This window comes from Bidens hawaiensis, unplaced genomic scaffold, assembly GCF_021521415.1.
Source record: "Bidens hawaiensis isolate Kalapana, Puna unplaced genomic scaffold, B.hawaiensis_p1.1 tig00018841_1, whole genome shotgun sequence".
In the NCBI taxonomy this organism is placed as follows: domain Eukaryota; kingdom Viridiplantae; phylum Streptophyta; class Magnoliopsida; order Asterales; family Asteraceae; genus Bidens; species Bidens hawaiensis.
Genome location: NW_027492862.1, coordinates 48,411 through 110,846, shown reverse-complemented (window position 1 = coordinate 110,846; position 62,436 = coordinate 48,411). Strand labels below are relative to the sequence as shown.

At 37.5% G+C, this 62,436-nt stretch overlaps 2 protein-coding genes and 1 pseudogene across 2 annotated transcripts; all 3 read left to right on the top strand.

Moving 5' to 3' along the window:
• The first annotated feature begins 6,066 nt into the window (after positions 1–6,066).
• Positions 6,067–10,811, top strand: LOC143557153 (disease resistance protein Roq1-like). Its single transcript, XM_077046291.1, has 5 exons — positions 6,067–6,567; positions 7,450–8,560; positions 8,647–8,955; positions 9,593–10,153; positions 10,240–10,811. The coding sequence occupies exons 1-5, from the start codon at positions 6,083–6,085 to the stop codon at positions 10,744–10,746; spliced, it is 2,973 nt and encodes a 990-aa protein (XP_076902406.1). The 5' UTR covers positions 6,067–6,082; the 3' UTR covers positions 10,747–10,811.
• Positions 10,812–21,582: 10,771 nt separating this feature from the next.
• Positions 21,583–30,228, top strand: LOC143557159 (ABC transporter C family member 8-like). Its single transcript, XM_077046294.1, has 11 exons — positions 21,583–23,586; positions 23,883–24,203; positions 24,372–24,458; positions 24,878–25,486; positions 26,116–26,280; positions 26,436–26,730; positions 27,233–27,447; positions 27,698–28,003; positions 28,621–28,684; positions 29,147–29,386; positions 30,016–30,228. The coding sequence occupies exons 1-11, from the start codon at positions 21,619–21,621 to the stop codon at positions 30,144–30,146; spliced, it is 4,401 nt and encodes a 1,466-aa protein (XP_076902409.1). The 5' UTR covers positions 21,583–21,618; the 3' UTR covers positions 30,147–30,228.
• Positions 30,229–54,585: 24,357 nt separating this feature from the next.
• The window catches only part of LOC143557157 (ABC transporter C family member 8-like), a 13,412-nt pseudogene continuing 5,561 nt past the window's right edge, over positions 54,586–62,436 (top strand).

Sequence of the window (62,436 nt, the reverse complement as noted above, 5' to 3'; positions counted from 1 at the left end):
TAAAATAAAAGGTCGGGTTGCCTCCCGGTCAGCGCTAAGTTTTTGTTAAGGTCTTCAGCCGGACCGTTACCTGATTTAGCGATTACGGTGGTTTGATGGAACATTTACCTACCGAATTTCCCAAGTAAGCTCGGTAATTAGCACGCCTCTGCTTTGCTTCCTCCTTCATGTTCAGCATGTCCGATAAACCAAAACGAGCTGGCGTGAACGCATTTTTACCTTCAGAATTTCCAACATATGCTCGGTAGCGAACACGTCGAGCCCACACACGCTTTCTTATCTTCGAAACATCAAATATTGATCGTGGCCGAACCGAGCATTTTCCGACCGAGTTTCCGGTGTAAGCTTGGTAGTTAAGGTGTTGTGTCCACACTTTCTTGTTTGTAGTTGAAATGTATGTAGAACCAATATGGGCCTACTTCTTGCTATTATGCCCACTATCCTTCAAATCCGCCGATGCACCATGCCATGACAATTGGTGGCAGCGAGGTTGGTGGCGGTTGACGTGGGCGGAATCTGGTGCTAGCAGTTATAGTAAAATGGGTCGGAGGGTGGACGCGTTGACGATGTAACTATGTCTAGCACGGGATTCACCCATTGTTATGTGGTTGATGCTTGTCCTGCCTTAGATATTGGTGTTTTGCCACTCATTTTGACCGAAAAAATGAAAATTTTGAGAAAAGTTAGCTCTAGCAAAATGCACGGATGACGCAAATGAAGAAACACCAATTTACCCTCAGCCTAATCATTTAGTCCTTAGGTTAATGTTTAGGCTTTCCCACGGGGGTTGAGTATAATCTGGCAGATCTTAGTAGCTTCACCTACAAAACAGAACACCGTGAGCTCATTACGAGAATGAGATGGGGTGGGGTGGTCTTCTCGTAACCACCATCCGGCGTGATAATCAGTAGGAAAGACTGAATATATAATAAACACAAGTTATCGCGGAGCACTAGTGAGTGTTCTTGCAAGTGAGTAAAGATTCTTTTACCGTTGGGGGTTAGGTAGTATTTATAGCCAGATTAGAGGAGAGAAGGTGTGAATCGCCTACAATGTCAGGAATTCCACCAATCAGACTTGCATGCCCAAGGGGAGTTGGTGAAAAAAGTGATTGACTGATGGTGACATTTGTACTATGTAGTACTATTGACAATGTGTTGTCAGTTCCTTATTGGCTGAGCATCCTTTTCAATGAGTATCCTTTTTGCACCATACCTAGGAAGATTTTCGGCGCCACTCTTCCCAGGGTGTCAGGGAATGTTTGGCGCCTGGTAGAATGTCCGTCAGCGCCTTGTACTTTGTACCAGGAGCGCGCCTGTTCCACGAGTTATATAGTTCCGCCTGCGAATGCCTTTGTTGCCTATTAGGTGGGTGCACCTACCTCTTCACCCGATAAACCCGTACTCATAAAACCCGAACCGGAGTAACCAGGGGAGATTAGGGTCGGATATGAGTACTCGAAATAAATTTCTTAAACCCGACCTGAAAAACCAAAAACCCGAAAATACAACCGGAATAAAACCCCTAATATGAAGTTACAACCAAAAGGAATTAAAAATTTCTAATCACATTTGACGTGAAAGCTCCTAAATCATTTTTATTAAAAAAAATGAATCATTATTTTGATAACATTACTATTCTTATGATATTAACTGCAGAAAAAGCGTGATTGATGTTTTATACAAGAATAAATATATAGAGAAGTGTTGAAAAAGTGTTGGTCAACGAAAATATCAACCCGATGTAATCCATATTCCATACCACAAAGTTATACTATCCTAGCACTTTGCATTGATATTATATTTGTATAAAATCATGCCGGCTTGATCACTACTCTCAGGTTACACGTTAAATGTTGTGCCTAAACACAACTTAATAACTTATTATATTATTCTTGTAAAAAAACATCAAGCATAAACGGACACACTTAAAGATGCTATATGACTATAACCGAAAGTACATAAGCTTTGCAACCCACTGAATGAAACAGTTTTAAACAGGCTGACCATTTAACTTTTACCCACAACTCTCTAAGCAAAATTAATATTTTTATTAGCTTACTAACATGCCGTGATACTATTGGACTCAGGGCCGGCTTCGAGAATTGAAAAAAAATTTTGGCTGAAGACGAAATTTTTTTTTTGGGGCTTTAAGTAAAAAGGGTATTTTATTGGGTTTAAACAATTTAATTTTTAAATAAGTTTACTTGGGTATGATTTGGGTTGTGTAAAAAACTTTTGTATAAAAAATAGGGTTAAACACGTCTCAAATGAAACTAGAACCCAGAACATTTTGGTTGGAAATCATACCACATTATCACTAGACCAAGTTAGTTGTTATATACTTAAGTTTTTAAACATTAAATATACATATCGTTTTTCACAAAAATACATATAATTTAAATTTATATATATATATATATATATATAAAACTTCAGGCTTAGCGGGGTGTTAGGCCGTGGGCCGTCGACCACCCAGCCCCCTCCTAGGACCGACCCTGGTTGGACTAATTGTTTGATGGCCGGGTAACATACGGCCCAAACCAACGGCACATATCAGTATCAAGTGAAGCCGTTTTGAGCTCAAACCGGAATACCGGATCATTCGGGCCGAGAAAGTGAAAATTGCTTTTTTTTAAGAACGGCGACTTTCTTATATTTAGGCTACCACACTCTCCAAATTTGGAGTCACGATACCTCACTCTGGCCAGACTATGTTGTCTTAACCGGGCCCACGCGGGCTTCAGAGTTCGGCTTGGGCGTTTCCCTGGGAAACCATACCACCAACTGCCACTTGACAGCCGTTGTGCCACCACAAGAGCATAACTCTCTGGTGTAACACACGGTGGGACGAAAACCCGGGTGGGCTCAAGATTCGAACTGACAACCTTTGCACAAGGCCTGGCTCAAATCCTTCATTGCCAATATCCACCCAAATATGACACAAGTAGAATTCGAACTTGAGTCTTCACTGGAAAACTCAAGCCTCTTACCAGTAGGACACAAAAATCGCTTTTAAAACATAAAGAGTGAATTATTATATGATTATATTGATGCACATCTTCATAAATCTTCAACAAGAGTAAACAATCATAAAAGGAACCTTCTAAAGAGTGAATTATTATATTATTATATTGATGCACATCTTCATAAATCTTCAACAAGAGTAAACAATCATAAAAGGAACCGTCTAAAAGATGGAAAAGTTTATAATAAACAATCTTTGGTATCTGATTTGCAAGGCCAATAGTCGGTGGCGAAAGCCCCCAAAATAAACCACGTGAACGTATAGTACGTAACGAAAGGATACTTTATGCCAATTTTAAATTAATAATAAAACGTAATGAAGAATCAATCAAGTTTACGAGTCTTTATTTTATAACTAGAAGGTGTTCACGCGGAAATTGTTGTAGCTTAAAAAATATATATTGATGTATGAAAAAATAGTGGCAATTTATAAATTATGGGAGAAAGTTGGTTAAAAACAAAAATAAAAGAAATATATGGGTAAAGACAAGAAACGTACAAAGTTATTGATATTTTTTAAATAGTCAAAACTAGAGTAAAGATTAGTTAGGTCACCAAGTCGTAAGTAATTTTTAAGCATTGATGGATCTAAAAGACACGCCTCTTAATATCTCAAATACATATAACAAGGGTATTTATAGATTTTAAGATACTTAAATTTTAAGATACTCAGTTTAAATGCTTTATATATAGATATAGATATAGATTAGTTAGTTATTGTACAACGTAGCCTACAATTAGGGGTACAAACAAGCCAAGTCACTCGTCAGAGACTCGAACTCTGATCGATAAAAACCTCGAAACGAGCCGAGCACGAGTCTCAAATATAGCACGTTCAGTTACGGGTTGAGTTTGAGCCTTGTGTATTCATAAGTTTTACCTCTTTTGGAATGTTATGTGTTACTTTACATTGCAAAGTTGAGTTCGAGCCGAGCTTTGACTCGTTTAGCAATTAGACTCGTTTAAGGCCCTTCTAGAAATATATAAAAATAATTAAAAATGTATATACCTAATAAATAATAAACGAGTGGAGCTCGAAAAAACAACACAAGAGCAGAGCTTGATCATAGTCGAGCTTAAACCGTTTACATACGGGAAGTGGGGGTGGTCCGTTATACACGACCATTACGCATGATGGCCTCACGAACACCGCAGCCGGTCCCCCCATCACGCATGATGGGGGTCCGACCGTGATGGTCATCACGTGGTGAATACCAATAAATTTGAACGTTGGGGAGGGGAGTGACCGTTGGGGTTGGGTAATTAAAAAAAAATTAAACAATATAAATTAACAACCATTTCAATCTAACTCAAAATCAAATCCAACTCAAAACACTCTCAATCTTCTATTACAAAAACATATTTCTTCACCACTTCAATTCAAAACAAAAAAATATGGATTTTCCGAGCAACTCGTTTCCGCTAGACACCGATAGCTCTTCGTCTTCGAACGATAACATTGTTGAATGGTTCCCGTTGTTATATAACGAACTTGAAGGCCCGAGCCGTCCAAAGAAAAAAAATGGTGGATCGTGATCGTATACATGCCCACGAAGTGCTAATGAACGAGTATTTTGTGGAGGAGCCGAAATACAATGACGAGACATTCAGGGATCGGTTTCGTTTGCCGAAATCTTTATTTTTAAAAATTGTAGTGGACGTCGAAGCAAGCGAAGAATGGTTTCAAGAATCTTACGACACTAGGGGCAAACGAAGTTTTACGGCGCTTCAAAAATGCACATCCGCTATTCGTCAATTAGCGACAGGTAACCCACCCGATCAATTCGATGAATACTTACAAATGTCTCAGAGAACTTCACGTGAATGTCTGCAATTCTTTTATAACGCGATTATTAAATTGTATGGCAAAGAGTTTCTATGAAAACCAACAAGACCCGACATTACACGTCTTTACGCCGCGCATGAGGCTAGATGGCATTTTTCAGGGATGCTCGGTAGCATCGACTGTACACATGTCGAATGGAGGAATTGTCCACGGGAGTTTCAAGGGGCGTATGTTAGAGGTGATATCAAACGACCGACTATCGTACTTGAAGCGGTTGCGTCAAATGATTTATGGATTTGGCATTTTTATTTTGGTGTTCCTGGCTCAAACAACGACATCAGTGTTCTATACACAGTATCGTTGTTTCAAAGCGTGACAGATGGTACCGCACCCTTCTGTCCGTATTTTGTCAACGGGAGATATTACAGACGTGGCTACTTTCTTGTCGATGGTATCTACCCGGCATGGTCTGTTTTTGTGAAAGCCTTTTCGTTTCCTATCGAGGTCAAGGAAAAGGCGTTCAAGAAGTTGCAAGAATCGGCAAGAAAAGATGTCGAGAGAGCTTTCGGTGTCTTAAAGGGTAGATGGTGCATACTTAGTCTACCGGTTCGTGCAATGAAAAAACCCATGATCTCTAGCATATTATATGCATGCATCATATTGCATAATATGCTAATAAAAGAAGACGGACATGCAATTTCTCCAGATTGGGTGCCGGATCCTCATATTCAAGTTCCCGTTCCTGAGAACGTGCAATTAGACTTGCGGAACGAAGATATTCACCATCGGTTGAGATATGATCTAGTTGAACTTGTAGGCTCTTTAGGTTTGGAATTTCCGAATTCGGACGAGGAGTAGATTGTTTAATATAACTTTTATTTTTTTTAATTTACTATTGTTTTTAGTTTTTAAGTTGTAAAAAAATATCAAAAAAAAAAAATTTCATCACACCACACCACACCACACCACACCACCACCCCCACCAAAATTCCATCACTAGTGATGGAAATTAGTGGAGTGAGGTGACATGCTTGTATTGGTGGGAGCAAGTGATGGTTTTTAAACCACCCCCACCCCCATACAACTACCACTGCTACTTTGATTTTAAAAGGAAAAAAGATAAAAAAAAAATACTATTTTCTTTTCCAAGAATACTGTCCTCACAATCCGCGTCCTCTTCCAGCTGTAGAAACAAAAACCAAGGTGAGACTCACTTTCTCAAATCTCAAGCGGTTGGTTTCCAATTATTATACAAATTCTGAACACGTCAATGGCTTCTTCATCCTCATCTTCTCACTGTCGATCGTGTAAATATGACGTGTTTCTTAGTTTTAGAGGAGAAGACACCCGCAAGACATTTGTGGATCATCTATATTCGAGTCTTAAACAGCACCTAATCCGTGTTTACAAGGATGATGAAGCACTTCCCCGAGGCGAATCCATCCATGAATCCTTGTTTGAGGCTGTAGAAGAATCACAAATTGCTGTAATAATATTCTCCAAAAACTATGCGGATTCTTCTTGGTGTTTGGAAGAGCTTGCACATATTATGAAATGCAGGGATGAGAGAGAGCTAATTGTTATACCCGTATTTTATGATGTGGAACCCACTGAAGTGAGAAGTCAAAAAAGGAAATTTGGAGAAGCATTTGCCAAACAGGAGGTGAAGAATGTCACCAGAGCTGAAATATGGAGAAAAGCACTTGTTGATGCGAGTAACATCGCTGGATGGGAGCCCAAGAACATTGCCGATGGGTAATATTTTTTTATCTAATGCGCGAGTGTAGTAAACGTGTTTTTACCGTTGAAAGTTAATCTTGAAACGTCTGATGGTTAAGGTGTCAAGTTTGATTTTAGTGTTGTTATTTTTAGTATTAGTTTTATTTTAGTATTGTTTGTTTTGGTCTGATACGTTGAATGGTAAGAAATCGAGTCATATAAGGAAACACGGTTTCCAATTAGAATTTTTTTTTCTTGTTTGCTAAGCTAGAGCCATGATCTGGTGTTTGATCACATAGCCGATTGTCTTCGAGTGTTATTTTTGGTACAAGTTTTCTGTTCATAATACATCCATTTTTACTGACTACTGTGTATGCCAAAACGTGCCGGGCTAGATCTTTGTCTAAGCTACTCCTTTTAATTAAAAGGGATCGAACTTAAGTTAACTCGTTTTAAAGCTTTTGTGTAAATCTCGAGCTTAGCTTTGGTTTGACTTGTTTGTGAGACGGGCCTAAATGAGCCAAAGTTGTGCTCAGGTAATTAGAGTTCTGATCACTTCAACTCGTTCTTTCTTAGGAACCTCAGTAGTTGTGTTAGTCAAAATTTCACTCTAGCCAAAAAAAGTTGCTACGTCTGATTGTTTTGTGTGCATAGATTCAAAATTCATTTTTATATTTATTAGGCCCGTAAAGATAATGAACTCGTAATTTAGTTAGATTGTTTTGGGCTCTGTTGGAATTGGATTGATGGATGTCTCAGAGTTATTTTTATTATATACCTGGCTTTGGATCACTCTTCCAATTCATGAAATTCTAAGTTTAAATTCGAACTAGCTTCAGTTTAGTTAAAGATCTCAAATTTGTTTGTAACTAGTTCTTTTTAGTTTGTTGATACAATAATTTTCCATATGATACACAGGCATGAATCACAGTTCGTCAAAAAAATTGTGGATGCAATTTTGGATAAATTGTTCATGTTAAATTCATGTGTTGATGAAGACCTTGTTGGAATGAGGGCTCGCTTTCAAGATTTAGAATCACTGTTAGACCTTGGGTCAGGGGGTGTGTGCATGGTCGGGATATGGGGGGTTGGGGGTGGTGGTAAGACTACTCTTGCAACATCCGTTTATATGGAAATTTCCAAACATTTTCAAGGTCGTTGTATTGTGGAGAATGTTCGAGAGGAAGCGAACAAGTATAGGTTGAATAAACTGCAAGAGAATATTTTATCAACTCTTTTCAAAATAGAAGTGAATGTACATAGTGTTGTGGAAGGAAAACACAGGATGAAAAGTATGTTATGTCGTAGAAAAGTGTTGGTACTTCTTGATGATGTCGACAACCTTAGCCAACTAGAGGCATTAGCCGGAAAACATAACTGGTTTGGTAGTGGGAGCAGAATAATAATCACAAGTAGAGATGAACATTTGCTAAGAGCCCACAAGGTAGACCATGTCTATCCTGTCACATTATTATCAGATTATGAGGCTATCCAACTATTTAAAAGACATGCATATAATGAAGAAGACCCTGTAGAAGATTACGGGGCCCTTTCATTACGTGTGGTCTCTTATGCTGCTGGTCTTCCATTGGCAATTAAGATTTTGGGTTCTTTTCTATATGACAAAAACAAGAAAGAGTGGATGAGTACCTTGGACAGACTAAAACATATTCCAGAAATGAAAATAGTGGAAAAGCTAAAAATTAGCTACGATGGACTTAAAACAATGGAGAAAGAGTTATTTTTGGACATTGCATGTTTCTTTAGACGAGGTTGGACCATAGATGATGCAATAGAGATATTTGAAGCTTGCGATTTTCACCCAGAAATAGGGATAAAGGTGTTGAGACAAAAATCCCTCATTACTGTATATGACACCGAGTTTGGTGTTAGCTTTGATATGCATGATCTGGTCCAAGAAATGGGACACTACATTGTTAGAGGGGAGCATCCTAAGAATTCCGAAGAGCATAGTAGAGTTTGGAAACGTGATGAACTCAAAGAGATGTGTTTTGGGGACGCAACAAGGGTAAATGTTATGCTTTTAAAAGGATACATTATCTTATTTGTGTAGTTCATGATACTCAGCTCATACATATTTCCTCTTTATTGCAGGAAAATAACAAGATTGAAGCCATGCTATATGAGCCTTTACCTGCACTCCCCTGGAAAACTCGTGATCATGATTATTCATTACCCTTATGTAAGCTTGTTTCAAACATGAAGAAACTAAGGTGGCTTAGTGTGTCTACTATGAGTCAGGATGGGGATGAAGGGCCTAATTTTCTGTCAAATGAGTTGCGTTATATTGAATGGTATGGTTATCCTGCAAGAAGTCCGTTCCTGAGCGGTTTCCTACCAATGAAGCTTGTTGTTCTAAAATTGAGTGATAGCAAGCAAAAAGAACTTTGGAAGGGTTACCAGGTATTTCATTAGCTTCGTGCAAATAAAATTTCAGCAATTACACAATTAAAAAGCCGGTAAAATGTGAGTTTTCTTATATATGTAAGACATTAAAGATTATTTAGTTTATTAAAAGAAATAATTCCTTTAGTTTGGAAATACAAAAGGCGAGATCTAGTTTATGGAAAAAAAAAATTAAATGCTAGTGTAGCATGACTTGAAAATTGCTACAAGCCATTCTATTTCACCAACTTCTTTCTAGAAATTTAAAACTAAATAAGGTTTAAGTTTATTAGATAATCATATAGTTCTACACCTATCCAATATAACACATAAATTCTTTTAGTATTGGAGTGTACATGAGAACATTAATATCGTGCCAATATGATTACTAATAACATTAAAATAATTTTTAATGTTAAACGATATTTTGTGACTTTATTTGGTATTTTCTTTCTTTTTAATGTAAGTTAACTTTAACTTTAAAATAGAAAAAAAGCAGAAAAAAGATATAGTCTTAAAAGAAATACCAAGGGAATTTGGATTTTGGAAGACACAATGCTCGATCTCCGTTTCTCACCACAAGATATATACAACTTAAATATTGGATCATACTAGTTATCAAAAACTCTTATATTAACTCGTCCATACTTTGTAGCATCTACCACATTTGAAAGTGCTTAAACTCGTTCGCATGGAGAAGCTATTTAGCACACCAAATTTTGATGGTCTCCCGCATCTTAAAAAACTGACACTCCATTCCTGTAAGGAGTTGGAAGAGATTCACCCATCATTTGAAAATCATACAAGTCTCGAATACTTAGAGGTGTTTAACTGCCGCAAGCTTAAAAGGCTTCCAGCAATTCGTCAGATGAAAAACATCAAGTATCTACTAATAACGGCATGTTATTTGAAAGACGAAGATATGCCATGTGGTATTGGTGAGTTATCGAATTTAGAAGAGCTAAATCTAAGTTGTAACAGTTTTGCACGACTAGATTTTAGCCTCTCGCAACTTACTCGACTCAAAAGCCTCAACCTATCATTTTGTGACAAGCTTCTTGATTTGCCCGAGCTTCCATCAAGTTTAGCTATTCTCACAATTTACCAATGTAAGTCACTGACTCTCGTTGAAGATTTTTACAAAAATTGTAAACAGTTATGTCAAGTCTCACTTATAGATGGGTGGAGTGACAGATTACTAAAATTCTTGCTTAAGGTATCTCTCTTCTTTTGAAAATCAATTATGTAATTCCATATATAGGCTGTATATATATATATAATGAATCAGTGTTGATCAATTAGGGAAAGGCTATTGAACATGGCTCTATGCATCTCCAAGTTGAAGGCTGTGAGATTCCAAAGGGGTTTAGACCACATTTGCTTAGAGGAAGGCGTTGTAGATTGGAACTTCCAGAGAACTGGTGCAATGACTTCTCCGGTTTCTTAATGTGTGTCGTTACTTCATACGACTCTTTCGCTATTCCATATCGTATATGGATAAGTATGAAGCAGGTTAGTGGTGACGATTCTGAAGATGATGTGATTTGGGAGGAGAGTGACGGCGATAAGTATATGACATGGGTGTGGTATGTTTCATTTGGTTTACTGAGTCACACTGCTTGGTGGAATCAAACATACAAAGCTCTTTCTTTTGAAAATGAATTTGACACTTGTAGTGGTTTTGGAGTTACACTAGTTGAGAAGAAATGTAGAAGTGGTCTAACAGAAACATCAATGGATTCTTCTTCTCAGTATGCACCTAAGATCAAAATTCAACATGACTCGGCATCTGAACTAACAATATCCTGAAGTCCATATAAATGAACATGACTCGGCATCCAAATTAACTTTTGAGTTTCAAATGTTTTTAATTGTATAAGTCAACTGGTAGCAAATTTGCGATGCAATAAATTAATTAGATTTTTGGAAGCATATATAAGTCCCGGTTTCGGGTATTGGAAAAACACCTTTTTAAAATGAATTAACTATTGAGTTTCTTTTGAAAATGAATTTGACACTTAAAAATGGGTATTTTTTAGGTAATTTTCAGGTATAGATTGGGTATTTGAAAAAACCTGGTTTCGGGTATTGGAAAAACCCGCTTCCGGGTATGGAACTGGTTCTTGTTTTCGGGTATTACAGGGTACAAGTCGGGCCCAGTACGGGTTTTGATACTGAAATACATACCCTATCTGTACCCTACGGATAGGGTCGGGTACGGGTTCAGGTATAAAAAACCCGGTTCCTGGTTTTTTTCGGGTCCGGTTCTAAGTTCGGATTTTTTGTGCACCTCTGTCTACTACTACTTCACAACTTATCACGTAAATATAGTTGAAAATTCTTTTTAGAAGACAATTTTTCTATATGACAATTTAGTATATATATTAATTTGGAGCAGTATAGGGAGAAGAAGCGCGACCTTCATATAGTGTTTATTGACCTAGAAAAGGCGTATGATAGTGTGCCACGCCAAGTGCTTTGGGACTGCCTGGAGGGTAGAGGGGTCCAGAGGAAATATATAGAGATAATTATAGATATGTATGCCAGGAGTGCTACAAGTGTCCGTGCACCCCCACTGACCTCTTCGCTGTGGAGGTAGGCCTCCACCAGGGGTCAGCGTTGAGCCAATTTCTTTTTGCAGTAGTCTTGGACGAGTTGTAAAAATCGATTCAGGAGACACTCCTGTGGTGCATGATGTTCGCAGACGATATTGTGTTAGTTGCTGAGAAAAAACAAGATCTTAACATGAGACTAGAGGAGTGGCGAACAACATTAGAGGGAAAAGGTTTAAGGATTAGTCGCTCCAAAACGGAGTACCTGCATTGTGATTTTGACGGAGTAAATGGCAATGAGGACATCCAGATCACCATCGAAGGGCACGTGGTTCCGCAAGTAACGAAGTTCAAGTACCTAGGATCGTTTGTTCAGAGCGATAGGGAGTTAGACAGTGATGTGGCCCATCGAGTTCAGGTAAGATGGTGTAGATGGAGAGCAGCCACATGTGTATAGGTGTATTGTGCGACAAGAGATTCCCAACTTAACTAAAGGGAAAGTTTTATAGGGTCGCAGTTAGACCTGCAATGTTATATGGAACAGATTGTTGGGCCATCAAGAAGACACAAGAGCGGAAGATGAAAGTAGCAGAGATGAGAATGATACGCTGGATGTGTGGGCACACAAAGTTAGACAGAATAAGAAACGGTGTGTTTCGGGAGAGATTAGGGGTAGCTAACAAATCAGACAAAATAAGAGAATGGAGATTGAGATGGTTTGAACATGTGAAGAGAAGACAGATAACGAATCATGTAAGGTCCGTAAAAAACATTACTATAGAAGGGAGGAAGGGTAGAAGCCGACCTAAATTGACTTGGGATGAGAGGATTAGGTGTGATTTGCTAGACCTGAACCTCTCTGAGGACATGGTTGAGAATATGAATTCTTTGAGACGTAGAATTAAGGTTAATGATGTCTAGGGAGAAAATAGTAACTCAGGGGCTTTTCTCTACCTTATTTTTTGTCACACGCCATTATGTTATTCTCTTTTCTTATATATATATGTATATATACACGAAGTTTATTCTTATTATTTCAATATATCTATATATTATTATCATTATTATTACTAAGTGTTATTATTATTTATATTACTGTTAAACTTGGATTGTCTTTTATATCCTCTCATATATTTTTAGAGTTGAGGGTCTCTCTGAAAGCCACCTCTCTATTTTATTGAATAGAGGTAAGGTGTGCCTATATCCCACCCTCCCTAGACCCTACTTATAGCTTTGCTATCGGTGGGGATTTCTGGGTATGATCGATCGATTTGATTAATTTGGAGCCGCAATATGAAGTGTGTGGTTGATAGATTCATAAAGAAATTAGGAATGTCTTTTAATATATAAAAAAAAGTAACAAATAAAACCCTAAAACTTTGTTACAAACTTGTAGGAAGAGTTAAACTTTTTTAGTCGTGTCGTGTGCCGTCTTTTTAAAACATACGATATATATTTGTGAATAATGTATTATATAGTTTGGCACACTATATAAAATGCAAAAGACAAAGCCACAAGACACAAACATGTAACTTTCATTTTGTTCTAGCGCCTTGCTAGGTATATATGCCCTTCAAAATTAAAACATATCCAAACTTCGGAATGTAAATGTATGTAGATGTCATATGTGACTAAACATTATCTATTTTATTCGTGTATCACACTTGGAAATGTAAATGTATGTAATATACGTGACCACGAATCCGCGTATTTTATGATTATGTTCATTTTTTTTTCCTAACTATTAAAATATAACAATAAAAAATGGTTAGATTTTTCCCCCTCTTATATCATATCAAAGCTGATAACATCATATCAAAGATACACTATCGTCTACTGTTATTGTACTCGTACCATAAATTTGTTGCACATGATACATGCAAGTAATTAGTTGTACTGTCTATTCACGTTTTGAATATATTATGAAACCATGATTATATGAAGAATATGAACAATCACAATATTAGAAGAAGAATAGAATCAAACACACATTGTCAGCTAGTTCTAGAAATACATTTAATTACAATTATATGTAAGGCATAACTTATGGAGAGAATATTATCCTTGATATGCCCCCGCAAGATGGACGACTGTAGGATACGTCCAATCTTGAATAAAAGTAGATATTGTGGTATGTAAGAAAAGTTGATGAAGCAAAGACATGATTCATAGGTTTTTATTTATTTATTTATTTTAGAGGGGAATAGTGACGGACTAGTGCGTCATCGAAAATTGACGGAATAGGGCGTCGCCGAAAAATATTTTATTGGTGGAGGGGAATAGTGGGTTGACAGAACAGTGCATCGCCGGAATATATTTTAGTTGTGGAGAGAACAGTGGGTCGACGGAACAGTGCGTCGCTGAAAAATATTTTATTGGTGGTGGGGAGCAGTGGGTCGCCGGAACACTGCGTCGGTCGGAAGTATTTTAGAGGTGGTAGGGGACAGTGGTTCAACGGAACAGTGCGTCGCCGAAAAATATTTTAGTGGTAGAGGGGAATAGTGGTAGTGGTGGTGGTGGTGGTGGTGGAATGAGTAATATTGTGATAGTAGGGGAGAATATTGGAGTAGAGAAAGAGGAAAGGAGATTGATGGCCACAGGATCAAGAACTTCTCGCTGGAGATATAAGCTTTGATACCATATTAACATTTTGAATATATTATGAAACCACGATTATATGAAGAATATGAACAATCACAATATTAAAAGAAGAATAGAATCAAACACACATTGTCTATTACAATAAGACATATATACAAGAATTGGAAGCTAATTCTAGAAATACATTTAATTACAATTATATGTAAGGCATAACTTATGGAGAGAATATCTCCATCGTTGATTAGCCATGATTTGTGAGATTGCATTAATTATTATCCTTGATACTATCAACTAGTTTTTTTTTTCTTTTAATTATTTTTTTATTTTTTTACACTTGAATCCACATTCAATACCTGAGTTAGCCTTTTTAAAACGGGATGTCAACCGTCCGTACTGAAATTGACGCTGCAGGTTTTAAATCCGAAATCTCAAAGATCCCAAGACTTAACTATTACCCCCACGCTATTTGACCAGAATACCAATTGACATGTCAGGCGTTAGCTACTTCATATAATATATGAATGAAACACACAAAACTTTCATTTAATAAAAATCGACATGACATTTTGGCATAACATGTTAGCATCAAAAGTCCAAAACAAGTTTAAACTTTTAGTAACCTAGATCCAAATACTCCCACTTAAACATAACTTAATCGTTTGTTTTATCAGTGTGTTAATTGTAAATCGTATATTCCTATTCCTAAACAATAAATAATAAATGATTTTTTCCCTTTCCTTTTTTTTATAAATTAAATAGCTTATTAGCTTCCCTTGTATAAGCTTGAATTCTGGCCTTCTTGGTCAGAAATAAATGTGTTGGGTTTAGAGTAAAAAAAACGGTGACGCAAAAAGCACATGCAAATGAAAAAGATAGGATAGTTTGTATATAATGAAATGAATCTCTGAGACGTGTCATGTTTTCACCCATGACCGGCATGTTAGTCTAGTAGTATGGTATCCTCCTTACAAAAAGTGAGACAGTGAGTGGTGGCGAAGCTTGGACACGAATGCTGGGGTTCGGACTCAAATGTATAAAGGTTTTCATAAATTAGGGGGGTGGGGGGTTCAATTTTCTTTTTTTGTCGAAAACAGGTAAATTTATACTACGTATAAAAATTTCGGACAAAAAACAACTAAATTTTCACCACTGCGTGGGAAAACAGGAAGCCGCCGCCACCCCTAACACTCACTATGTTTCGCCCGTGATAGTGAGTTCAAATAATTGCAAATACAAGATTTAGAGGATTTTAGAAATCTTAACATTCTAGATTGGAGTTAGTATGATTTATTTGTTGTGTATAAATTAATTATATAACAATATTCTCAATAAAAACTCTCAACATGACATATTATATAAACTAGGATAGAGCCCGTGTAATACACTGGTGACTAAAAAAATAAAACAAAATGTAATTTTGTGAATCTATAACAATTAGAAAAAGAAAAGACTTAACATAAATTCATCCTAGTTGAGTTGGTAAGCCAAAAGCATTTTAAAAATAAGATAGTGAGTTTGGTTCCCACCAACAACATTTTTTTTTATTTTATCATTCATGAAGGGGAAATTGAAAAAATAGAAACTTATACACATGGCACCCTATGTGGAGGAGGGTCTAACTGAATGACATATGGATTCATTTTCTTGCTTTAATAATACAGATACATAAACATTTCAAGATTTTAAAGTAACTTGTTATATATATATAGGATTAAGTTCATTTCAGAAGTGATTCTTATAGCGAGAAGTGTAAGAAGTGATCTCAACCATTAGATTATTAATCAATGGTTGAAACATTATTGTATTTATTGTAATTAATAAAATTTGAAAGGCATTAAAATAAATATGAAAAGGCTAGTTTAGGTAGAATAAAATATAATTAATTATTTAATTTATCTCATCTATCCCTAAATAAAAGCTCAAAGCATAAATATTCAAAGTTATGATTTGTAAGTTACAAATTATTTATTTAATTATATGTTAGTGTAAGATCTAATTTTGTTCTTTTTTCATCAATAAACAACTTTTAATTTATAAGATTTAAGCAAAATAGTATCTTCATTATTGATGACTCTTTTAAAAAAATAATAATAAATTGAATATTTGTAAGACGGAAAAAATGTGTACGAAGAAATTGAAAATGTGTAGGAAAACAAATAAGATGTGTATGAGAAAATTAAAGATGTGTAGGAAAATTTTGAAGATGTGTAGGAAAAAATTAAATATGCGTAGGAAAAAATTAAAGATGTGTAGGACGAAAAAAAAGTGTACGACGAATGTAGCTGTGTAGGAAAAAAATATGTTGTGTATGAGAAAATTAAATATGTGTGGGAAAAAAATTAAGATGTGTATGAGATCATTAATGTTGTGTAGGAAGAAATTGAATATGCGTAGGAAACAATTAAAGATAATGTAGTTGTGTAGGAAAAAATATGTTGTGTGTGAGAAAATAAAATGTGTGTAGGGAAAAACTTAAGATGTGTATGAGAAAATTAATGATGTGTAGAAAGAAATTGAATATGCGTAGGAAACAATAGAAGATGTGTAGGACGAAAAGAATAGGTACGAAGAAATTGAAAATGTGCATGAAAAAAATTAAGACGTGTATGAAAAAATTAAAGATATTTATGAAAATTTTGAAGAGATGTAGGAAAAAATTATAGTTGTGTAGGGTGAACTCAAAAGATAGGGTAAAAAAGATAAATTTATTGTATTATAGATTTATTAATTTTTTAAATCTTTTAGTTATTGTGATTAGATTAATATATTAGTTAGAAATGTAACTTATGTGGTTTAATTATATATATATTAATTAGAGAGAGAATGCATTTATATTACTTTAATACCCTTTTCATATATTTTTAATGATGGAAGATTGAAAATTAGATTAGTGGCCCATATTGACTTATCGTCTTTCTCATTATAACTTGACTTCTCGCAAGATCCATCCCATATATATATATATATATATATATATATATATGCTAGGTTAAAGGCATTTCTGTTTTTACTATTGCATTCTTTCATTCAACCTTTAATGAAACACAACAACTAAATATATTAAATTACTTAAACTAAATTATATAAAATGAAAATTCGTTCAAATTAAAAAAATAACCTACAAAGTAAATTTTTTTTACAAAAAGATAAATAAAACAAGTTTTATAAATTAAAAACAAAAAATAAAATTAAAAACATAAATAATTTTGCAAAATCTAAGGTCGTAAGAGCATTTCCAACCCATATTTTCATAAAAACATAAATTATTTGAGAGACTAACTATAAGGACCTTAAAGGAGAAATTAATTAGTTAAGGGATTAACTTGACAATTTAACAAAACAAAACAACAGAAGCGACCTGTAAAGTCATGCCATGACCCCGTCTTCATTCATTTTCTCCAACAACCACCTACAAGGCTATTCATTATTTTGGAGGTTTTAAAGCCTATTCGAAGTGTCATGTTAGCGCCACGTGGATACCAGGGGTTTTAAAACCTCAAACTATAATATCCATCTATGGTTTAACGCCTCTAAAGGCTTTAAATCTATTTTTTTTCATAAAACAAAAAATCAACACAATAAAATAAAATAAAATAATAATAAAAAGCAAACTAAATAAAAAACTAAATTAAATTTAAAAACATATAAAAAAAACTAAAAAAAAGTTACAACTATTTTTAGTCGTCGCTATAATTTTGCTTGGTCCTCCAAAGACAATAACCAAACCCGATCGAAGACCGTGCTTCATTTCCCCTAGCTTCTTCGTGTTCTTAATAAATTAGCAAGTTTCTCATCATCATTTAGTGTTGAGATCAGCTCTGGCTCATCGTTGTACTCGCCTTGAAAAATTGCTCTACCCGAGTCCTCCGATATCATATTATGCAAGATATGCAGGTGTATATTATGTTTCTTAACTTATCCATTTGGTGAAAACGAACCGGTTGTCTAATGATAGACCAACGTTTCTTTAATACCCCGAATGCCCTTTCGATGTCCTTTCTAGAGGACTCGTGTTTTTTCTTGAAATATTGACGTTTAATGTCAGTCGGGCACGCAAAGCTAAGAACCAGTGTGGCCACTCTGGATAAATATCATCGACTAGATAATATCTGTATTCGTAGTTGACATCATTCGTGGAAAATGAGATGTCGGGTGCAACTCTGTCTCTGCCGTAGTAAAAAATAGGGGACGAATGAATCATAGCTACACTGTTTGCACCGGACATCCCAAAAAATGTATGCTATATTCAAAGATCAAATGATGCGACCGCCTAAAGCATAATTGTTGGGTCATGATGATCACCCCGATGATATTGACCTTGCAAGCAACTGAGCAGGCTTCCCAAGGCCAGTGTGTTCAATCGAAGCTACCAAGCATCCCAGAAAACCGCATTTCCGTCCCTCGGTGGTGTTCCCCAAACGCCGCCCCCTTTACCGCCCATAGCGAGGAGTCTAAATGGGTTGATTCCATCAGATTGCCAAGGAGTAAGAAAAGGCTCATTGATGGCTAGATGCTATTGTTTTTGTCCGGTTAGTGGACTATGGATCCAAGAAAGAGTCATTATTTAATGCTTTGGTTACTGTTTGTTTTTATGGTTTTTTAGTAGGAATCGTAGTTCTAATATTTCTTGGGTTGAGTGGCTACAAAATCCACTCATGTTTGTAAAAGTTCTTAATAAAATCCGTTGTTAAAATTAAAAACAGAAGTATGAATGTATGATGAAAATGTAGGGTTTCAATGTATATATCTATGTATATGTTCAATTCAAAACCATCAAATCGATAATGAATCACCATCCTTTATCCTTGTGTTTTTTTAGTTTGTATTTAATTGGAGCAGTTAATATATGCCATGGGTCATTTGGCTTATATGGAAAAGTTTTTAACTTTTGCTAGAAAAAGAGGTAACTATTATAAAATAGTAATATGCTTTTTTAATAGTATATTTATATATTTATAACATTGTTACTTGTTTTAACTAACCTCCCATTTAACAATGGTGTATTGATTTTAACTGAATATTAAAAAGAAAAAAAAATTAATTGGTAGGTTTGCAATTAACCACACCATTGACCCCCCCCCCCCCTCCTCTCTTCTCCGTTAAAGCCCATTGGCGCCCCTCAGTGGCACCCGTATAATTGTCTTGGCGCCTTCCCTTGATGAGCTGGAGACACCTTGCACAAACTACTACACACAACCTCATGTTGGCTCTCTGTCTTTTCAGCATGTCGAATATATTTATGCATGCAGACCTGTAAACGAGTCAAGCTACTTGTGAGCTACTCAAGTTCGACTCGCAAAAATACTGAATCAAGCCGAGCTTAAATGATCCGGGTCTAAAAATAAACACATTTAATAAATGATCCCAAACCGGCTTGCGAGCCAAAACAAGCCTATCATTTATATAGTTTCTATTAAATATAGTGGCAGGTTCAAAAGAAACCATAAAAATGTAGGAAACTAAGGAACCATTTCTATTACAAGTAAAAAAAATAATAAAAAAACGCATTTTTACATGTAAAAAACGCATTTTTACATGTAAAAAACGCATTTTTACATGATCTTTTTAGCGCTTTTACATATAAACACATAAACACATGTATGATGTATAACCGTTTTCATAAAGAAAAGTTCTCTTTTTTTAAAAAAATAAAAATCAGCCAAAAAAAGGTAAAAAAAATATATTTTTAGAAAGCTATTTTTTTTATTGGAATGTCTTCTACATGTATTTATAAGCAAAAAAGTTTATGCTAAAACTAATTTTTTACATGTGAAATCGAGTTTTATATTATTTTTTTATATGTAAATGGCATGGTTCATAGTTTCCCACTTTTTTTAAGTTCCCTCAACTATATATATATATATATATATATGGAACTTAACTATATATATATATATGATAAAAAACTAAATAATATACATTTTGTGTTATATATAAATTTAAAACTAAAAATTTATATCAAAATAATTATCAATTATTAAAGTTAATTAATAAGTAATAAACGAGCCGAGCCCGAGCTTGACATTAAAAAACCACTCACAAACCAAGCTCAAGCTTTTGAAATAAAGTTTGAAACGAGCGGAGCTCAAACCTAATCGGGCCCGGCTCCACTCGTTTAGAGTTTACATGCACCCTATAATAATAATAACACAAAAACAATTTAGAAATTTAAGATATTATTTTTGATCTTGAGATATTACCCTTCACACATTTAATACCAGCACAATTGTCTATATGTATATTTGTAGTGAAGCAGCCAAAACGCTTTTGCAAGCATATGTATATATATATATATATATATATATATATATATATATTATTACATGCAGAGACATTAGAACATGATTATTATTATTTTATTATCCATGCGAGAATAAGATAGTGTTGATAGTGGAGGCAGTTAGTTACAAGAATCCAAAATGTGCGGAAAACTTTAAGATTGGTGAAGACAGAATGTGACACTGTCAGTATTTCGTTTGGAATTTATGTAGTTACGTAAGCATTTGTATTCATCATATCTCCACCATTTTCAATAAATAAATTACATCACATTGTTTTTTGTTTTCTTACAGAATTCGCCGCCTATTGGGTGGTGGGTAACTAATTTCCGATATTACTGGTGGTGGAGATTATATTGGCGGATTCAAGCAATTTTACTTGGTACGTACACTTTGTCTTCACTTTTAGCTTCTAATTTCTACAAAACTGAATGTTTAATTATGGAGATAATATTATATGTATTTCCGTTGCTGCAAGCATTTGAAATTTCTTCAACTAAAGGCAGGGTGTTCAAGCAAACCGAAATCTGAACGGAAATTCTATAAAGACTTATCTGAATCCTTATTTGGATATTCGTTTTGTTTCTGATATGAAAATTTAAAAATTGGATTATTTGGATATCCGTGTAACCCGAATAAGCATGTAACATTTTTGTACGTTAGTGGTATTTGTTTAGACTATTTTTGAAGTTTGAATTGTGTTCAAAAGTAATTTGTGTTTTCCGATTTTGTATGGTTACTTAAGTTCTAAACTAGTAAAATGTTATGAACCAAAAATTAGGAAAAAATTGTTATTCGGATCGGATAAGAACATCTCTAATTCGGATCGTAATTCAGACATTCAAAGTTATTAATCCTATATATGTTTAAAACAAGCAATCTAAAACTGACTTTTAAAATCACAATAACCAAATATAACTTGTTTGAATAAGCTAATCTCAAACTTTTATAATATCCATTGCTGCAAACATTTGTGAAGAAATTGCAATCCAAGTGAATTCTATTGTTGATTTTTATCGGTATATATAATTACAATGCAATGTCCTATTCAGAGATGGGATGCACAACAATAACTAAGAATAATACAGTTATATTATACATATATGCTAACAATTTGAAATTTCTGCAACTAAAGGGGGGTGTTTGGGGATTGCCTATTTGATCTTATTTCTCCTAAGTTATTTAAAGCTGTTTACTGTAACTTGTTTATATAAACAATCTCAAACGGATACTATAAATACAGTTCTAACATGTACAGAATCCAACTTGTAATTACTAATTTATTTTCAGGGAGGATCACTATGGTTTCCGAGGGCGATTTTGAATTTACAAGATGTATTATAGACATTTTCAGCTTGGTGTCTGTCTTTCTGTTCTACTTGCTGCTACTTTTGAGTTATATTAAGAAAAACAACACCAATAGATCAAGTAAAAGTGACTGGATATCTGTATCAGTTGCTTCTTGTTGTTTTCTCACTTCGGTTACATATCTTATTTCTGGTTTATGGGATGCAACTGCTAAAACCCCTAACTTGAATTGGTGGGTGCTCATTGTTCGACCACTAGTTTGGGTAACTTTGACAGTTTCATTAATTGTAGAAAGATTTGCATCGGTCAAGATTCTAGCTACCGTTTGGTGGATCTTTTGTTTCTTGTCACTTTCTTTTGTGAACATTGAGAATTTGGCAAATTCATCGACCATCTTGAACTTGGTTATGATAGAATGGGCTGCTAGTTTCTTACTTCTTTTGTGTGCTATAAGAAACTTAAAAACTTTCATCACTCTGTACACACGAAGCCCGACTTTATCCGAGCCCTTATTGGTTAACGAAACACTAAATGCAAATACAAGTCAACCAGAAGAACCAAGTTTTTTAAGCAAATTGACGTTTTCTTGGGTGAACCCATTGCTTGCGGTAGGTTATAGAAAGCCATTAGTTCTAGAAGACATTCCGTGTTTAGCACCCGTAGACCAAGCTGCAGTCGCCCATGAAAAGTTCACAAAGGCATGGGATTCACTTCAAACAGAAAAATCCTTAAACAATGCCAACATGGTTCCTAAAGCATTAGCCAAAGTTTATTTAAAAGAGATGGTTTTTTCAGGATTATGCATTTTGCTTAGGAATACATCAGTCATTGTTAGCCCGTTGTTACTCTACGCGTTTGTTGACTACTCCAACAGTGAAATTAAAGATTTACATCAAGGGTTATTATTAGTAGGGAGTTTAATTTTAGTCAAGGTAGTGGAGTCATTGTCTAACAGGCAATTTTACTTTAATGCAAGAAGAACCGGTATGAGAATGAGGTCAGCTTTAATGGTGAAAGTATATGAGAAACAACTTAAGCTTTCTAATTTAGGAAAGAAACAGCATTCTACAGGGGAAGTTGTGAATTACATAGCGATTGATTCGTATAGAATGGGTGACTTTCCTATGTGGTTTCATTTGGCGTGGGCTTGTTTCGTTCAACTATTTCTATCAGTTGGTGTCTTGTTTTCCATAGTAGGATTAGGTGTTCTTCCTGGTTTAGTCCCTTTAATCATATGCGGGCTTCTTAATGTGCCGTTCGCAAAAGCTATGCAAAAAAGTCAGTTGAATTTCATGGTGGCTCAAGACAAGAGACTAAGATCCACTTCTGAGATTTTAAACAACATGAAGGTCATCAAGTTACAATCTTGGGAAGAAAAATTCAAGAAAATGACTGAATCTTTTAGAGAAACTGAAGTCCATTGGTTACGTGAACTTCAGTTCAAAAGGGCGTATAGCACGGTTTTGTATTGGATGTCACCTACACTCGTTTCTTCAGTTGTCTTTTTCGGATGCGTGCTACTGAAAAGTGCTCCTTTAAATGCTGCAACTATTTTTTCAATTTTAGCAGCATTAAGAACTATGTCTGAACCCGTAAGGTTGTTACCCGATGCACTCTCTGCATTAATTCAAGTCAAAGTATCCTTTGACCGGATTAATTCTTTCTTGGTTGATGATGAGCTTAAAGATATAAGAATGGAAAGAAACCAAGAACCGGAAAATTCACATCCTTGTATCAATATACAGGATGGGAATTTCAGTTGGGATCCTGAATCACCCGTTCCGACTCTTAGGAATATAAATCTTGAAGTAAAGTGTGGGCAGAAAGTTGCGGTCTGCGGGTCAGTTGGTGCTGGAAAGTCATCTTTGTTATATTCTGTTCTTGGAGAAATATCCAAAGCTTCTGGAACAGTGAGTGCTATTGATTGTATTTAGAGGTCTAATTGCATAAAAAGATAACAAACTTTGCTTAAATTTCTTTTTGGGTGTACAATTTTTTTGCCACAAGAAAATTCTGAAACTTTTAAAAAATGTATAAAGACTTGAGTTCATGACTTTATCTTTGCATAGTTAAGTCCACAAAGTAATAAAGACTCAAAAAAACACTATTTTTGTGTTTTTATAAGTTTAAGGATTCAATTACCTTCTTATGCAATGTGCGTGTTATACAAATTCATGCAAGTTTTTGTAATCTCATTTGTTTTCAGGTTGGTGTGTTTGGATCAATTGCTTATGTTAGCCAAACATCTTGGATTCAAAGTGGGACAATTCAAGATAACATATTGTATGGGAAGCCAATGGACAGAAGTAGATATGAAAAGGCTATTAAGGCGTGCGCTTTAGATAAAGATATTGAAACTTTTGATCATGGAGACTTAACAGAAATTGGTCAAAGAGGGCTTAACTTGAGTGGAGGCCAAAAGCAAAGGGTTCAACTTGCACGCGCAGTATACAATGACGCTGATATATATCTTCTTGATGACCCGTTTAGTGCTGTAGATGCACATACAGCCGCGACTCTCTTTAATGTAATATTTTAATTTCTTGAAATGGCGTTTTTTAGTCAGTTTGACTTTAAACTGAATCCTGACCATAACATGCTTGCTTTTCGGTTTTTTGGATTTATGAATTCTTTGAATATTTACAGGCTACTCTCTTCTTTTTTGATGATTTAAATTGTGAATCTTGTGGTTCAGGATTGTGTTATGGACTGTCTTGAGGGCAAAACAGTCATTCTTGTCACTCATCAAGTGGAGTTTCTCTCATCAGTTGACAATATTCTGGTAATCAGGAATAATACTTATGAACATTTTAACATAGGTTTGTGTTATAGAGGTACCAATTTCGACCCATTTACTTAATACACGGGTTGATTTGGTTGTGTTTGATCTCAAACGGGCCTAAGGGGGGCAAACAGGTTGCCCGATTAGTTAATTCAAAGATTATGGTAATAATTGTAATAATACCATTCTTGTAATCCTGTCAGCGCGTTCATCGTTTACACATACATCTAATGAAAAAAAATTTTAGCTGGTCTATTTTGACCCGTTTCACACATGCTTTGACTTTGACCCGTTCCACACATATTTTGACCCGTTACCCAACCCACCCATGTCGTCATCTCTCTATAAATGGTTTCTGAATCACTTTTATAATTTAGCGATCACATTATATTTAGTTACTAATTTATTTTTGTTTAAAGGTAATGCAAGATGGTCAAATTACGCAGTCAGGAAGCTATGAAGATATCTTAATGGCAGGGACAGCGTTTGAACAGCTTGTGAATGCTCACAAAGAGGCAATCACAGGTTTAAACTCTTCACCTTCTGAAAACAAAACAATAAACATGCATCAAAATTTAGAAGAAATTAACAATAAACACCTCAAAAAAGAAAAGAGTGAGGGGCAGTTAACGACGGGCCCACCGGGAGTGCAGTTGACTGAAGAAGAAGAAAAGGAGGTTGGGAATGTTGGATGGAAACCTTTCCTTGATTATGTTGTCATTTCAGAAGGATCATGGTATTTGTTTTTATGCTTTTTTACCGTAACTGGTTTTGTTGCTCTTCAAGCAGCAGCAAGTTATTGGCTAGCATATGGTATTCAAATCCCGAAAATCACCACCATTATGTTGATTTGTGGTTATACTTTGCTTTCAACAATCAGCACAGTTTTTGTGTATTTGAGATCACTTTTTGCTGCACTTTTGGGATTAAAAGCCTCCAAATTGTTCTTCAATAAGTTCAACGAATCAATTTTTCGTGCTCCTATGGTCTTCTTTGACTCTACTCCAGTTGGGCGAATTCTAACCAGGGTAAGAAATCTTTAGAAGCTTTCTTCTGAATTCTGATTATAGCAACCAACTTTTTTAGGCCAGAAAATTCAAATATTTGATTTAAGGTAACTACCTAATCTAACCAGTTTGGAGGCGCCATGTCAGCGCCACATGGAAAAAGTCAGCATGGTCAAACACTACCGACACATCATCATTTTGACCAAAACTATAGAAGATGATGGTTACCTGAAATTATTATTTATTATTTATTATTATTATTATTTTTTTTGAAACTTTAATGCTTTCTTTCTTTGCCTAAAACATTCTTTCAGGCCAGAATAAACATCAAAGCTTCAAAGTTTTTTCTTTAAGGTATAAACCTAATAGGCTAATAGTAATGGATTGAAGGCGTCATGTCAGCACCACATAACGAAAAAAAGTCAACATGCTCAGAAGTTAGCAACACATCTTCATATTTTAACCAGCTAGTGTGTCATTTACCTTGAATCAGTTATTTAAATTTTAGTTCTTTTCTCTGGCCTACAAACAGTTGGTTAACTAAACAGACCTTAGAGCAAGGTGGTAACAATATTTTTATGAAATTAGCCCGAAAAAGAAAAAGTTTTTTTTTATAACATGTTTGGTTGCTAATTTAGTATTTTGTGCAGGCCTCATCTGATCTTAGTGTAATTGATTTTGACATACCATTCTGTTTCGCCTATGTGATTGCTCCTAGTGTTGAATTACTTGCTATGATCTTGATTATGGCCTCAGTGACATGGCAAGTTCTCATTGTAGCCATCTTCGGTCTCGTGGCCACAAAATATGTTCAGGTAAATCTTTATCAGTTTTAGAGGTGTCAATATGGGGCAGGTTGGGTAGCATGCCAAGTGGGGTTCGGGTTGTTACTCACAAACAATTTCTTGTCTGGTTTTTATTTTTTGTTTGCAAAAATAATGTGTTACTTTTCCTGTTCTGTGAACTGCAGGGATATTATCAACCAAATGCAAGGGAACTAATGAGAATCAATGGAACAACAAAAGCACCCGTGATGAATTATGCATCTGAAACATCACTTGGTGTAGCAACAATACGAGCATTTAAAATGCAAGATAGGTTTTTTAAAGAATACGTTAGGTTGGTGGATACGGACGCAAGTACTTTCTTTTTCTCAAATGCAACATTGGAGTGGTTGGTTATAAGAACCGAAGCATTTTCGAATCTCACCTTGTTCACAGCTAGTTTTCTTCTAGTACTTGTTCCAAATGGATTTGTGCCTCCAGGTACGTTAGTCATATCTTGAGATGGAAAATGGGTTGGTTGGGTACTTGGGTAACGGGTCAAAACGATTATTTCTTGCTTATGTGGCATTTTTTTTCCCTTTCTGATGAGGTGGCTTATTACTAAATAACAAAGTTAGCTCATTTCAATGAAGTATACTTGCCCAAATAGGCCATTATTTTGCTAGCCTCTTTCAATAAACAAAATTATTAATTAGACTAGAATAGGGTATAATTATCAATTACGAAAACGGACCGGCATTTGTATCTATGTTGTTATCTATGACATAAGCCCTCAAAAACACTTTGGGTGACTTTCTGCGCTTTTCCTTTTTTTTGGCAGTATTTATTTATTTTTTCGATTTTACCCGTTTGACCAGTTAGATACGCATAAACCACATCAAATTCTTTATAAGCAAACAGGCCAAAATTTCTACTTTCCACTATATTTCATATGTGTTCAAAGATAACATACATTAACTCCATATGTTCAATGTTTGTATAGGGTTGGTTGGCCTCTCTCTTTCTTATGCATTGACTTTGACCGGTACCCAAGTGTTTTTGACTAGATGGTATTGCAGTTTAGCCAATTACATCGTTTCAGTAGAACGGGTCAAACAGTTCATGCACATTCCACCCGAGCCACCAGCAGTTGTGATCAGTAACAGACCACCATCATCTTGGCCTTCAAAGGGAAGGATTCATTTCGAGGATCTAAAGGTAAATTCAAACTTTCTTCCATTTTTTTTAATTACAAAACGCGTCAAGATTTATGATTCAAATACTTTCATAGACTATAAAACAGGTGGCAAAATGGGTGACATGAAACAATTATAAGTGTCTGCATGTTCTATACAGTTTATATTTTTTATTTCCACATGCTTATAAATTTATGAAGCTTTATACTTTATTAAAAGCATGTAGAAGTTGAGACCTCAGTGTTTATGCCTTTATGGGGTTCTGATTTCAGTTACGATATCGTCTAAATGCACCGCTAGTTCTTAAAGGGATCACATGTACATTCAAAGAAGGGACTAGAGTAGGCATTGTCGGAAGAACAGGAAGTGGGAAAACGACATTAATAACAGCTTTATTTCGTTTGGTAGAACCGGATAGTGGAAGAATTCTTATAGATGGATTAGACATTTGCTCTATTGGACTTAAAGATCTTCGAATGAATTTAAGTGTCATCCCACAAGAACCCACCCTTTTTAGGGGTAGTATCCGAACGAACTTGGACCCGCTTGGACTTCATTCTGATGATGAGATATGGAAGGTAACCAAAACTGAAATTCATATGGATTTTTCTGCACAATATACCAATTTATTCTTACATTTTGTCCTGTTTTAATTATTATACCTTTTCTATATATCCAAATTATTAAAAGATGGTTTTTTCTATGGCTTAGGTTGTTATGAGATGTTATTGTGGTGATCCAAACCGAACAATTTTTTTTACTAGAAGTCCACATAATGACTCAAAATGTGCAATGACTACAACATGACCAATTTGCTTCTTCTTCTTCTTTTTCTTTTTTTTTCTTTTCTTTTTTTTTTTTTGCTTAAATTACCCAAGAAACTGATATATTCGTCTTGTTTTAATCATTGCACTTTTTTTAATACATTTGAGCAATTGAAGCATTGTTTTTTTGCAGTTTGGGTCATTATAAGGTATAAAATGATAGCCCAAACGACACGAAAACTTTTACGAGAAAAGCCCACATAATGAACCAAACACGACAAAGATATATTATATATCTCTGCTCAAAGAAAGTACAATTGTTTTAATGAAACAAAAGTGAAAACGCATTGGTAGTTTATACAAAAAAGCTCTATTCATACATCTATATGATCTTTTCTACAATAATGTTTATAGTTCATATGAATTTACAGGCATTAGAGAAGTGTCAGCTTAAAACTACCATTAGAAGTCTTTCAAATTTGCTAGATTCTTCAGGTAAATCGGCTTTATTGACTATCTTACTAAGTAGGCGTTCGTATTTGCTTTCGAGTATTTTGATTATTACTGTTACCCGAAATCTTTAGAACTAATTTTAGTGTTTGGATAAAAGAGATGATGATTATTTAAAAGTCATTCAGTTTTATAACTACCATAACAATAGTAGATTAGATATTAACGTTACTTGTCTACCCCCTTTATAAACAATAATTTGTAACTTACATTAAGATTTTTTAAAAGGTTAACAAATAATTGGAGTCTATTTTGGTCATTTTGCATATCAGTTCCATAGATAATCAGAATTTGTTAATGACATCCAAACACTATACATCTCTGGTAACACAAGTATTAGTGCTAATTATTTAAATGCAATTATCCTATTTTAGATAATCAGTTTCAAAACGCACAGAAATACATATTACAAGACTTTTAAATGTCAATTTTTCTGAATTTTTACAGTGAGTGATGAAGGAGAAAACTGGAGTGCTGGACAAAGGCAATTATTTTGTCTAGGAAGAGTATTACTTAGGAGAAACAAAATCCTAGTACTTGATGAAGCCACTGCATCCATTGATTCAGCAACAGATGTTATTCTACAGAGAATTATAAGGGAAGAGTTCTCAAGTTGCACTGTCATAACTGTGGCACACAGAGTTCCAACCGTTATCGACAGTGACAAAGTCATGGTTCTGTCTTTTGGTATGTTACAACTCCCAACATAGTTGAAACAAATGATTTCATGCATTCCATGTGACACTTGGGTGGGAGTTGGGATGAGCGGTTTGGGTAACGCTTTACGCTTCCAAACGAGTTTGGTCGAAACGGTTTACTTTTTGTACGAGTCAAAGCATCTATGGTGAACTTGGGTTGATCCACTAATGCTTTCTGTTCCTTTTTTAGAAAAACTAATATATACAATGAGCATGTGAATTCTGGATGTCCGTCTGAGTATTTGTCTTTTTTTATTAAGATCACATATTTATTGAAACTAGTTTACATAATACCGAAAATGGCCTAAACATTTTGTTGGAACAACAATTATGTTATCATATCGAGCCGTCAATAACATTTCAATGTAAAAGAAATGCGTGTGTGTTTTTTTTCTTTCTTTCTTTTTTAATAATTTGACAATTTACATTATCCTGGCATGCTTTTGTGCAAAATTTGGTATGTGACCCATAAAACCGGTTTCAATAGAGACTTTGAACGCCTTTTTCTCCACTTTATCTTAATTTTTTATGTGGCCTACTTAACATATTTATATAATAATAAATATAGCTTAAATTGTCTCTTTAAATGTCAGTCATAAGTAAATTGTTGATTTGCAGGGAAAATGATGGAGTATGATGAGCCTTCAAAGCTTATAGAGACTGATTCATTCTTTTCCAAGCTTGTAGCTGAATACTGGTCCAGTTGTAGAAGGAACTCCGCTCAGACGTTTGATGACTTCCAAAGATAAGATAATCTTTGCCTCGAGCTCGAATTATATGCGCATAATAATATTTAAGCTCGAGCTTAAAACTTTGATTAATTCTAGGCCATGCTCGGTGATCTTTCCATAGTGAGTATTTTGTTATGGCTAGAATATGGAGCTAGTTTAGCTCGAGTTCAAGCTCAGAAAAACTCCTTTTTTTAGGACACTAGTTTTGTACCTTATTACACCCCAATTTTAATGTTTAGGCTTTGTTACACCTTACTTTCCCCACTTTGGATTTGGAGTGTCGTTTATAAGTTATTATACTGGTACCATAAATTTATTGCACATGATACACACAAGTCTTTTAAGTTTTAACTACTTTTGCATTTAATTAATTATTGTCCTATTCGGCTATGCTATTCATATCATATATAAAAGAAACAAATAGAACTTTGATTTATTAAATAACGGATAATATTTTTTCTTTCTTTCTTTATTTTATTATTATTATTTTTATTTTTATTTTTTTTTTGCATAATATCAGATCACCAAAGTCCAAAACAAGTATCATGTTTTAACATTTTCAAGTTGTTGAAACAGTTGTCAGGATCATGCTTCGGTCTGTGCAAGTCGGGTCTTGCCCTTCCCAATTGTTACCTAGACTGTGAAGGAAACCCGTTAGAAGGGATCAAAGATCGAGGTCTTTGAACCTTCGATCTCCAACGGTCAAGTCAGTATAGATATATATCAATGGCGGGCCTACTCTTTGAGTAGGGGTCCCGTGTGAAAACATATTTTTAATGGTATATATGTGTTAAAATCTTAACGACCTTTGTGAAATTTTGATACCCGGCCCCTGTGGTTAGAGATAATATAACACAGGGGTTGGTATAAAAAATATAAGTATATTTTTATATCTGTAAAAATAATTTTAAAAATATGTAACAAACTTTTAAACAAGTTTACATAAAAAAAACAGTCTTGGGAGACAGTATTTTGAGTAGAAAAGTTAAGAAAAAATATGGTCTGCTCTCTCAATATTTTGAAATAATTTGAACTTTAACATTTTCCCATATTTGGTTTGCTTTCTACATATTTTTAAGTCTTTGGTCTGCCCCCTCATAATTTATATATTCTCCCAATGTGTCTTCCAAGTACAAATTCTTGAAAATAATCAACAAAAAAGGATATTTTAGAATTTCTCTCTTTAAAATAGGTTGTTTTGAGAATTTTCTCTTATAAAAACATAAATTACTGGAGAAACTAACTCTAAGGACCTTAAAGGAGAAATTAATTAGTTGAGGGACTAACCTGACAATTTGAAAAAAAGAGAGAAAAAACCAATAAAGTCATACCATGACCCCACCTTCATTCATTTTCTCCAACAACCACCTATAAGAGCATTCTCATCCGGTTTTCTAAAAATGTGTGAGGAGAGTTTGTAATTATAGGATGGAGTTTTAAGTTGTTGTGAGTGTAAATTATAGGGAAGAAAGAGAAAATGTAGTGATTTTTTGTAAACTTTGGAAAAAGATAGTGATTTTATTTGTAAATTACAGGGTGTAAAGAGAAAGCTGTAATGATTAAAATACAAAAAAGATATTATTTAATTAAACCGAAAAGGAAAATGTAGTGTTTTTTAGTGTAATTATAAAGATAAGGATAGGGGATCGGTTGAGAATGCTCTAAGGCTATTCATTATGGTGGGGGTGAGGGTGGGTTAAAGCCCATTCACAGTGTTACGTTAGCGCCATGTGTGCACTGGGGCTTTAAAGCCTCAACTATAATGCCCATTTATGGTTTAACGCCCTGAGGGGCTTTAAACCTTTTTTTTGCATAAAAAAAACCAACACAATAAAATAAAATACAATAATAATAAAAAACAAACTAAATTAAATTTAAAAACATATAAATAAAAACTAAAAAAAAGTTACAACTATTTCTAGTCGTCGTCATAATTTTGCTTGTTCCTCCAAAGATGTTCAACCAAATCCGATCGAATACTGTGATTCGTTTCCCTTCATTCGTGTTCTTAATAAATTAGTTAGTTTCTCATCATCATTTAGTGTTGAGATCGGCTCTGGCTCATCGTTGTTTTCGCCTTGACAAATTGCTCTATTCGAGTCCTCTAATATCATATTATGCAAGATAATATAAGTGTACATTATGTTTCTTAACTTATCCCCATTTCGTGAAAACGAGCCAGTTGTCTAATGATAGACCATCGTTTCTTTAATAACCCGAATACCCTTTCGATGTCCTTTCTGGCCGACTCGTGTTTTTTCTTGAAATATTGATGTTTTATCGTCAGTCGGGCACGTAAAGCTAAGAACCAACGCGGCCCACTCCGGATAAATACCGGCGACTAGATGATATTTGTATTCGTAGTTAACATCATTCGTGGAAAATGAGGTGTCGGGTGCAACTCCGTCTATGACGTGGTCAAAAATAGGGGAACGAATGTATCACAGCTGCACCATTGTTTGCACCGGGCGTCCCAAAAAAACGCATACCATATCCAAAAATCAAATGATGTGACCGCCTCAAGCATAATTATTGGGTCATCGTGATCACCTCAATGATATTGACATTGCCAAGCAACTAAGCAGTCTTCCCAAGGCCAGTGTGTGCAATCGAGGCTACCAAGTATCCCGGGAAAAGCATGTCTTTGTTAATGAACCTCGTATATTGTTATGTATGTCACTTTGAGTCGGCCCCCACAAATATTTTTTATCATATAGTTGAGGAATACCTAATATTAATAATTTTAACAAAATTATAAAATTTACACTCAAAACAAGAAGATTTAGAAATAAATAATTAAAATGATAATAATACTCACATTCGCAGAACGTGTGAAGGGCTTCATGACTCACTGTCTCCGGCATCTGTAGATACTCTTCCTGATGGTAGGGTAGATATCATGAGAAGCTTTGAAGCTAAGCTTTATGAAAGTGAAATTCTGACCAAAAAGAACATTCAGACTCATCGTGTAAGCATTTGGAATATGTTACTTATTACATAATTTTTGCAAATATTTGGAATATGTTTTGGATTATACTTCTTATTGAAGTTATAGTATTATGATTTCTACATTTACAACTTTATCAAACTTTTATCTTGTATTTTATGTTGTAGACCATGTGATTGCTATAGCCAAATATGTGATGCTATAAAATTTGTGTCGTTGAAGTTTTTTAATTGTGGCAAAAAAATGCCACTAAAACTTCTACAAATAAGTAACTAGGAAGATTTTTTAAAGGCATAAAAATTGTGTCACAAAAGTCTTTTTTTATATTGTAGTAAAAAATAAAGTGCCACTAAAAGGCCAAAAGATTTTTGTGGCAGTTTGAAAAAGTGCCACTAAAAGGCTTTAGCGTCACCACTTGTAGTGACACTTTTTTTGTATGCCACACATTCTTACAAGGGTCTTTAGTGGCGATTTTTTGTTTTTTAGTGGCACTTTTTGTATGCTACTATATGATATTTTTTTATAGTGTAAGTTTATGCTTGGGCAACTATAAATAAATCCGCAAATTCTTCATGGACAAAATAGAAAATATTGGTTTTACGAGAGACCAGATGCTAGACCACCAGGAGAGGCGCTCTCTTTTATCTAAAACACGTAACAATTGCACTGTTCATACCGTTAAATTTTGGTATACTTGATCTATATTAATTTAATATGACATATAACCCGTATATACAAAGTATTCATTTAAGGAATATGTTGCAGTGGCATGCTGGCAGTGATGACTCTCTCAAATAATCATAACAGTTATCATCCTCATTACCCGAATTCAAATCACCCTTATAATGATGATGCGTATATTTCAAAGCACACACATAAACCAGAAATCGAGCATGAAACCCCTATAAGAAAATCTTAAAGATAACCTTTTAAGCACTCCACCAAATGTTGAGATGTTGCTTCATTTGTTTTTAATTTCTAAAACTTATTATTTAGGCCTAGAAAACAGAAAAGTAGTTGACGTGCATTAAGTATAGTTGAATTTTCATCCTTAAATAAATGATAATGCTACAAGTAGGGAGTCCGTGCTTTGTGAGGAGTGTAAAAATGAGCAAAACACATTGAAAAACAAATTTACAGTCAATTGCCTCTCGGATTATGGCCATCGCAGTCGTACTATCATAAAAAGAATCAACAACAGGATGAAGCTCAAGATTCATAATCAACGGTAGAACAAACCTTTAAGAAATATTTCTTCCACATATCAAACTGGTCAAAGTTTGCATTTTTAACATCTCATTATACATCAAGATTGAACATCAAGCTATTGCTTCTTGGCAATCATGTTGCAAACAAGCCGACATTCCTTTCTTCACTCGTTTTCTCACGAGATGGGCCCACGACCCATGCCCGTGAAATACTCTATAAAGCATCACATTTTTTAATCTCACCAAATCTCTACAAATTAACCAACACTAAAATTAATATAAATTATAAGACTACTATTATTATAAGTATTTGTTGTAATTTTATAAATGTGAGACTAATGTGAGACACTTCATCTTGTGAGATTGTTCACATCTTTTTTACCTTAGTATCTATAGTTAGAATTAAGTTACTATTAATGTACATTATTGAAATTCGTTTCCTCTTAATGTCCATAATTTTTAAACTCTTCATCTTGTCAGTTGAAGGCTTTGTGCCTTGGTTTGAAAGATACATCGATTTTTGTGCTTTGCATCTCACGACCCGTTCGATCAATTCATTATTAAGGAAACTAAAAAAATTATCATTTAAGAAATACAATATATGAAGTTAATATGAGTGCTAAAAAAGAAGAAAACAACGTTTATTTTTTAGATAACTCAAAAGTGTTAGGGGTCATGCTAAACTTTCATCTAAATACAAAAAATGTTTATTCGTAAGAGACTTATATATTCATGCATGAATGACTTGCATATTATAATTCACACATCGAACTTGACTAAAACTTTCATTAAAATGCCAACAAAAATAAGTATGTTGTAATGGTGCGTTGAATATAATACAACATAATATGTTAATAGATATAACAAGGAAACAAAAGAAATTTAAGTTTTATGGGTGTGGGTAAAGATGAAGGGATAAAAAAACCATTAAATTATTAAATGCGCAAAAGACAATTTTACCTATTGAAAATGTTTTTATTATTTAAAATAAATACATATGTGTTATATCCTTTAAAAACAAATAAATACATATGTGTTATATCCTTTAAAATAAATACATATTATTTAAAATTAATGTAAACTGTTAAAATAAAAAAGTTTTTGAACTATCCTTTAAAAACATGTTTTATAATATACAAGTTTCAAAACGGTTATATCATAGACAAGGCCACCGATCGACACCTTTCAAGTTTCAAAACGGTTAATGACATTATGTTATCTTCTTTCTGTTGGAACTATCTACTCTATTCAAAAATAAAATAAAATCTACTTTAAGTAGCTCTTCGATTATTTCACTTTAAAGGCATCTAGGTGTTAGGGAAAAACGACACCTACCCACGAACGGTAAACAAAAATTACGGAATTAATCTTTGTTTGGCTAAACTTTTTCCCGACCCGAATGAATCAATGAGGATGCAAACAAATAGGGTATAATATAAAAGTAAAACGGACACAAAAATTTTAGCGTGGAAAACCTCTCAAGGCGAGAGTAAAAACCACGGGACTACTAGAGCCGCTTCAAATCCACTATCACCAATAATGAGCAATATAAAGTCTTCTCTAGGTAAAACTAGAGGCATACACAAATCATCATATACTTGGTACAAACAATCTTCAAGTATATGGAATTAAATATAAACAAGAGGAATCACCAACGAGAGAATAAATCGATCTCTGGAACGTCTTTTGTCTTCACCAAACACCAAAAGAAAAGGGAGCAAAAACTATTGTCTTCGTCTGTTGTTCTTCTTCGATGGAAGGGAACTTAAAAAAATTCTCACAATTCTTTTTGCATGTGTCGGCCGAATAATACACACCACAAGAAAAAACCTCAACATAATATACTTGTTTGTTTGTTTGTTTGATGTTCACGTTTTCTGGTTAGGGCCCAAAGCCCATCAAGATCACGTAGGCCCAATGCTCCACCGAAAAATCAAAAAAACACCAAATGTGATTTGGTGTACTCAGTGCACGTTGAAGGAATAAACATATATTCCTTTTTTTTATTTCTTTATATTACTAAATGATAATAATAGTATAACCCATGTAATATAATATTTGTTGGGTTTCTCGTTGAGCTTTAGATCATGTGTGGTGGCCCGAATCCCTACGGGGGCGTTATACGCCATATGGCGTCATATTATCATTGGAGCTTTATGGCTAAAATGGGTGTCATGGATAGATCGAGCCCCTACTAATCGTTATTTCTTTATTATTAATATTATTGATTAAAAATAATAAAATAAACCAACTCACCAATCAAAACCAACCTCCCCCCCCCCTCCATAGCGCCCAAAGTGCCCTGGGGGCGGTGTTCTCGACACTTTGGGAGCTCCAGGGGATGGGGAAGCGCCCCACCACGCATGGTCTTATATCGGTTTAAATTTGAACCAACTGGAAACATGATTACTTGTTGACCTCCTGAAACCCTGATCTCCTATTGCAATGGGTAGTTCCTACTTCCTAGTTTGGCAGTCGAATGGTCGAAAACATGATCACGGCCACTTTTTCTACTTTCTTTTTGTCGCTAATTTGTTTTTTTAATTAGGTTTAACTATTTTTTTAATTGGGTTGAATGACAAATGGGTTTAAATGAACTGAAACTAAATTAGTTATTCGATTAGTTTTTATATCCAATTCATTTACAAGGTAATTCGCAAATGTTTAGATTACATCGAAACAGAAGGCAAGCGGGCAACAAGCTGCGCCGCTACCCCTTTTTGAATTACAAGTTATTAAAAATATAACTGAGTTGCAAATTATTATTGGGTTTAATATTTTATAAATTTTTGTTTTGAAATAATATTACTTACATATAAAGTATATAAAACTATTTAAAAGTTTTGCCCCTGAAAATTGTCTGGAACAATTGCAGACCTGACACGTGTTGTATGGGTTGGGGCCGCTGATCGATGTCGAAAGGTCAATCAAAAACATTTATAAAATACCTTTACTAGCAAGGCCAAGTAAGGTGTCGAATCCACAGGGAATCAGTGGAAAGTGCTAATCAAGTTCAATACTTAGTAATAATTATGTTAAGCGGACAGACGATGTCAAGCAAGTTGAAAATTAGTTTGGTTGTAAAATAATTTAAGAAAACAGTGACTACACTTCAGGTTCAGGTAGTGCAATGAACTGATTGATGATAATTTATACCAATTGGGAAATCACATAGACATGATTCGTTTATTAGAATAGATAAATGATTGCTAGACACAATAGTTTGGTTATGATGATTCACAGAACTTAATCCGAAGAATTGACACAACTGAACATGGTCTATCTAATTACCAGTTCATTAATACAAAACTAAGCATCTATCAATGATTAATGGTAAACGGTTCAATGACGATAAGAACTTAATCCTAAATGTTGATGAACACAAACCAGATAATTGATGATAAACAAAAGTCCCAAAAACACAACTGTTTAATCAGTTCCAATAAACATATAGATTCAATCAACCAAAAGATTAATCAAACTAAATCCCAATACATGTAATCTTCATAAAAATAATCAGTTCATATGCAAACCCTACACCTGAAGTGGTCACGAGTGGTTTAGCCTTGCCTCTTCATCATGATTAGCTCGATTATGGATTGGAAGGATGAAACCATGGATGATTATGGTGATTGGTAGGTGTTAAGATGGTGGAGAATGGCCCTAAAATCGTCCAAGGGGGCTAGGGTATGAAGGATATCCGTCATAGGGTTGAACCGGGCTTAAATATGGAAGAAAATAGCAAAAAATCGTGTTTTTCCGCCCAGTTGACCGTAGCCTACGGTCTCCCCACCGTAAGCTACGGTGGGGACCGTAGCCTACGGTCCAAGCTCACTGCCTTACGGTGACTGCCCACTCGCACTGTTTTGCCCATAATTTCTTCGTTATACCTCCGTTTTATGCACCGTTTTCGCCCACGTCTTCGTTTTCAAATTCTCTATCATTCCATGCAATAAAATCTTCATTTACACTCCATCTCATATGCTCCAGTTTAGCTTCTTTAAGCACCTTTAAGCTCCGCTCACCTGTAAACGTAAATGAAGAGACGTGGATCGACTCACTGGTAGACGATCTACTTTCCTCGGGTGTGATTATGCTTCTTCACCGATGGATCTCTGGGATCTGGGCTCTTCCACCTACAAAATGAACAGCACCGTCAACTTACCCCTCAGAAAGGGACAGAGGGGTCCTCTTTGGGGTAACCCTCCGGTGTGAGAATAAGTGTTTGTAGGAGAAGATAATAATATTAGAGTAAGGAAATCTGGAGAGTATTGCTTAATAGCTGAATACTCTGTAATTGGATGTGATTGGATGTAATTGTATGTGTTACTGACTGTAACTGTCTGTTGTTATGATTGAATATGATTGAATGTCCCTCCTTGTGGAGTTGATGCTGTATTTATAGTGCTAGGGTCTCCACTGATTGGGCTCAGCCTTGTTGGCCTCCTCCAATTGCTCTGCGCCACGTGTCCTCTGGGACACCTGGTGCTTTCTCATTGGTTATAATCACGTGGTAGCACATGGGTTATGCTGAGTTGTCCACCTTTCATTTGGCATCTGTCAACATCAGCATATTCATATTCCTTAAAAAGATATCTTCTGGAAGGTTGTCTGACGTGCACAATCAAGGTTGCCCTAATCCTGATTTGGATAAGGACGAGGTTGATCATGTGCATGTGTGATATGCGCCTATCCTGAGGATGCGCGAAGTCTTCTCTTTATTCTCACGCGCAGATGTTTCATGCGCCAATGTGATATGCACGAGCATGTGATATGCGCCGCGCGCGGATGCGCCACGCGCATATGTGATATGCGTGAGCATATGTGATGCGTGAGCATCTGTGATGCCTGAGCATGTGTGATGCCTGAGCATATGTGGTGCCTGAGCATGTGATGCATGAGCATATGTGATATGCGTGAGCATTGTGATATGCGCCATGCGCATAGGTTTTGGCTTTGTGCCTTCATAATATCTTGATTTCAAGTCTCTTGTCTGTATCTTGTGGGTTGACCCGCCTCGCTCGGTGTTGAGGCGGGTACATACCTCTTCAAGCCCCCCCAGTCTAATGTGTGTCTTGTCTCGCGCGAGCGAGGTAAGATAGATATTAGACTTAATAGTTTGGTCTTTTAATAGGGTTTTGTCTTTTTCTTCTTATTACTCCTCGTTGTGCGAAATTCTATCCTTTTGTTTGAAAACGAATCGTCCCTGTACGTGGTTGGTTGTTGCTGACATGCGTCAGTGATGGAGACGTGTCAGGCCTTTCGTGTGCTCGAGGTGCTACAGTTGCCTTTCGTGTCCCCTCACATGCTATCAGGGACACGTGCCGCGCTCGCGTTGGTCCGTTCCTGCGAGTGGTGGCGCGTGAACTCTGGCAGCAGCTGTAAAGTTTCTTTTCGTGTCTCCTCACACAGTGTCAGGGACACGTGTCGAGCTCGCGTTTGCTTTCACCTGCGAGTGGGGGCGCGTGGAGTCCGATCAGCACCAATTTTTCTCTCTCCTGGGCCTATAAAAGCCAGCCCTTAGAGTTTTTTTTATCCTTCATCTTCTTGTTTATTATTCAGAGCTCTTTTCTTTCTTTCCTTGTCTTCTGATTACCTTTGTTCTGCTTCCAAATATCTGTTATTCAGAAGCAACCTTTGTTCGTTGTCACAGTTGTATGTCTGATAGCTCAGACAACACAATCTCCCCCATCCATTGCCGTAGAAAATCGTTAGTAATGTCTACATTGAAGATGACCGGCAAGGGGAAGAAGGCTGCTGAGGCCTCATCGGAGGAGGTAGGGAGGACTAAGGCCGTGAAGAGGTGGAATGAAATCCCCTGCAAACTGAGGCAGGCTGATCTTGACAGCCTTATCGCCTCTCAGGGTTTTCTCCCTGTGTTTGGCTGCATGTTGCCTGGGGCCGGGCAAACGGCGGCGGACCCGCCTACCGGCTATATATCCCTTTACTGCCATTTTTTTCACCCACTGCAACCTTCGTCTCCCGATGACAAGGTTTGTGGGTGCGCTGCTTAAGTTCTATGGGATTCATATATCCCAAGTCCATCCATTTGGACTTGTGCGCATGACTCACTTTGAGTTCATGTGCAAATCCCAGCGCGAGGAGCCCACCCCTCGGCGCTTTCAATTTTTTTATAAGCCCAAGATCCAAGATTCTTGGTTCTCCTTCATTCCTCGCAGTCAGAAGGTGAAGTGCTCCACTGTTTCATTCAAGAGCCTTCATGACTGGTCTGAGAGGTTTTTTTTACATCAGGGCTGGTGTGATCCCCATCCGCATGACGATGCGCGCGATCTCTTCTGCGCCTGCGGATGTGGGTGTCTTCAAGAACCCAACTGGCGCCTGGGTTAAAAAGTTGACCGCCGAACCATCCCCCGCCAAGAAAATTTGTGAGGAGGCGCTGGTGGGTGTCGGTATGAGCAGGAGGTGGGCTGACAGCGCGACTGAGCCCGTTATCCAAGTTGACGGCTTGTGTAAGCTAATCTCGTTCCATTACTTTTGCGCTAATGTACTTCGTTTTGCTGATATCATTTGACTTGTTTTGTGCAGTCGGCAAGGAGTTTGTCCACGCCGCCTATGACGAGCATATGGAGGGTGGCTCCGTCGCGCTGGGCGCTGGGGAGGTTGGTTTCCCCGATCGCTTCGATGCATGTTCATCCCTGTTGATCTAGGATTTGTCTTTGACAGCGATGCGCCTGGTAAGCCTTTGTACTTATGCATTTTCCTTTATAATACCAAATTTTGCTAACACTTCTGTTGCGTGTATTGTAGATGCGCTCGAAAACTACGAGCTGGAGCTCGCGGAAGAGGAGGAGGAGGAGGAGGCGCCCCAACTAAAGCGTAAAGCTAAGGGGAAAACTGGCGCAGGGGCCAGTAAGAAGCAGAAGAAAGATGATGCCCCTGTTGTTCAGGATCCTCCTACTCAGGCGAAGGGACCTGAGAAAACCCAGGTGTTTACCACCAAGGTTTCCTTGTCTTCCCTGCCTCAAAAAGTGGGCAGACCTCCTGTCCACCTGAGGTATGGTGGCGCTACCTCCTCCCTTCGCGCGGCGGAAAAGGGAAGCGGTGTTGCGCCTTCGACAGGTATAGTTTGCTTATCCTTTGCCTATCTTTTATGGTTCTATGAGCGTGATTCTGATAGAATTACTAACGAATCTTTTCTCACTCAAATGTTTGTAGAGCCGGCGACGTTGGTGGATCAACCCCAGGCGCAACAAGGTGCCGCGCCTGCGCCGGAGGTCGTTTCGAAGTCCCCTGTTTTACCCTCGAAAAAGGGTAGAATGGACTTCATGGCGATGTTTGACTCGCGAACGGAGTTGCGCCAGGTATGTATTGCCCTTTTATTTTCTGACTTTTTTCTTTTAGATCAAGTCCTGAACCATTTATTTTTGTTGATTTTTCATCGAGGTCATTGCTGGCGTACAAGCTGCTGGCGGCACTCCTGGCGCTGGTGCCAGCGCCGCTGCTTCTGCTCCTGCTCCTGCAAGTGCTGAATCTCCCCTCATCGGGATTACTAAGGAGCAGGAGGCCATTTTACGCGCCGATCTGGCGGCGCCGAGACCTCCCTCACCTCCTCCTGCGCACAGCCCTCCTCGCGAGACTGACTTTGGTTCTAGGTCGCAGGAGAAAAGGCCTGTTTCCGAGGAGGTTGAGGAGTTTGAATTTGAAGACTCCGATGGCGCCCGCGCCAGCCCTGCAGCGCCACGAGGTTTCGTGGCGGAGTCTTCTCGTGGGCCAGGCGCTGACTTTTCTGCTTCATCCCCGCAGGTATAGGTTATTTTTTGCTCCGTTGCGCGGACTTCCATCTTAGTGTTTGATGACTTAGGTAATTACTTTGCTTTTGCAGGAAGCCGAACACATTTACCGCCCGAGATGGAATATTACTGAAGACAGCACATTTCAGTCCATGGGTGTGTGTGCGGAATTCTGGGCTCATGCTGTGCCTCCATCTGAAAGGAGGTTCCAGGAGGACCGCGCTCGCGACGACTTGCTCAACGATCATATGTTTGCTGGGTCGGCCTTCTTTGCTGCCTCCCAAGAGCTTCGCTATGATTACGTAAAAGTACGTGATGCTCTTGCGGAAGCCAAGCAAGAGGCTAAGGTGTCTGCTTGGCATCTTTCAGATGCTCGAGAGAGCTGAGAAGCTCCAAGCAGAGCTCAGTGAGAACAGAGCAAGTGCCAACAGCGCCTTCGTGAAGCGCGGGCATGAGCTTCAGGCTGCGCGGGAGAAGCTACAAGCGGCGGAGGCGGACGCGGCCAAGTACGCGCGCAGAGCGCGCGACTTGGAGCTGGAGGCGGAGGCGCGTGACCAAGCTCTTGTCCAGTCTATAACTGAAAAATCATCACTGGAGAGTGAGGTTGCGCGCCTGAAGAAGGATCTGGCGGCCGCGCAGGGCGAGAAGGATGAAGCCTTGGCGATGGCAGCGTCTAGCCAGGAAGCACTTGATTCTGCGCGGGCGGAAAAGGAAGAAGCCTTGGCGGCAGCAGCGTCCGACAAAGAGGAGCTAAAACAGACTAAGGAAACTGTTGAGTTGTTAAACTCTCAGATTCCTGCCCTCGAGACGACTGTTTCTTCTCTCGCGCAGGATCGCCAATGGCTAGTCTCACAGGGTATGACTCGTTGCGCTTATGCGATGAAATATTCAGACGAGTTTCAGGCCCTTGTGATGGATTGCAACGCTGCCGCGCGCTTGGTGAGTCGAGCTGAAGGGTTTACGGATGGCTATGAATATGGCATGTTGAAGAAGAACCCATCCGAGTACCCTTATCAGAGCGACGTTGCCTGCGCGGACATGGCCGCGATGGGGGAGAAGTATATGAATACTCTCATTCCCATCCTTGGGCAGGTATTTTAACTTTAATGAGATTACTTTGATTTTTTTTTTCCAAGTATTTTTGTACTCATATTTTTCCTTATGATTTGCAGATATCCGCGCTTGCTGACCAGCCCGACCTCGGCGCGCTAAAGAAATTACTTGACGAGTGCGAAGGGGCTGGTGGCGGTGATGATGGCGCGGGGAATGCTGCTCCCGCAAGCGGCTCTGGCGTGGCCAAAGGATCCGCTCCTGACACTACTGTGATAGAAGACTCCATTCAGGATGAACAACTTGACTATGGTCAGTTTGGAGATGACGAGGAGCAGGCTGCGCCAGATGCTGAGGGCGGTGATGAGGATGATGAAGAGGCTGATGTCAACGTGGAGACTTGAGAAGCCCTTCATGTTTTTTTATTTTTATTTGTAGTTTGTATCTCATCTTGTAAACTTGTAAATTTCAATGCTTTGGAATGAAATGTTGTTTTTCCCTTCTTCGCATCTTGCGCATTCCCCATTCGTCTCTTTATATTGAATGTTTGCTTGTTGAATATAAGATATGCTTGCACGTTGGAATAAGAACAAGGTTGTAAGGAATTTATTATACTTAACCCTTGTCATATTGTAAGTGATTTTGCCATATCTTGATTATGTTGACACGTGTCTTGGCGTTTTCATTATTCCTCTTTTGCGCGACGTTATCGCGCATTTATGGAATTATGAGTTTTTTAGCCTTTACGTGTCAATGTGTTACTCAGATATCCACTACAATTTCATGCGCGACCCCAACCTGAGACCTTAACAACTATGTTTTGGCATTTGCTTTGCCCTAGTTGTGTTTAGGTGTTTTATGGTTAGGCTGCGCAGCATGTAAGATGGATGTTGTGAGTGATTTGAGCTAAGGCTCACATTATTGGGCTAAGGCCCTGAGCTAAGGCTCATATTATTGGGCTAAGGCCCTGACGTTTTAGAGTTAAGACTCATTAACGCGTTTGAGCTTGAAGCTCGCGCATGTATGTTTTACTTCGTTTTATTTCGTTTTGATGTCAATACAATGTTATCATATTGCTCAAAATTAATAAAGGGAAGTGTGAAACATGTATGCAAAAGGTAATAGAATTGGGCTAAGGCCCTGACGTTTTAGAGTTAAGACTCGTTAACGCGTTTGAGCTTGAAGCTCGCGCATGTATGTTTTACTTCGTTTTTATTTCGTTTTGATGTCAATACAATGTTGTCATATTGCTCAAAATTAATAAAGGGAAGTGTGAAACATGTATGCCAAAGGTAATAGAATCCACATTAAGAGAAGATAGCGCGTATCATTATTCATAATGGCTTAAAAAGCCTTGATTACAAACTTGACAATTTTTACATGAAACATTTTCTGAGCTGTGCCGCGTTCCATGCGCGCGGGATCTTCTTTCCATTCAAATCTTTTAAGGCGTATGCGCCTTTTCCCAATTCTTCCGAGACTTGATAAGGTCCCTCCCAATTGGGGGACATTTTTCCCGGGGGTATCGCGCGGCTAGCTTCATTGTTTCGAAGGACAAAATCATTTTTCTTGAAGTGGCATTCTTTCACGCGCTGGTTGTAATATTTTTCCAGCTTTTTCTTGTACTTGGCTTCACTGATGATAGCCGCCTCTCTGCGCCCTTCAAGTAAGTTGAGATACAACCTCCTTTCGCGCTCGTTATCAATCTTGTTCATCATGAGCACTCTATGGGATGGGCATCCAATTTCTGCTGGAATCATTGCCTCTGTTCCATAGGTTAGGCTGAACGGGGATTCGCCATTGCTGGTTTTGCTTAATGTCCTGTGCGCCCACAGGACATTAGGTAGCTCTTCGACCCAAGAATGGGATTCTCCCTCTAACCTTTTCTTCAGCCCATTCAGCAAGGTTTGGTTCGCGCGTTCCACTTGTCCATTCCCCTGAGGGTGATAAACTGAAGTGAAAATTTGGTTAATGCGCAATTCCTTGAGCCAGCTGGATATCTTCTTGTCAGTGAATTGTTTGCCATTGTCGCTCACAATTTCCATGGGCAAGCCAAAACGGCATATGATGTGGCTCCAGATAAACTGCTTCATCGCTTCGGCTGTGATTTTTGCTAGTGGCTTGGCTTCAACCAATTTTGTAAAATAGTCTACTGCCACTACCAAAAATTTTACTCGCCCAGGCGCTTGCGGTAGGGGACCCACAATATCGATTGCCCATTTGTGGAAAGGCCATGCGGAGGTCACCGGAATCAAGTTGTTCTTTGGCCGCATGGTGTTTGGCGCATAGCTCTGACATGCTTTGCATTTTTGGATCTCTTTCAAAGCGTCCAAGTACATGCCTGGCCAATAGTAGCCTGCGCTCATTGCCTTGGCAACCACCATGCGCGGGCTAGCATGAATTCCACAGATTCCTTCGTGTATCTCTCTGATCACATAGCTTGCTTCCTTAGCATCTAGGCATTTCATGAGCGGTCCCAGATAAGAGCGTCGATATAATGTACCATCAAGCAGTTCATAGTTCTGCGACTTGTGTCTTATCTTCCTCGCCTGTGCGCGATCGTCCGGTACTTTTCCCTCCTTCAAGAATTCCATTACTGGAGTTATCCATGATGAAGGGGTTGTATGAGTTACAAGGACGGACTTTGCTCCCACCGACGGGTTGCTCATTACTTCTACCCTGACATCTTTGCCAAAGTGATCGAAGCTGGTTGATGCCATCTTGCTCAGCGCGTCAGCAGATTTGTTTTCACTGCGCGGAATATGAATGATTCTGAAGCAGTCAAACTGCTCGATGAGCTTTTTCGCCTGCTCTAGATACAGAGGCATGGTGTTCTCCTTGGCATCATAAAGGCCATTGACCTGTGCTGCTACCAAGTATGAATCAACATGGGCCTCCAGCTTTTTAACTTCGAATTTGTGCGCGATGCGCAGGCCAGCCAGCAGGGCTTCATATTCAGCTTCATTGTTGGTGCTTTTGAAGTCCAACCTGATGGCGTAAGTATATTCATGATTCTCTGGATCCACCAGTTTTAGGCCTGCGCCGGACCCTTCGTTGTTTGAAGCTCCGTCAGTGAACAATCTCCAACCATTTTCTTCATCATTGGCTCGCGGAGGGTCTGCCTCGCGCTGAGCCTCTTCAATTTTTCCTTCGGGGACTTCGGCAATGAAATCAGCCAAGACTTGTCCCTTGATTGCTGGACGGGGCTTATAGGCGATCGAGTGCTCTCCTAATTCCAGCGCCCATTTTGTTAACATTCCCAAGAGCGCGGGGCGCCGCAAGACTTGCTGGATGTTGTAACCAGTCAGAACTTCAATGGGATGACCATTGAAATATCTATGAAGCTTGCGCGACGCGTGTGTTAGTGACAAAACTAACTTTTCCATGATGGAGTAGCGCGTCTCAGGATCTGTCAGGACCCGACTCACATAGTATATTGGCGTTTGGATTCCCTTGCGATCCACCAATAATACTGCGCCGATGGCGCGCTCTCCTGCTGATAGGTACAATGTCAAAGTTTCACCAGGAAGTGGAGCTGTGAGCGCGGGCAGATTTATCAAACATTCTTTTATCTCACTGAAAGCTTGCTCGGCCTCAGGAGTCCATTTGAACTGGCTTTTCTTTAAGCAGTTTCTCAATGTATTGACAAATGGGGTAGATTTGCTTGCATGGTTCGCTAGGAACCTGTTGATTGATACCAATCTACCATTCAGCTTCTGAACTTCTTTCATGGTGGATGGCGAGGGCATGTCAAGGATGGCCTCCACCTTCTCAGGGTTCACCTTGAAACCATCCTTGGTGACCATTACACCTAGAAATTTTTCCTCTTGTACGCCGAAAGTGCATTTGCTAGGATTAAGCTTCATGTTAACTTCCTTTAGGCGCCCAAGGGTTTCCTCGATGTCTTTGAGCATCTGTTTTTCCTCCCTGCTTTTGATCACCAAATCATCCACATAGACTTCTAGATTTCTTCCAATTTGCTCGTTGAAAACGGCATCCATAAGTCTTTGGTAGGTGGCGCCCGCATTCTTCAAACCAAAGGGCATTTTTGTGTAACAAAAAACACCCTTGTCGGTTCTGAATGCGGTCTTGTCCTCGTCTTGTGGTGCCATTTGAATCTGGTGATAGCCCTTGTAGGCATCCAGAAAACATTTTAGCTTGAATGGCGCCACGGAGTCCACCTTTGCATCGATGTTTGGTGGGGGGTAACAATCCTTTGGGCACGCTTTGTTGAGGTCCTTGAAGTCAATGCACATCCTCCACGACCCGTTACTTTTCTTTACCATCACAGGATTGGCTACCCACGTCTGGTATCGTATCGGGCGGATGATGTTTGCGCGCAGTAGATCCTCAACCTGCTCATTCATGGCCCTCGCTTTCTCATCCCCCATGACTCTCTTCTTTTGAGCAATTGGCTCTACAGACTTGAACGTGTTGAGAGAATGTTGTGCCAGGTCTCGCGGAACCCCAGTCATATCAGAGTGTTGCCACGCGAAGACCGACATATATGCTGTGAGCAATCTTTTCATTCTCACCCTCGTGTCGTCTGATATCGTTGCGCCAATTGTGATTTTCTGCTCCGGGAATTTTGGGTTGAGAATCCATTCCTCTGGCGCGTTGTCTGCCATTGGAAGTTTCATTCTCCCCTCCCGCGGAGTACTTGTCACTGCACACAAATGATCCCGGTATACAAAAGTTACACCTGTTGGTGTTGGGAACCCCAACGCGCCGTGCGCTGGCGACGGTATGGCGTTGAATTGGGCAATCGTTTCCCTACCCAAGATCATATTGTGGCAAGAAGTGGTGGGCAAGACCAGGAAGTTAACAACTTCGGCTCGCTTGTGTTTCTCATCCCCCATGGTTAGTTCAAATTGTATTTGACCTAGGGGATGAATGATTTCATTTGAAACACCAGAGATTGGTGCATTCACAATTTCAAGCCTTGCTTGGTCTGCCGGATCCAGTTTTCTGAAACATTGCTCATACATGATGTCTGATTCGCTGCCAGTGTCCACCAGGACTTTTGACACTTCGTAATGAGCAATGTGTGTAGTGATGACAAGAGGACTGCTGATAGAAGGGCCTCCCCTGATTCTTGGGAAGATTACTTGTTGCTCGCGCCAATCTCCTTGGATTTGCGCGCTTCTCTTTCTTGATGTTTGCCCTTGCCTTCCTCCTTCGGCTACACAGATTCTTTTGTACTTTTTGCTGGCAGAGGCTCCTTCTGGTTGTTCATTTTCTGGTCTTGAGTTTTTTACCAGGTGAGCCAGCTTGCCTGATTTCACATCCTTTTCAATTGCATCCTTCAAGTGGTGGCATGCATCAGTGTTGTGTCCTGTGGACTTGTGAAACTCACAGTACTTGCCACTGTCTGATGGTCCCTTGTAGTGTAGTGGCTTGGGGCTTTTGAATTGGACATTCTCAGTGCTTAACACCTGTGAAGGCGTTTTAGTGAGGGGAGTCCATATTCTTGGCAGAGGTCTGTTAGGATCTCTGCCGCCTTCCCTCTTGTCACCCTCCCCGCGATTACGAACATCTTTTTGGGGCTGGGGTGAGCTTGGTTGCGCCTGTTTTTCTGCGGAAGAAAAACTGGTTGGTTGCAACCTGGACCATACAGAGTTCTGTTTGCCCCTATTTTCTTTGCTGCGCGGTGACTCAGCTTGATGCGCTCTTTCTCTTGCCCTATCTTGGGCAATTTGTTTTTCATTTCTCGCGAAGACCCGCGATGCTTCCATTAGTTTGGCCCAAGTGGTGGGCATGCCATCTCTGCTTACGAGAGCTCGACGGAGTTGATCACTGCGCGCGCCTTGTATAAAGGCCACGCGCAGGAGTTGCTCAGTTATACCTCCGATTGCCAGAGACTCCTGATTGAAACGTGTTATGTAGTCTTCAATCGTTTCATCATTCCTGCGCACGCAGTGCATGATGTCATCAGGGTCACGCGTGTGTCTGCGCTGCTGTACGAAGTGGGCTTGGAACTTTTCCAATTGTTCCTCGAACCCATCGATTTGCCCAGTCGGCAAGCTCTCGAACCAGACACGCGCCGCGCCCGTGAGGCAGCGAGCAAACATGTGACACCATGTTGGCATCGTCCAGCTCTCTAGGTTTCCCGTGTTGTAAAAACCTTGCAAGAAATCGTCTGGATCTGTTGTGCCGTCATATTTGCCCAAACCACTTGGCATCTTGGTTTTGTGCTGGATGGGAGCCTTAGCGATGCGCTCAGTGAACTTTGAATGTTTCACCAAGATGGCTGTTCTGTACGGTGTGGTTACGTCCACTTGCCCTCTAACTGGTGGGCTGTACGGTATTTGCAGATCCAGATCGGCTCTGGCTCCAGGCGCCATGTTCACGTGCGCGCGGAGCTGTGAGCCTCCTGCATGAGTATCTCGCGTCTTCCTCATGCTGTGCACTTCTTCATCACTAAACTCAGTGTGTGCAGTGTGAACAAAATGTCCTTCTTCCGGCGCGCGCGCCCTTTTTGTTCCATGAACGTTTTGCTTGTCAAACGCTAGCCTTTGTGTTAAGTCGGCTGACTTTTTTGTGTTTGACCATCTCATTGTACTTGTCCATTAGACGCCGCTGCTCGTTTATGAGCCATTCTTTAGGGTCATTTGTTTCATCTTCTGGACCCATTGGTCCTTTTTGTTTCGCGCCGGCAAGATTTTGTAACGTGAGATCGTCTGGAGGAGTTTCAGTCTGGCCATGAGGAGTTGTGATGAAGGGACGGTTACTGGTGGTGCGCGTAGAATCACGCGGCACCCTCAGAAACTGCTGTCCCTCATTAACATCCTCACGTTCAATATCCTCCAGAACTTGATCGACGTTACGAGCACCAGAAACCATGGTGAAAATTTGTTTTTTTTTATGGATCTGATGAGATCTTGTTGCCGTTGTAACAGTGGATGGCGCCAATGAAGAGACGTGGATCGACTCACTGGTAGACGATCTACTTTCCTCGGGTGTGATTATACTATTTCACCGATGGTTTTCTTGGATCTGGGTTCTTCCACCTACAAAATGAACAGCACCGTCAACTTACCCCTCAGAAAGGGACAGAGGGGTCCTCTTTGGGGTAACCCTCCGGTGTGAGAATAAGTGTTTGTAGGAGAAGATAATAATATTAGAGTAAGGAAATCTGGAGAGTATTGCTTAATAGCTGAATACTCTGTAATTGGATGTGATTGGATGTAATTGTATGTGTTACTGACTGTAACTGTCTGTTGTTATGATTGAATATGATTGAATGTCCCTCCTTGTGGAGTTGATGCTGTATTTATAGTGCTAGGGTTTCCACTGATTGGGCTCAGCCTTGTTGGCCTCCTCCAATTGCTCTGCGCCACGTGTCCTCTGGGACACCTGGTGCTTTCTCATTGGTTATAATCACGTGGTAGCACATGGGTTATGCTGAGTTGTCCACCTTTCATTTGGCATCTGTCAACATCAGCATATTCCTATTCCTTAAAAAGATACCTTCTGGAAGGTTGTCTGACGTGCACAATCAAGGTTGCCCTAATCCTGATTTGGATAAGGACGGGGTTGATCATGTGCATGTGTGATATGCGCCTATCCTGAGGATGCGCGAAGTCTTCTCTTTATTCTCACGCGCAGATGTTTCATGCGCCAATGTGATATGCACGAGCATGTGATATGCGCCGCGCGCGGATGCGCCACGCGCATATGTGATATGCGTGAGCATATGTGATGCCTGAGCATGTGTGATGCCTGAGCATATGTGGTGCCTGAGCATGTGATGCATGAGCATATGTGATATGCGTGAGCATATGTGATATGCGCCATGCGCATAGGTTTTGGCTTTGTGCCTTCATAATATCTTGATTTCAAGTCTCTTGTCTGTATCTTGTGGGTTGACCCGCCTCGCTCGGTGTTGAGGCGGGTACATACCTCTTCAGTAAAACCACTCAAAGTAATCGTGTCCAAGGCATATAAACACATAAAACACACGATATAACTTACTTAAAACACATTATTTCATCCACACATCATCCGCCAACATTGGTAACGTACAACTTTTGATGCGTAAGCTTTTACGTTCCATAAAACACCAATAAAACAGCTTTTCACAACTTACACCTTATAACTAGAGCTTTTAAGAGACCAACAAATTAAATAACACCAACACGCTATATACATATCACTAACAATCCATTCACATAGCATGGTCTCATATAATTGACACACATAATTATAAAAGAAAAATCTAATCTGATGCACAACTTCATTTGTTCATATGTGTCGTATAAACTCCAGACAAGTCGTATTATTTTATCAGCATATACAGTCATACGGGTTGTTTGATTCGTAACGTTATGTCGTTCGCTTATTTGTAACGTTGTGTGTATCCTGTTATGTATTCATGCCCGTATGACTTAGGCAACAAGACTGATGCATAGGGCGGCCGCTGACACCGGTACCATACCGCATATTACTGACACAGAATATGAGCAAATCTCTATATCAATATATCTTACTGATTATGGTCGCTCAGTGCGGGTACGGTATGGAGATATTGAAAATATTGAAAAATACTGAAACTGAGAAGTACCAAAATAGATAAATCAATGAAAACAAATGCAATTGTGTTCGAAGGGTGCAGGTATCCGGCCAAAAAATCTCATCCCTAGGTATTTGTTTGATTATAAGATCATGTGTAATAAACAACTTCCTAAACGTCACCAACTCTCATCTTATTGGATGGTTTTTCTCTCCTTAACCCACCATTTTAATCATTTTTCTCCACAACTTCAAGACTATTTGTAGCCAAAACGCCAGGGGGGGAGGGTTCCCCAGTGTTTTTGGCCAAAACTCTGCCCCACAACGTCAACGTTTTTGGCCAAAACTCTGCCCCACAACATCAAAATTTATAATCAACACTAGTTGTATGACTAACACATATGACAAATAAAAAGTATGGCATCCACATGTGGGGCTTGTGTCTCTCTAAGGGGCACCTCTTTTAAAGCCATCAACCACACTGTGCTGACAACTTTAAAAGAGAAACTTTAAATGAAAATACTTGATTAAAAAAAAATCATTACGATTTTCCGTTAATTTAAAGAAAAAGACACCAACGTTCCGTTGAAAAATTTGTACGACCTCAAGCAGGTTCGCAAGAAGATTCCTGGTAACCAGCTTTCTCGCATAAAGTCGTACATGTAACAACTGAAAATTGAAAATAATTGATTTTAAAATAAGTCATTAGCATTATCGACTTTGACCACATGATGCTTCTTTATGTTACATTTCCTATTTTCAGATTCCAAAAATTCCAAAATAAGCATGTGTAGTCAAAATTTTAAGATAGCTTTAACCAAATATTGGGGAATTTTCTGCAAACGAATTATTTTGTAAATTTGAGAGTCAGTGATAAAACTTTCAGATCAAAACTAGTTGTGGTTCACAAATAAATTAATCAGATAAAACTCATAATTTTAAGCAAGAATCAAGTATGATTTGTAAGAGAATATGATAAACCAAAAAAAACATGTAGTATGATCAAAATGAGTGATATTAGGGTTAGGTCAGTGATAACTAACATGTTTGAAATTCAAAACACAAATGGACGCTCTAGTTGGTTTTACATTAAATTTATAACGATATTTATTACGAAATCTAGGGGTTGCCTCTCTTGGACCCTGCTATAAGTGTGCATCTCGCACCCGACTTATTTATATTCATATTCATATTCATATTAAAATTAACTTGATCAACAAGTTAATTTCTAATTACACTCAAATCACCAACACTTAAGACCATTCTCATTAGCAAACTAACCAAATCCAATCTTTATTATAAAACTAATTTCTCTCTTTTTCACCTACCCAATCCAATCATACCCAAACTTTTCACCCTCATTAGCAACCCAACCTTCATTATTTTGTATTCAATAAATATAATTTATAATTGTTTTCTAAGTGGTCAGAAATATAAAAAATAATAGTTTTATTTAAACAAATAAACAAAATATTTATTTTAAAAATATTTAAAAAGTTATATTCATCAGACATATTTAAATAAGTAATATTAATTTTATATTAAAAAAATAATATTTTTAACTAACTCATTTTTTAATAAAAGTTATACCTGTACCACAAAAAAAAAAGAACTGAGCAAGATTGTGTTTTTTAGATTTTTATAAAAATATAATCATTAAAAGTTATTAGCAAAACTTAAAATTAAACATAAAACTAATTATTGTGAAAGAATAGAGAAAAAGAAATTAAAAATAAGCCCACTCATATGATGACACGTGGCACCAATATAGGTTGCAAACTAATTTACTCTAACAAACTAGTTTGCCATCATTACTAAGTTTTTTATTATTTTTTTATTCTAAATAGTGGGGCAAACCACCATTGGTTTGCCAATAAAAGTAGTCTAATAGTCCATCTAGTAGTACAATAGTGTTACCCCTTTAAAACTGAGTTGATGAGTTCAAAACCAAAGTTACGAGAATTTTATGTAAAAAGAAACTTTTAAAATTCCAAATATAAACATCTAATGTTAGAATATAAAACAAAGCTACATGGGGTTGTCTCTGTCTATCTACAGTTCTACACTACAGGTGGACTCACCAAGGAGTTGATTGGTCTGCCTTTGAGCGAAAAAACGTTACTGGAAGAGTTACTTTTGAGCGTGAACTAATGTTTCGGCGAATCAGCTGTTGGACATACCAATGTTCCTTCGAAACATGATACAAAGCGTAGTGGGGCGATAAATCCCCAACTTTGGGGTGATTTTAGGCGGCAACACCCTCCCCCCCCCCCCCCGGCGATAACAGGGAGGGCCGTCGATGAACCTTAACTCGGTTGCATCTCACATATGTTCTTTAATGTCTAACATAACTTAATTTTATATAAACTAACCTAATTTGCTATCCAAGACATTATCTATTATAATTACAAAAAAATTAGGAAACAATTTCTAATTATGAAACATAACCAACTATAACCGCCTTGCCATTATTAGTCCCATAAATTCACCGACTTATGATTCGAAGTCCGAAACTATGTCCGACATTAATGACAAAAATAATAATAATAATAATACAAGCCCAAAACAAAATCTCTTCAAATGGCGTTTTTGTTTTAAGCTCGTGCACATTTGAAATGCGGATTAGGGGAGGCCACGTGAATGCGTTACAGTTTCTATTAAGATATATTTTATATATTTGATAAGTCAAACTAAGATTTCCTTTATAAATCCTTCACACCTTTCAAGTCTGAGCCACTGCTATTTGGTATACTGCATGCAGAGATAAGCAAGAGATGGACCTGAATAACCTGATATGCATAGGTATTTTTAATGCATTTGCATCCTTCACATCTATACTTCCGTAATGCATTTGTATTCTTCCATAAAGTTGGTCTGATCAATCATGCTTTAGTACAGAACTCGACACGCCTCTTTAACGAATTTCCGTTATTGATCAGTAGTGGTGGAGATAAGCAGATTGAAGCAATTCTTGATCAGAAAATTTTTCAATGGATTCAATGAAGATTTTACTTGGTATATTTCGTCTCACTTTTGTAGCTTCGTTCCTTTTATTGTTTGTTATTCCTGCAACTAGAAACACAATCACAAGGGAAATCAATCTCAAACTGAAACTACAATTCTAACATGTTCCAAATCCAAACATGTAATTACGTACTAATTCGTAGTGGAAGTTAATCCTGAAACAGGTCATCAAGTTCAAGTCCAGATCGATAAACGAATACGAACTAAACAACCAACTCTCGTTTATATTAATAAAAATATATATCTCAAAAAATTGATTACAACTCTCAAACCCTAACTCGATTTGACTCTTGAGTCTTGACAAACCCTAACTTGGTTGCCCCTATTTATAATCTTAACCCTAACGTAGCTAACAAGAAACCGAATAACCCTAACTTGGTCATTAAGCAACCCAATAATGACCCCTTTTAATTCTTGGGTTGGATCCCATTATCAGGCCAAACAACAACTGAGCCAAAAATCAACTCCCCCTCCCCCCAAAAAAAATTGTGTACCCGATTCACCCACTAATTTCCTACTTGAAATAAGTGGGTCTTCAACTTCACGTTTGCCATCATTTTCTTGATTCTCGCAAGGTTTTTCTTGATATCTTGCAATGTTCTTTGGGCTTCACTTGACTTGAAAAAACTCTTGCTTCGTTTGACCGTTACACGTCTTCCTTTGGCCTGGAATCTCTTTCTTGAGCGCGCTTTTAACTTCTAAAACCCTCTTCTTTGGACTTTGAATTTTGAAACTTGGATCTTTGATTGAAATCTGACTCGTACTCGGCTTGTCTTTGTTTAGTCCAATTCTTTGAAAATCCCAACCTGCAAAATTCTTCATTCCAATGATAACTCGTTTACCAAGACATGCTATCTTGAGGCTAATCTTGTACAATCGGTTCTTGGTCCTTGTCACCTACTCACCTTCGTCAAAAGCTTACTTGTATAATCATTAATGGTTAGCAAATCGTGTTTCATATGAATCACGCATCCATTTTCCATTGTTTGACCAAGACTTAGGATATTGCATTGTAGGCTCGGGATATAGTACACATCGGTCAAAAGGGATTTCTCCTCTGTTTTCCCTTCAATTAAGACCGAACCTTTTCCATGAATATCAATACAATATTTGTCTTCGAACTTCACCTTTCCCATGACTCGTTCATTCAATTAATAAAAAAAACACTTTATTACTCGTTATGTGATTCGATGCTCCGTTGTCGAGATACTAAACATCTTCATCCATCGACATGGTTTGAAAACGCTTTGGAATCGCACCATCTTCATTCCAAAAAATCTTTTTAATGATCACCTTTTATCATAAATAAAGCTGGATTAAAATCATCAATTCTATTCAAATTAGCTTCTTCCCTTTTCCCCTCTTTCTTCTTACATCCCGAACACATAAACACAAAGTGACTGAATTCATCACAACAGTAACACTAAACCTGTGATATATCCTTTCTACCCCTTTAACGATCATCCGTTCTTCTTTGACATGTATGCCTTGACCCACGATGTTGACCTCTCGGTTGCCACAACCATCTTGATCCCCATCATCTCGGTCTTGACCTTTAGTTTCCTGACCTCTTCCACATCCTTATGAACTCAGCCAACCTCTACTTAGCTATCGAACTGATCATACGAGTTGTGTTTGTAATTACTTTTTGATTGATTGAACAGTATCTAGCTTTGCGAATTAGAATTGTGTTCTCTCCATCGTAGATGCTCCTCAAACGCCTTAAGTCTTCCAACAACATCTTCAAACTTCATACTATCGAGATCAACACTTTGCTTGATTGAGGCTACGAGTTGGAAGCATTTGTCTGGAAACGCATCCAATTACTTCTTCACAAAGACATCTTGCTCGAATACGTGACCAAGACCCATTGCCTTTGAAACCATATCGGTTATTTTTCTCGCAAACTGGTCTATAGTCTCGTCTTCCTTCATCTTGAGTTTCTTAAAGTCACTTTCATGTTAGCAGTCAAGCCTTTCGAACTCACTTGGCCCCAATATATTGTGCCTTCAAATCCGTCCATATATCTTGGGTGTTCCTGTATTGAGCAATATGAAGAAGAATACCACCTTCCATCGCTTGAAACAAAAACAATCTAGCCGTTTTATTCTTCTTCGCATCAACAGTCGCACCATCTTTCGATAGAATGACTTCCCATAGCCCTTGATCATCCATAATCGTTTCCACCAAAATTGCCCATGTGATGTAATTGTTCTCGTCAACTTTGGAAATTGCAACGATATCCCCCCGTTCACTTTGGGTTGGATTATCGGTCTTTCTTCGTCACCTGCCATTGACATCTTTTTTTTTTCTTCTGTCGATAAACTCTTAAAGAACTCTCGTTTGTATCAATCAAAAAAATATATCTCAAAAACTGATTACAACTCTCACACCCGAAGTCGGTTGCTCCTATTTGTAATGTTAACTCTAACTTGGCTAATAAGAAACCTAATAACTCTAACTTGGTCATTAAACAATTCAATAATAACCCCTTTTAGTTCTTTGGTTGGGCACTATTATCGGGCCAAACAACAATTGAGCCAACTCATTTAAGTTAACGGGTCCGTTTTGAAGAAAAGTAAAAATTGAAGGCTAAATCATAAGAGTTTTGAAGATAGGTTTAATTTGTTTCTTATGTTATTTAGTATGGTAAACAAATATTATTAGTTATTTAGTTTCCTATAATAGGTTTCTTGTTTTCCAAGTTAGAGTTATAGTATAATTAAATAAATAGCTATGATCTATGTAATTGGTGTGTCAAGAATTATAATAAACAGCTTTATCGATCTTGATTTAAGAAGTTAATGTGGAAAAATATCGGATATTAGTCAAGTACCGATATTTGAGATATCGGTTATCGCGGTGGGATATCGATAGGATATCGGTAATTTTAAAATCATGCAAATCTAATATATATATATATATATATAGCACTTTAACACTAACAATTCAATATACACTCTGACGATTAACAAATTATCCTTTTGCAACTTGCAAGTAGCAAGTAGGAACTGATTAAGACTCAAAACACTAACATTAAACACTAAAAATTGTAAATTAAGACTTAAAACACTGATGTCGGGAATATCGGTGATATATCGGTTAAATATCGGTCAGATATCAGCCAATATCGCCGATATTATGGGTACCGATATTCTGATCGATGTTTTGACCGATATTTCACATGAGAACTGATAACCGTGATACCAGTGATATTGACTGCATAGATCTTGATTGACATCAAATTTCATGTTCCTCAGCCTGATTTCAACAATCCATTTTCAGGGCGGATCACTATGGTTCCTGACAACGATTTTGAATTCACACAAGGAAGTATTTTAGATATTTTCAACTTGGTGTTTGCCTCCCTATTCTACTTGGTACTACTTTTAAGTTATGTTAGGATAAACAACACCAATCAGTCAAGGAAAAATGATTGGATATCCATTTCAGTTGCATCGTGTTGTTTTCTGATTTCGGCCTCATATCTTATTGCTGGTTTATGGGATGCTACTGCTAAAACCCCTAAACTGAATTGGTGGGTGTTCATTGTTAAACCACTAGTTTGGGTTACAATGACGGTTTCATTGCTCATAGAAAGATATACATCAGTCAAGATTCTAGCTACCATTTGGTGGATCTTCTGTTTCTTGTAGCTTTCTTTTGTGAACATTGAGAATTTCGCAAAATCCTTGACCATCTTGAACTTGGTTTTGATAGAGTGGGCTGCTAGCTTCTTACTTCTCTTGTGTGCATTAAGAAACTTAAAAAAATTTATCACTCAATACACACAAAGCCAGACGTTTTCCGAATCCTTACTCGTTAACGAAACACCAAATGCAAATACAAGCCAGCTAGAAGAACCGAGTTTTTTAAGCAAATTGACATTTTCTTGGGTGAACCCATTGCTTGCAGTAGGTTATAGAAGGCCATTAGTTCTAGAAGACATTCCATGTTTAGCACCCATAGACCAAGCATCTGTTGCTCATATGAAGTTCACAAAAGCGTGGGATTCACTTCAAGCAGAAAACAACTTAAACGATGCTAACATGGTTCCTAAAGCATTAGCCAAAGTTTATTTTAAAGAGATGCTGTTATCAGGATTGTGCGCCTTTCTTAGGACTATATCATTTGTTGTTAGCCCATTGTTACTTTACGCGTTTGTTAACTACACCAACCAAGAATTTAAAATTTACATCAAGGACTGTTGCTGGTAGGGTGTTTGATTGTAGTCAAGCTAGTAGAGTCATTGTCTTATAGACAATTCTTCTTTGAAGCAAGAAGAACTGGTATGAGAATGAGGTCAGCTCTAATGGTGAAAGTATATGAGAAACAACTTAAGCTTTCTAATATCGGAAAGAAACGGCACTCTACCGGGGAAGTTGTGAATTACATAGCGATTGATGCGTATAGAATAGGTGATTTTCCTATGTGGTTTCACTTGGCATGGTCTTGGTCTATTCAACTCTTTCTATCAATTGGTATCTTGTTTTCCATAGTAGGATTAGGTGTTCTTCCAGGTTTAGTCCCTTTAATCTTATGCGGGCTTATTAATTTGCCATTTGCAAAAGCTGGGAAAAAAGCCAGTTCAATTTCATGGTGGCTCAAGACAAGAGACTAAGATCCACTTCCGAGATTTTAAACAACATGAAGGTCATCAAGTTACAATCTTGGGAGGAGAAATTCAAGAAAATAATTGAATCTTGTAGAGAAACTGAAGTCCATTGGCTGCGTGAAGTACATATGACAGTTTTGTATTGGGCGTCACCAACAATTGTTTCTTCAGTTGTCTTTTTTGGATGCTTGATATTGAATGGTGCTCCTTTAAATGCTGCAACTATTTTTACAATTTTAGCAACATTAAGGACTATGGCCGACCCTGTAAGGTCATTACCCGATGCACTTTCTGCATTAATCCAAGTCAAAGTGTCATTTGATCGGATCAACTCTTTCTTGGTTGATGATGAACTTAAAGATGCCAAGGTGAAAAGAAACCAAGAACCGGAAACTTCGCATGGTTGTATCAAAATACAGGATGGGAGTTTTAGTTGGGATCCAGAATATCCATTCCAACTCTTAGGAATATAAATCTTGAAGTAAAATGTGGGCAGAAAGTTGCGGTTTGCGGTCCAGTTGGTGCTGGAAAGTCATCTATGTTATATTCTATTCTTGGAGAAATATCCAAAACTTCTGGAACAGTGAGTGCAAATATTCTTTGATTGTATTTGGTAGAGGTCTATTATAAAAACTAAAAAGACAACCAACTTTGCTTAAATTTCTCTCCGGTAACCAACTTTTTTATAATTTTTACTTTTGTCACAAGAAAATTCTGAAACTTTCAATTTTAAAAATACCTCAAAACATTAAGGGAAATTGTTTGACAAAAAAACATATGATATGTTGTGTTTTTGTCACACATGAGTTCATTGTCTTTATTTTTGCATGGCAATGTCCCTATACCTATAACTATAATTCTATAAAGACTCAACAAAGGGTCCTTTAGATAAAAATTAGGGGCTTACTCATGCAAAAGGACCATTTTGTTGTGTTATTTAAGTTCAGGGTTAACTTTTTATGCAGTTTGCATTTTTCACAAATGGTGGCAAGTTTTTGTGATTTATTTTGGATTAATTATAATCTTTTTATTAGGTGGATGTTTTGGGATCAATTGCTTATGTTAGCCAAACATCCTGGATACAAAGTGGGACAATTCAAGATAACATATTGTATGGGAAGCCAATGGACAGAAGTAGATATGAAAAGGCTATTAAGGCGTGTGCTTTAGATAAAGATATTGAAACTTTTGATCATGGAGACTTAACAGAAATTGGTCAAAGAGGGCTTAACTTGAGTGGAGGCCAAAAGCAAAGAGTTCAACTTGCACGCGCAGTATACAATGACGCTGATATATATCTTCTGGATGACCCTTTTAGTGCAGTAGATGCACATACAGCCGCGACTCTCTTTAATGTAAGATTTCAATTTCTTGAAATATATAGTTGGATGCTCTGTTTTCAATTTTTGAAAATTTAAATTGTCTCTTAGACGTTGTTTAGTTATATCATACTAGGACTAGAACCAAGGCAATTAAATTAAAATCTGGTGGTTACCCATGGAACAGATAAAAGTTACCCGCTACCCTATCCTCAAGTTGTTGTTTGGTTAACTTTTAATTGTTTCTAGGTACATAATTTTCTTATGTTGTTCAGACTAGCTTATATGTTTTTTATATTAGTTTTTTTATAAAAGGTATCAGAATATAATATCATATGGAGCCCATATGATATGGTGTATGGATTGTGTGTAGCAGGGTTACATAAGGCTCTCTATATAGAGTATGTTTAGTTATATTACTAGCATAATAATAAAATATAAGTATTAGGTGAAACTATTATGTTATATAGTTTACACGGTCGGAGTAGGCTAACCACGGGTGTCTTCACATATAAACCGAACCAGAATAATAGCTGACCCATTTTTCGGTTTGTGGCTTTTGGCTTTCTGATTTCTTTGAATACTCATAAGCTATTCATTTTAATCTTTAGATATTTAAATTGTGGATTTCATTTTTCAGGATTGTGTTATGACCTGTCTAAAAGACAAAACAGTTATTCTTGTCACTCATCAAGTGGAGTTTCTCTCATCGGTTGACAATATTCTGGTAATAATTAAGTTTTTTCGTTATGAATACTGTATAATGTTTTTGACTCATTTTTGGTGCTCATGCTTTATTTATTTGTTTATTTTTTCAAGGTTATGCAAAATGGTCAAATTATACAATCAGGAAGCTATGAAAATGCCTTAATGGAAGGGACAACATTTGAACAACTTGTGAATGCTCATAAAGAGGCAATCACAGGTTTAAACCCTTCACCTCCTGAAAACATGTATCAAAATTTGGAAGAAATTAATAATAATTACCATAATAAAGAAAAGAGTGAAGGGAAGGGCCCACCAGGAGTGCAGTTGACTGAAGAAGAAGAAAAGGAGGTTGGGAATGTTGGATGGAAACCTTTCTTAGATTATGTTGTCATCTCAAAAGGAGTATGGTTTTTGTCTTTATGTATTTTAAGTCAGACTATTTTTATTGGTCTTCAAGCAGCAGGAAGTTACTGGCTAGCATATGGTATTCAAATCCCTAAAATCACCACCATCATGTTGATTTGTGTTTATACTTTGGTTTCAACAGTGAGCACAGTTTTTGTGTTTTTAAGATCAGTCTTTGCTACACTTTTGGGATTAAAAGCATCCAGGTCATTCTTCAATAAGTTCACCGATTCAATTTTCAGTGCTCAGATGGTCTTCTTTGACTCTACTCCGGTTGGGCGAATTCTCACCAGGGTAAGAATTCCTCTTATCATATCAAATTAGATACAAAATTTTGAAGCATGTTACCTTGAATGCGTTTTTCGCCTATGAGTAACATTCTTTTAGACCAAATAAAAGTTTCAAAACTTTTGTTATCTAACCTATAATATAAATGACCTGCAGAAGCGTGTGTCTATACTATATATGAACTTCGACATTCACTTTCAACTAACATACTTTCATGTATATTTGTTTTGAATGTTTTATGTGTGTTATACGGTTACATATTTCTAAATTGCATGTGTTATGTGGTATGGGGTGAGCAGATTAAGCAAGACTTGTTTGACTTACACCTCTAAGAGAACAACATCGGGGTATAGGAGTTTTTAGAGACATAGGATAAAGGTCATGGATTTTTATAAAAATGTATAGATTTGTGTAGCTTTTTCTATCAGTGGGTTCATTTGTCATGAGTGGGTTCATTTTTTGTTTTTTTGTATACGCTGTTG

Bases quoted from the DNA above. Each gene is read 5' to 3' on its own strand.
- LOC143557159 (XM_077046294.1), top strand. From the start codon at position 21,619: ATGTACAGAATCCAACTTGTAATTACTAATTTATTTTCAGGGAGGATC. The intron at 26,281-26,435 runs GTAAATCTTTAT...TGTGAACTGCAG, and splicing joins TGGCCACAAAATATGTTCAG to GGATATTATCAACCAAATGC. The intron at 28,004-28,620 runs GTAACCAAAACT...ATGAATTTACAG, and splicing joins CTGATGATGAGATATGGAAG to GCATTAGAGAAGTGTCAGCT.
- LOC143557153 (XM_077046291.1), top strand. From the start codon at position 6,083: ATGGCTTCTTCATCCTCATCTTCTCACTGTCGATCGTGTAAATATGAC. The intron at 6,568-7,449 runs GTAATATTTTTT...TATGATACACAG, and splicing joins CCCAAGAACATTGCCGATGG to GCATGAATCACAGTTCGTCA. The intron at 8,561-8,646 runs GTAAATGTTATG...TCTTTATTGCAG, and splicing joins GTTTTGGGGACGCAACAAGG to GAAAATAACAAGATTGAAGC.